Source organism: Hetaerina americana, unplaced genomic scaffold (assembly GCF_022747635.1).
Source record: "Hetaerina americana unplaced genomic scaffold, ioHetAmer1.1.p SCAF_12, whole genome shotgun sequence".
In the NCBI taxonomy this organism is placed as follows: Eukaryota; Metazoa; Arthropoda; class Insecta; order Odonata; family Calopterygidae; genus Hetaerina; species Hetaerina americana.
The window spans coordinates 13996-80724 of record NW_027286292.1 but is presented as its reverse complement, the minus strand read 5'-3'; the positions used below and the strand labels follow the sequence as shown (position 1 = coordinate 80724).

General features: G+C 38.5%; 1 protein-coding gene and 2 long non-coding RNA genes across 3 annotated transcripts; all 3 read right to left on the bottom strand.

Moving 5' to 3' along the window:
• Window positions 1–13422: 13422 nt before the first annotated feature.
• On the bottom strand, window positions 13423–16431 carry LOC139685839 (uncharacterized). Its single transcript, XR_011700231.1, has 3 exons — window positions 16372–16431; window positions 13963–14023; window positions 13423–13450 (listed from the first exon to the last, which is right to left on the bottom strand). It is a non-coding gene; the product is annotated as an uncharacterized lncRNA (long non-coding RNA).
• Window positions 16432–26007: 9576 nt separating this feature from the next.
• LOC139685783 (uncharacterized) lies at window positions 26008–42793 on the bottom strand. The gene is made up of 4 exons (XM_071582900.1): window positions 42705–42793; window positions 38479–38539; window positions 34631–34713; window positions 26008–26187 (listed from the first exon to the last, which is right to left on the bottom strand). Exons 1-4 carry the CDS (start codon window positions 42738–42740, stop codon window positions 26008–26010), a joined length of 360 nt encoding a protein of 119 aa, XP_071439001.1. The 5' UTR covers window positions 42741–42793.
• Window positions 42794–48473: 5680 nt separating this feature from the next.
• On the bottom strand, window positions 48474–49757 carry LOC139685624 (uncharacterized). The gene is made up of 3 exons (XR_011700201.1): window positions 49696–49757; window positions 48879–49076; window positions 48474–48545 (listed from the first exon to the last, which is right to left on the bottom strand). It is a non-coding gene; the product is annotated as an uncharacterized lncRNA (long non-coding RNA).
• Window positions 49758–66729: the final 16972 nt, after the last annotated feature.

The following is a 66729-nucleotide window of genomic DNA, read 5'->3' as shown; positions in this document are numbered from 1 at the left end:
GAATACCTAGGCATATCTAACAAGTCTCATGAATACACCCGCAATTGAGAGGCTAAGAACTTTCCCGTGAAGTGAAGTGTGCCCTTCATTCTTTATAGACCAGAATATCCACCAAATTCCCAGTTTTCCAGAAGAGGGTGATTCCCAAGTTTTACATGCTGGTGGAAATAACACCAATTGGACCTTTGCTTTACCTCATTTACATGCGAGTATGACTCGTGAAATATTTTAACGCCTTCAAATACAAAACCCTCTCTAACATTGGCTCTCAGCAACTCGGGAGATATTATTCCCATCAACGCCACATGGACAGTCCCACAGTTTTCTCATTCACTTCTAATGGCAGCAACCAAGGACGACTGTGAACATTTTTCTGACATTCAGACTACAAAAACTAATTTTTTTAAGGTAATCTACCGGTTAAGGTAGGTTTTTCGATGGACACAACTACCAAACAAATATTTTGTGACTACTAACAAAACACAACCCTAAATTCTACTCTACACCAGGTCCCTCTTCATCTCTGAGTACTTTCTTCCGCCCTTCATCCCATCCAACATCCCTATCCTGTTCCTTCCCTTTCCTCTTTTGCCCAACATTCTACCCTCTATCACAGTCTTCAACATCCCACTGCCGGTCAACACCCCCTTCATCCACTTTTCCTGCCTCCATAGGATTGCTCCCAACAAACCCCTCTCTTCGCCCACCATACCAAGTACTTCCTCATTTGTTTTCTTCTCTGTCCATTTCACCTTCTCCATTCTTCTCCACACCCACATTTCAAAAGCCTCCAGTCTACGTCTATCCTCCTGCTTCAATGACCACGTTTCCGCGCCGTACATAGCTACGCTCCATATCAAAGTTTTTACGAGTCTTTTCTTAACATCCTTACTCAAAGTCCCCGTCATCAACTCCCTCCTCCTCGTGAAAGCCTCTTTGCCTAGCGCAATTCTTCTCCTGACGTCCCTACTACTTTGACCGTGTTGGTCCAAAACACTACCGAGATACGTAAACTGTTCTACCTGCTCTATTTTTTGCCCTCCTATTTTAATGTTAAGCTTGCCCTTTTTCTTTCTAGAAAATCGCATAACCTTTGTTTTATTAATGTTGATTCTCATCCCATACCTGTCGCACTGAATTTCCAATTCACTCAGCAATGCTTGCAGCCCCTTGGCTGACTGACAAACTAAAGCTTGGTCATCAGCAAACCTAACTGATTTTACGAATTCCCCGCCCACTTTCATTCCTACCTCTAGTTCTTCCCATGCCTCTTTGATCATTTCCTCTGCATACAGGTTGAACAGCAACGGTGATAATGGGCAACCCTGCCTTACACCCCTTCCTAACACTGCCCATCCTGACTCCCCGTTTCCCACCCGCACCTGAGCAGTCTGAGACATGTACAGGTTGCGGATTTGCCTCCTTTCCCTCCAATCTATTCCTATTTTCTGCAATATACTCATTAGTTTTTCCCAATTCACTCTATCAAACGCTTTTTCGAAATCTACGAAACAGGCAAATACCTCCTGGTTGTGTTCTATATTCCTCTCGATTAATAATCTCATTACTGCAATGGCATCACGCGTACCTCTCCCCTTCCTAAACCCAAACTGATCATCCCCTAAGTAATCATTTGCCCTACTCTCTATCCTTTTGTTTATGATCCTGAGAACAACTTTAGCTGCGTGGGATATCAAACTAATTGTCCTATAGTCCTCACATGACGTGGCCTTTACCTTTTTCGGAATCGGAACTAAAACTGCTCTCACAAAGTCTTCCGGCCAGATTCCCTCCTCATAAATGCTACGGATCAGCCCATATAGCCTCTTCCTCCCACATTTCCCTAAGCATTTTAAAAGTTCCACGGGAATGTTATCTACCCCCACGGCCTTATTTAGTTTCATCTCCCTTAATGCCCTTTCTATCTCATTGTCTAGTATGCCTGGACCTAAGCTGTCTTCCTCTACGTCATTTTCTTTTTCAATGTTTAACTGTGTTGGTCTGAGTTCTTTACTATACAGTTCTTCTATATACTCCTTCCATCTCTCTTGGATCTTTCCTGCGTCAACTATTACCTTACCCGCCTTATCTCTAACTATTAGCATAGCTCTTCCTTTCTTACTTCCCGATAACGATTTAACTTTGCTGTACAGCGCACCGATTTCACCCTTCCTCTGAAGACTTTCCATATCCTCGCACTGCGTCTTCCACCATGCGTCTTTTGCCTTATTTGTTGCCCGCCTCAATTTATTGTTCAATTCTTTGTACTTCATTTTGCCTAATTCTGTATTTATATTCTTCCATTTTCGCCGCTCATCCATCTTTGTAATCATCTCATCCGTGATCCATGGTTTCCTAGTCCTTTTAGCGTTCACGGTTCCAATAGTGTCTTTTGCGGCTTTAGACAACCCTTTTTTGATCATTTCCCATTTTTCTTCGATAGTAATAAGCCCTTTACCATCCTCCATGATATTCTCTACCGCCTGTTTGTATTCCTTCCTTTTCAACCCATTTAATGCTTCTACATTCCATTTTCTAACTCGCCGCCCCTGCCTTATCTTTTTGAAACGTACGCTACATTTCATAACAACTAAATTGTGGCCTGAGTCCGCATCCGCTCCCGGAAAGCTGTGGGAATTTATCACACTATTCCTAAACCTGTGTCTAACCAGGATATAATCTAGCTGATATCTTCCTGAGTCACCTGGCATTTTCCATGTATACCTGCGTCTTTTGTGGTGTCTAAACCAAGTGTTGGTGATGACTAACCCCTGTCTCCTGCAGAACTCAACTGCTTTCTCCCCGCGGTCATTCCTCGTGCCCAAACCGTAGTTGCCCACCTCATCACCATCTCTTCCTTCGCCTACCGTCGCATTCCAATCCCCCATCACTGTCAAATGTTTCCCTGCAGGAACACACGCGATCATGTCCTCTAACTGATCGTATATCTTATCGACCTCTTCTTCCTTATGGTTGCTCGGTGGCATGTATACCTGAATAATAACTAAGTTCGTCGGTTCTGCTTTTATCTCCACTAGTAGTATTCTATCCGTTACCTGCTCTATGTTGACTACGCTTCTTCCTACCTCTTCATTTAATACTATGGCAACCCCTCGTTGGCTCTCGTCCCCACCGCTGTATATTATTCTATACTTATCACTCCAGTAATCCCCGCTATCTTTCCATCTCACCTCGCATAGACCTAAAATATCTATATTTCCCCTTTCCATCTCTCGCTTAACATTCTCCAATTTCCCTGTCCTCATCATTGTCCTAACATTCCACGTTCCTATTCTAACTAATTTTGTGTTCTTCTCCTGCGTCTTCTGTCCTGCTGCGGCTGGTTTTCCCTTGCAAGGGTTTCGTGGGATGACGACCGCGGAAGCCTTGCCTCCCCCGCTGCCGGGCACGACACACGGCCGATTGGGCCGAGCCCCGTGGTTGCCAGGACTCAAAATATCTCTATTGTCCATCATATTTTTCTAGGGAATGATAATTGAGGTGGTTTCCCGTTGCCTTCCTCAATAGTGTTTTTAACGTGACACCATCACTTACTGGCCGCCCCACTGGGGTCAGACGCCATTGCAGCCGCCTCACTGAGGAACAGACGCTGCGTGGACTACCTTTCGTCTGGCTCGTAACCTTCGACCTATCTGGCATGGGTGACCCTACCAGGAGCAATAATTATTACTCCCGCCAGCACAGCTCTAGGACAAAAACTAATATTAACCTGTTATTATTATCAATAACTTCAAGACTTCTAATGATGGAAAATTTATCCCCTATATCTGGACAGAGGAACAAAGACATCCCCGCAACCACAATGGCACTTTAAATAACAATGATTTTCTATAAAATTGCTTAGAGGTGACTAAAGGTGGGTTTATGCCTGTGACCCTGATATCATACACCGACTATTACCAGAGAAAAAATGCATTATTTTGTTGTGCTTTTTTTTGGTCCCACCACAGCTGGGACTGAAAAAAAGCAAAAAAAAGGCCTATTTGAGAAGCACACCCATTGACGCTTTTGACAGACATGCTGCCTCGCAATAACATCCACAACACTGAACACCACACCAATTTGACTGCATATTTCAATGACCTGACACATTCTCAGTGACATGTCCGCAGTAAGACACCATGCAGAATCACAAAGAACTAGCAACTGATTAACAAGACTTACTAATAATTTTAATTAATCACATAATGAGATTGATTTGAAATGTGGACTTACATCTGCCAATGGTAGACTGATCAATCCTTCACCCTTATCTTGCTCAAGAACTTCAGTGATAAAACCCTTGAAAGGCTCTGAAACTGGTAAGGCACAAAGAGACAAGAATATCACTCTCGGATAAAAACAATCATATTTAAAAATTTGAGCCTTAGGATGAAACTAAAAAAAGTCTCCAAACAGGAGAAAAGACATTTTTTCAAAAAATATAGTTTGTAATCCAAAGATTTTGCGGGTACTTAATACCAAAGGAAAAAAAATTATTTCAAGGATATGAGGTCTGTTCAAAAATTTCCCTAACTTTAGTTATCACAAAAAACGTACTACACTGACAAATTATTGGTCAGGGTCCCCTTCCAAGTAATCTCCTTCGCAACACATACACTTACCCCCAAGGTGTTTCAACTGGTTGAAACAGTCCCGGAATGCTCATAGTAAGGTCCTGCATCGAATTTTTCTCTGGAATTGCGGCAAATGTTTTTTCTTTGAGCAGCCTTTTTAGTTTGGGGAAGAGAATTAAGTCACATGGGGCCAGGACTGGCAAGTAAGGTGGGAAGGATAGCACAGCAGCTTGCTGGCATGGCAGAAAAACCACTTGCCACTCCTCCTATGTACGCACCACTTTTGCCCATTTCTCTTCCTTAGGCGTTTCATAACCCCCAGGTATACACCTGTGCTGTCTGGCCTTTAGGCAGGGATTCGTGATGCAATACCCCCTTTGCATATAAAAACAGTCTACATCACCCTGACATTTGAGCAAACTTGTCAAGCTTTTCTGGAGTGAAGGGATGGTTCACCAATCCATTGTGAAGATTGCACTTCTGTTTTTTTGTCATACAAAAAAAACCCATTATTCCTGAAATGATTCCGGAGAAGAAGAATTCATCCTCTTCAGCTCGATCAAATTGTTCCTGACAGACTTGAAATGGATGTTATTTCTGGTGTGCTGGCATCAGACGAGGCACAAAGTTGAAGGTGACTCCACAGCATGAATAAATCCAACATCTTAATCTTAAGTAAGTTCCCTGACAATCAAATATGCATTTGCATGAACGAGAGGGTTCACTCTCTCATCAGCAAACGTTGATGGTCTTCCTGAATGCTAGTCATCTTCCACAGATTGCCGCCCCTTTCTGAACCACTCATCCTATGTTCCATAGCATCCTCGCCTTGATAATCAACTCTTAACATCCAAAATTTCCATGATGGAATTGGACAATTTTACACTGAATTTCACAGAACACAAAGCTGCTCCATTAAAGACCTCTACTTCATGGGTCCGACTTCTTGCCATGTTCCACAGACACCCCTTTCAAGCAATGTTCATTAACTATAGTCACATTGATGACTGTAACTAATCAACTAAGTGCTTGACGGTAGGAGTGCGGGAAGTTTCTATGGACACAACACCACCAATTGGATTAAAAAATATCCCCCTGGAGGCATGCTGTAAAATAGTTTCGGGAAAAGTTTGAACAGACCTCATAACCACTGTTTCAATTTAAACATTTAAAGTAAAATGAACATACATTTCTTTAAAATTTGTTCCATTTGAAACTGCAAGTTTTTTCATGATCCAACAGGACTAAAAACTTGAAAACTATCCAGATCACTGTCCTCGTTGTTTATTGCAATGTTAGACACTGGCTGCCTGGCTGTGAATCAAATCAATATGTGGAAGGCTGCTTTCCTTTAGGCACAATTATTTTTACATCTGAATCAAACGGGTAATTTTGCAGCAGAAAACAACTGCCCCCAAGGGAACTGCTTCTGATAACATACTTTTGAGGCACTTCATCGCCAAAATATCCAGTCTTTGTAATAGGCTGGTGAAATTCAATGAAAAAACACAAGGTAGGTATGCAAATTACAGGGTTTCATATTTATATTTCTGGAGGTTTATTTTGATACGATTGCATACTACCTTGATCAAAAAGTTCCCGGAATAACCACTGTGTGGCGCTCCCATCGTTCCGATTTGAGTTCTGTTTTTTTTGTTAAATTGGTACATCTGTTGTTGATATTCCCTTTAAATCTTAGTGTCATGACTTGACATTTGCAAAAGTTACGTAGCCAAGAGTACATCTATCTCTGTGTGTGTTGGCGATTTTTTACAATTGCAGAAATGGATTTAAATTTGCAACAACGAACTCTAATTAAATTTTGCGTAAAAAACGGATTTAGTGGCGCACGGACGTTGGAAATGTTGGAAAAGTGTTTCGGCAACGATTCTCTAAAAAAAACCGTCGTTTACCAGTGGCACGAGCGGTTCAGAAGTGGTCGTGAGTCAATCGAAGATGATGAACGCAGTGGCAGACCATCGACATCGAAAGTCGGTGAAAAAATTGATAAAGTAAAAGAAATGTTGGTCAATAACCGCAAATTAACCATCAGAGAAATAGCGGAGGACTTGAACATTGCCTATGGATCCGCCCAAGACATTGTGGTTAATGATTTGGGTTTCCGTCGTGTAGCAGCAAAAGACCTCAATTTCATGCAAAAAAGACACCGTGTTGACGTCGCAAAAGACATGATTTGCGAGGCTGAATCCGATCCCACATTCATCAAAAGGATCATTACTGGAGACGAGACGTGGGTTTATGAGTACGACACGCAATCCAGACATCAGGCAAGTGAATGGCGTTCACCAAATGAGCCGAGACCAAAAAAACCACGTCGTTTTCAGTCAAAAAAGAAGGCAATGCTGACGGTTTTCATGGATTACAACGGTGTAGTGCATCATGAATTTTTGCCAGACAGTAAACAAAGAGTATTATTTGGGCGTTATGAGACGTTTGCGTGAAGCAATTCGCCAAAAGAGACCAGAAATGTGGGCAGAAAACTCGTGGATTTTGCACCATGATAACGCACCGTCGCACAGTGCTATCATTATTCGTAATTTTTTGACGAAAAATGCAACAAATACCATCCAACAGCCACCGAATTCACCTGATTTGGCTCCCTGTGACTTCTTTCTGTTCAATCGAGTTAAAAAACCATTACGGGGAACGCGTTTTAGCAGCCGAGAGGAAGTAATGGAAAAATCGCAGGAAGCACTGATGGACATACCGAAAACCGAATATAAAAAATGTTTCGAGGATTGGATCAAGCGCTGGCATAAGTGTGTTGCAGTCGATGGGGATTACTTTGAAGGGGACAATATAGATTTAGATGAATAAACTTGTATTTTTAATTTTCTGAATAAATTCCGGGAACTTTTTGATCAAGGTAGTAATATCAAATTTTAATGCTTCACCTATCATTTTTATTCATGCAAGACTTGAACCATCTTGTGGCCCTTCTCCTTAGAAGCCTCATTAATGGCATTTACATTCATTAAATGAGTCATGTCTCAAGAATAAACATTATACTGACATTATCTTGGAAATTTACGGATACCAGCAGGATTCTCTCGACTACATTTGCCCCCATTGCCCACTTCCCTACAAGTATACTAATATGAGGTACATACAAAGTATAAATACGCAATATATCCTTGAGGGATATTGCAAGTTCTCTCAAGGACATACTGCTCTTCAACTACCTAAAACCTAGTTTTGTCAACTTGGCATTAACTGTGGCAGCCAACTGTTGCACATATTAAGCAATAATTTGACACACATATTTGACACAACCTACAACACTGATAGCGTTATTCTTTTGGAAATGAACTATGAAATGACATCAGTGATCAATGAAAGGCCAACATTTTGATCAAGAGCGGTTAAAAAATAAAATGTCTCCTAATTTGTCAAACACCCCTCTTCAAATGGGCACACCATACATTTCACACATCAGTGCATTAGGAATAATCATAAATAATCCATCAATGATGCATAAATACTCACTAAAATCTCCACTCCCTCGATCATCAAATTTCCGCTTCTTCTCCTCCATCAGGAAATCCTCCTGAAAAGAATGATATCAAATTGATGCATTCTCTTCATTTTAATACGCTGGTGTCAAGAACTTGTAAATATTGATGCGAGAATTGCAAATAACGGTCTCTGACTGGTAATACCCAAGTTTACAATAATACATGTCAAGTCCAACCTACTCATCCCATGATATCAAAATTCTATCAGTCAGATACATATTTTATTTCTAGAGTAGTAGTAGTTTTGAGGGGAGGCGACCGACAGCTAAGGTCATTTGCGCCATAGGGGAAGGACAGGAAAGGATGAAGGGTGGAGAGAAACCCGGCGTCGGCATTAGCCTACTCTTTACGAAAGGCGCCAAGGGGTCCGCGGCTTAACGTCCCATCCGACGGACGGCGTACTCACTCAAAGTGCCCTCCACAAAGCACCGCTAGTAGGGATCGAGATACCTCTGAAAAATATTCAACACCGCCGGGATTTGAACCCGCGCCCTCAGGGTGGGAAGCCAGTACGTTAGCCCCCGCACCATCTCGATCCCCTTATTTCCAGATGAAGTGGAAACCCTCATTAAAGGGATATGGACTAAAATCTTCACAGAGGTAAAGAATGGATAGATTATAGAAAAGAGAGGACCTGTCAATAATAATATGTGCATTAAAAAGCACATGTATCTCCATACTATGGACCTAGAATATAATCAATGGGAAAATTTCTGTAAACCTTCCCACTAGATGCATTTATTACATGACCATGGCAGAACCCAAACTGAAACGGTAAAGATATATATGGTATAGAAAAAAAGTATTGAGAATAATTTTTTTCTGACGTGAACGCATGTGGCAGCAAGCTTTCAACACGCAGGCTCGGTGCTTGAGGGTATAATCTTCAACAAGTTCCAAGCACCTATCACCTACCAGTGTTCCTTTATGCTAGATTGCGTTTTTAGTGGACCTCTTTCGAGTGACTCGGTGCCAGTGCAAAACACAGGGATCGATTGAACAGCGGTACGCTCTCAAATGTTTTGTTGGACTGGAGAATTTGGGTAGGGAGACGTTGAGCATGATTTGCTAAGTGTTCAAAGATGAAAACATGACACAAACTGATATTTTTTAAGTGGCACAAGCTCCTTAAAGATGGCTATGAGGGTGTAGAGGACGAGTCCTGCTCTGGATCTACACCAAGATCCAATGACCTCAACATGAGCTTAAAAGGATGAATTCACACCATTGCTTAAATGTGCACATGATCTAGGATTGTGTTAGCATTGGTAAGATTACAGTGCACAGCATTATCTCTGAAAATGTGGTGAAGTGAATGATCTGTGTTAAACTTGTCCTGAAGGTCTAGCCAGATGACCAAGAGCTGAGTCGAGTGTCTGCTTGCGAAGCCCTTCTGCAATGGCATCTCGACAATTCCCCAACCCACTCAAAAGTCCCGACTTGGAACCAACAGACAATTTCCAATTCCCAAAAGTGAACTTGTCCCTCAAAGGACACCACCATAGGACCGAGTGCCATCAAAGAAGCTTGCACGCATACCCTCAAGGACATTCCAGGCACCACCTACCAGGGAACCTTTGAGTCACGGAAAAGCCCACAGCATAAGTGTGTCGACGCTCAAGGAAAGTACACGGGAGGAATTTTTAGGCATTACAACATCACCTGAAATAATTACTTTTCAGAAGCTCTCCCAGATACTTCTTATACTAACTTTGTACTTTGGACCTGGTCACAGAGAAGAACAAAAAATACATCCTAATGACCATGTGGGAGTTTATGAAGTAAGTTGCTAGCTTGGTGATTGGAGTCAGGAAATAAATGTTAACTTAATGTGATGGTTACCACAGGGTGGATTTTGCAAAAGAAATCAAACTGATCAAATGCAATTAAATTTAAACAAAGCAAAGTATATCTAAACATAACAATTCTCATGCTTCTATGATGTCAAAACAAAGATGCAATGAAAAATACAACGAGTCGCCGAGATACAGTTGAACCATGCCCAATGATCACATGGAATTGCAAATAATTCACAAAATCAGTAAGAATATTTTTTTAACATAACTCACTTCACAACTTTTTGCATAAGGCATGATGAGGAGGGATTTCCTGGAATATTTGCATGCTTGCTGATTCAGAGGACTCATTTGTGTAATATCTCAGTATTGCTTGTTGTCACACATTTTTCCCAGCTAGAGTTCAGTCATATTATTTCTGATTTCTTTGCTCAGACTTTCAAAAATGTCCCAGAGGAAAAAGCGATAGGAGTCACCATGATATTATTAACCCTCTTAGTGCCGCGTTCAGCCAGCAGTACAAGCAAAATATGTGGAGGGTATATTAATCAAATGTATCATCTGAGGGAAAAAAATATCTTGAAGCCATTTTCAAAGATATCCACATGCAGTTGTTTCGATTGAAGAGTAACTGAATTAGGTAACATTAAGGCATGAATTTTACATTGTCTGACAAAAGAATTGGAATTGTAACCGTCTACTAAACAGGAACAATTTTTTAGCAATAAAATTTGATTTAGGGAAACAATAGTAATACATTATATGTAACATTTTCTAATGAAAACACTTTTTACTAAACAAAATTAACCAAAAAGACATGCAAAAACATTACAAAAAATAAAGAATTACTTTTGAGGAGCATAACTTTCCGTCTGCCACTGTAAAGACACATTTTGCACAATAGTTTGTTCTAAAAGGTGTTGTTCAATCATTCATCTAGCATCTCCACACCTTTTTTTATAATTTATGCATACTGTTTGCGACCTCTCTCTCTCCTGGATGTAAACAGGGTGCGTTCTGAAAGTAATGCAATCAAATTTCCCTTGCCGCTCCTGCTCCTATTGGTTGGAGTGGGATCGAACCCCTTGGAGCAGGTAGTAGAGGGGGGAACTCTAATCATTGCTTCAAAACCATTCTCAGGGCTCTCCAAGCTGTGGAAGTGGCAGGGCGTAGGTTAATGCTAACTTCTACACACTGACCGTGCCAAGAAAAAAATTAAATTGACGATCAAGCAACATCATGCGATTAAGTTTTGTGCTCTGCTGAAAAAATCTCTCGAGGACACAAAGAAAATGATTCCCCGAGGCTTACCGGGACTCTGCTCTGACCAACTCACAAGTTTCAAGGTGGTTAAAGGCCTTTAAGGAGGGCCGGGAAGAGGTCCACGATGAACAAAACTCTGGGCGGCCATCGACCAGGAAAAACGACGCCAATGTGGCTCGTGTTTGATAATTGTTGGACTCTGGCCATTGATTGAGTATCAAGATGGTGACCATTAAACCAATGAACTGAACTTACTACTGTGTAAGTCTGCTGTTGTGTTTCGCATTGCTACTGAAGATTTAGCGATGATGAAAGTGTGCGCCAAGCTTGTGCACATGGTGTTGTCAGACAACCAAAAGACCACCTGAGTGGAAATTTCAAGTGAGCTCTCGCAAAGTATTGAAAATGAACCTGATTATTTGGACCGCGTCATCACTGGCAATAAAACCTGGATTTTTCAATAAGACCCAGAAACAAAACCCCAAAGCTCTTGAGTGGCACACCGAACAGTCCCCCAAGCCAAAAAAGGCAAGAATGAGCAATCAAAAGAGAAAACAACGATCATTTTCTTGTTCGACAGCACAGGAGTTTGTTCCTCCAGGACATACAGTTCCCGCTGCCTACTACGTGGATGTGCTGGACAGACTCGGAAAAAGGGTCATCAGGACGAGAAAAGACATCTCTGCTACCTGGCAACTCCATGACAACGCACCTTGCCACAATGCTCTACAAGAGCACGAGTTCCTGGCCAAACATCATGTGCTAATGCTACCCTACCCCTCTTATAGCCCTGACTTTGCCCCAGCAGGATTCTTTTTCTTCCCTCGTATTAAGGCAGCCCTGAAAGGAACCCATTTTTCATCCATAGAAGAGATCCAATCAGCTGCCACGAAGACCTTGCAAGAGGTCCCCGAAGATGCCTTTCAGGGCACATACCGGTCATGGCAGTTGCCGGAAAAAAATGTGGCGAGGCGCCAAAGACAGTCATTTGAAGAAAATTTCGTGTTCATTCAAATCTGTTCATAAATTAAAAAAATTGCATTACTTTTGGAACGCACCCTGTATTCCACCACAAATTGCACAATTCTTTTTTTACCTTGAATAGACACTCCAGTCTAGTGTTTGATCTACTTACACGAGGAGATATGCAACACTCCAACCCCTGAGGCATTCCATCTCAACAGACTCAATGATTCTTGCAGTGTATTTGTGCTTAGTCATCATTGTTGTTGGGCTGTTTTCTTCATAGGAAAAATAAAAATGTAAATATTTTTTCAAAACCCCGTATGATTTCACCACTACCTTGTATGAGAAAAACAGCACCACAACTCAATGCCAAAAGAGAATTGTGTTCATCACATGCTATCCACAATGTACACTCCATTTCAAGGCAGTAAAAGAAAAAGGCTGATTTAGAAAGAGAAATGCTTACAATACCATCACATTACAAACAGCCTAAATGATTACCTAGGACGGAAGAAAAGGAAAAGCAATATATTTGCATAGCAATGCTTTCACTAAGATCGCATCACCTAAGTCTTAGCAGTTGGTATCAGAGCAGATTCATCATTAAGCATTCAAAAGTGTGCAGAATTAAAAATATTTAATACAGAAGAGACCACTTAGCGAAAGAAACAAGCAAACCATTAGAATGCACTTCCCCACACGTAAACAGTTCAATGTAAAAATTAGTGTAAGATTTATACTTACAAGAGATAGAAAAACCATAAACAGAGTAATTAACCCAAAGGTATACAAAAGAGAGAAAAAACAATTATACAAAGCAGAGGCTTTATATTTATGATACAAGAAACAATACACAAGTGGCAATAAAAATTCAATAAACTAGAGCGATTTAAACGATAGCTTACATTTGGGCCAATATATCAGCCATCCGCACTTTTTACTCGAGATGCAAAAGCCAATAAATTGGTCCGCTACATCAAAAGGGTTTAAATATAGCCAATTGATTGAAAAGTAAATTCTTAGAAAAGCAAGAACTAGGTGTGACCATGGCTGATCTAGCATGCACACAGAATCGGCCAACAACAGCCGCCATCAATCTCCTGAGGAATTTTCAGGATAATGCCAGCAGAAAAAGATCATGCAGATGATAAAGAACTAGCTACTGATTACTAAGACAAACCAATTATTAAAACTAATTAATCACATTAGGACACAGTATTGTGACAAAAACTTACAATTGCTAAAGGTGGCCTGTATAAGTCAATTCCTTCTTCATCTGCCACTACTGTTGCATTATCATCCTCAATACGTCCTGCAATTGATAATGCAGAAATATATACATATAGAACATCATACTCAGATAAACATAAACAAAATTAAAAATGCAAAATCGTTACGGATGAAACTAATAAAGCCTTGAACCAGAATATTAGACATGATGCCCAATTTCCCAAAAACTTATGGTTCGTAATCCAAAGAGTTTCAAGTACCTTACTGCTCTTCAACTACTCTAAAACCAAGTTTTGTTATCTTAGTGTTAACTGTGGCAGCATACTGTTGCACATATTAAGCATTAATTTGATACACATATTTGACACAATGTACTACATTGATAGCATTATTCTTTTGGACATGAACTATTCAATGCCAACAGTGATCAAAGAAAGGCTAACATTTTGATCAAGAGCAGTTAAAAAATAAGGTTCTTGGAATTCGTCAACCACCTCTCTTCGAATGGGCACAGCATACATTTCACAATTCAGTGCATTAGGAATAATCAAGATTAAATCATTAATAATTTATCAATGACACATAATTACTCACTAAGGTCGCCACCCATTGGATCATCACATTTCCGCTTCTTCTCCTCCATCAGAATATCCCCCTGAAAAGATTATATCAAACTGATGCATTCTCTTCATTTTAAAAGGTTAATTTGGAGAATTTGTAAATATAGAGGCAAGAATTGCAAAGAATGGTCTCTGACTGGTTACACCCAAGTTCAAAATGATACATGGCAAGTCCAGCCTACATATCCCATCAAATACATACAATCGGGCAGACACAGCAAGTTATCAACATACACGATTCCTTGTGCATTCCAAAAATCAGAGGCCATCACCTTGTTCGTCCATTTCAGCCCTCTCATACTTTGGAGTCAGATTGCCTTTACAAACACATTGTTTCCACTATCCTTTTTCTCTTAACTGCAGTAGTTAATCCATGTTTAGACCACAGCTATCAACACAGAAAATGGTTAGCTAACATATCCTGCTGAAATTTTTTTCACACAAAATTTTCGTGTAAAATAGAAAGCGCTGTAACTTATGATATGCCTCCAATTTTGATTTGTCAATCATTTAAAAACATTATCGTAGATTTTGTCGATTATTTCAGAGGAAGTCTATTCCACTGGACAAACCCGATGTGATCATTATTTGTGGATGTATAGCCACATTTTAAGCCATTTCAATAATTGGAAGCATTTGCTAACACTGGAGCAGATGTGCCATGAGCTTCGCCCAAATCTGCTTTCATCTCTTTTGGCATTATGCCTGTCAATTAAAAGTGTTCTATCACTGCTACGTAAACAAAAATTTGTTCCTTCTATTGACTAAATAAAGAGAAACCAAATGTAGCAGAAATTTTGAAAGCAATTTAACAAGAAATGAGTATTAACAATGCCATTTCTCTTTTTCTAAAGAATTACTGAAACACTGCGCTGTTAATTTTGGCTCGAATAACATACTATATGTTGCAGATATGGACACCCTCTCTGATCTTGACTGATTTTAGTTTAATTAAAAGATATTATGGATAGGTATTCAATCCATTCCTAAACTCATACACAAAAAAAACATTTGTAATCTGAAATCAGCACGGCTGGAAGATTGGTTGATCAAAATAACCATCACGTGAGTGTTCCAGATTCAATCCTGCCCTCCACTGATAAACATTCCAAAAATGTTTAAGACAATTTTGAGAACTACTTTCTATTTAAACACTTAGATAGCATAATGGGTTAGCTTCATGAATTTTACAATTCAAATGATAGCTAGGGCGGCATAAACAATCGCGCACTACTTCCATCACTGCTTACTACTATTAATTAGTACTCCCACCCCAACAGATATGCCAAAAGAGTGTTGCTACATCCTCATCTTCTCACCTATTTCTTATTCACCAACTTACTCACTCCAGAACCAATGGCTTCACAAATACAATATTTAATATCCAACTGGAAGAAATTTATGAGATAAAAAAACAAGCAACTCACCATAAGAATTTACCTATTCCTACAACTTGTAGGGCTTGAATGAGAAATAACTAGTAGTAGAATTTTTCGTGAGAAGTGACCGACAACCGAAGTCATTTGTGCCATCAGGGAAGGGCAAGAAAGGAAGAAGGGCGGAGAGAAACACGGCATCGGCATCAACCCACTCTTAAAGACGAGGGGTCTTCAGCTTAATGTGCATATCAACGGATGGCATACTCACTGAGAGAACTCCACAAAGTACCTCAAGCAGACCCCAGGATACCAATGAATATATCAGCCGCCTCTAATATTTGAACCTGAAACCTTTAGGATGCCAGTACGATAGCCACAGGATCATCACATTCCCCGAAATATATCTACCTCATCATAATATCATGCAGACAAAACAATCAAGTACGAGCTAAAAATAACTTAAAAAGAAAATCTTGTGCACATATTAATGTAAAAAAATGTGCAATGTGTGCGGGATAAGAGAGATGAAAAGTCCGTGGAATATCATAATATGAACAGGGCCATTACTAACCCTGTGTCAATTAACTACTTACAACAATAAAATATTTACATCGCATCGCATACATTTATAATATCATGTAGACTAAAGAATCAGGTACAAGCTGAAAATAACTTAAAAAGAAAATCTCGTGCACATATTAATGTAAAAAAATATGAAATGTTTGCGGGATAAGAGAGATGAAAAGTCCGTGGAATATCATAATATGAACAGGGCCATTACTAACCCTGTGTCATTTAACTACTTACAACAATAAAATATTTACATCGCTAGAAATCTTTGCACACAAGGGAATATATATACGGTATTTTTATAATTTGCTTGCCCACTCAACATTTTATACATGCTAGGCATTTTTCTCAGTCGTTATTTTTCTACCAAGATAACTAACAATTTGAAAATTTATTCAACATACTTCCTTTTTTATGTGCACAGCACCACCTACTTTTTCCCCAATATCCAGCTTCCTATCAGCAACATGGTCAGTAGACGGGCCTGCGCTTCCTCTTTCAACAAAGAGCGATTGTTTCCCTGCCGTGTTCTTAGTTCTGGTTACAGTACTAGCCACTGTGACACCTGCTGCAGGTGCTTTTGGCTGAGTAGCTTTTTCACCCTACAATTTTATATTAAATTAATAATCTTACAGCAATATTAATGCATTGGCACAAATCCACATGATACATTACAAATTCAGGAAAAAATTTTAAGGATGTGGCATCTCCATTTCTGAAGGAAACCACATAGTTACATTTCACTCAAGTTTTCTCAAGAAATGACCACACACAGTAAATACAAACAAAAAATGTGTACAACTGAACTTATGCAACTTGTGCCCTTTTGAAAGTGAGTTCCCCAGGTCACTGAAATGAGCAGAGGATTGTTTTTTGTACGGAGATGCTTTGCTTGAACTGCCTTCCTTTCTAGCAACTTCAAAACCTCATCTAGCTTCATATGAGTTACTACAATTGACTGTTGGAAGAACATGGCAGTGGACATAACAAAGCATCCTAATATCATGTGGAAAAAAATCAAGTACGAGGGATGACCAGAAAGTAACGAATGTTTCGGCCTAATGTGACTGGGAGTACGGCTGGATCCACCATCTTGGCGACCAATGGTCCCTACACTCAGTGCTCATCCCGCTGTTGTAGGGGGCAGACTGTATGGTTCTCCTCTGTCCACAGAACACTTAATGTAATGCACTGCAATTGAAAATTCCACAAGTCGTGGGGTGTCTTCAGCAGTAAGGCTTTAACAAGCAAAAAACCACCAGGCAATTGAAATTCATAGGCCATTCGGTGAAATGCAGAGAGAAACACTTATGAGTGAAGGCCGAGTGAAGCAGTGTTTGCTCTTATCTTGTGACCCATGGTCTGACGGTGAAAATCAAGAAAATATTCTCGAAAATAACCCATTTAAGATTCCATATCTCTTGCTAGACGTGGCTAGCAAGACAGTACTCTCACAGTGATGCAGAAAATGAAGCTGGTGTAAACAGGTGGTTGAAATATGAGGCCGTAGATTTCTTCAGAAATGGAATTGCAAAGCACGCGTGTGGTTATGATAAACGCCTCAATTTCAATGGGGACTATATAGGAACGGACAAGTAGACTGTGCCTTTAACATTTACATATTTAAACATTGCCTTGTCCATAGCTTCCTATTTTATTTCAATACATGCTATTTTGAGGACCCCATGCTGACAACTTGTGCAATTCTCCATTGAAGCCCATATTTATAACTGTTCATAGTGGGTAAAGTAAAAAATAACTCAGTCAGCCACCTACCACAGCAGAATGCGTACTTGGAATATGGTCACTTCCAAACCAAGATAGTGGCCTTAGCAATACCCACCACCACGCTATGCCGAATCCTAATTTACATTCTCCACACCTTGCATTGTTACCTACCCTGCAGTTCACAGAGACATCATCCAAGCAAAATTCAAAATTTACCCTTTTTGGGCACCCTCATTAATTCCAGTGTTGAAGCAAAAAAATACTTCCATCAGTCTACTGTGATATTTCATACTCAACACTTATCCATGAAGGCTAGATTTCAATACCTTAAATTCCTTCTATACACAACCAATGAAATTTTTAAGGGTCCATATTACTAACCAGTAAAGCAATGCGAAAAGCAAAATTACCTGCTCTCCAGCTGGTACGCCTGTTGAAGATCTCCCTAGCGGATCAGGTATGCACTTCAGGTGCACTGGTTTTACTTGGGGTGTTTTGTGTGGCCCTGATGGCTCTTCCTCATTTGCCTTAGATCCAACAGGGCCAAGGCCAGTCATGGGCCGTCCTCCCTCTTCGACTGAGAGTCTGATTTTCTTCAAAATTTGTCCACTCCGGCTTATTTCATTACGTTTCTTCAAAGCTGAGGCTTTCGATATTCCGCTTATAGGATTTTTACCAGCACTTTTCACTTCCCCAATCAGCTTCTGTATAAAGAACAGAATCTCCTCGCAATAACTTAAAAAGAAAATCTCGTGCACATATTAATGTAAAAAAATATGCAATGTTTGCGGGATAAGAGAGATGAGAAGTCCATGGAATATCATAATAGGAACAGGGCCATTAATATCCCTGTGTTATTTAACTACTTACAACAACAAAAGATTTACATCGCATCGCATACATTTATAATATCATGTAGACTAAAGAATCAGGTACAAGCTGAAAATAACTTAAAAAGAAAATCTCGTGCACATATTAATGTAAAAAAATATGCAATGTTTGCGGGATAAGAGAGATGAAAAGTCTGTGGAATATCATAATATGAAAAGGGCCATTACTAACCCTGTGTCATTTAACTACTTACAACAATAAAATATTTACATTGCTAGAAATCTTTGCACACAAGGGAATATATATACGGTATTTTTATAATTTGCTTGCCCACTCAACATTTTATACATGCTAGGCATTTTTCTCAGTCGTTATTTTTCTACCAAGATAACTAACAATTTGAAAATTTATTCAACATACTTCCTTTTTTATGTGCACAGCACCACCTACTTTTTCCCCACTAAACAGCTTCCTTTCAGCATCATGGTCAGTAGACGGGCCTGCGCTTCCTCTTTCAACAAAGAGAGATTGTTTCCCTGCCGTGTTCTTAGTTCCGGTTACAGTACTAGCCACTGTGACACCTGCTGCAGGTGCTTTTGGCTGAGTAGCTTTTTCACCCTACAATTGTATATTAAATTAATAATCTTACAGCAATATTAATGCATTGGCACAAATCCACATGATACATTACAAATTCAGGGTAAAATTTAAAGGATGTTGCATCTCCATTTCCTAAGGAAACCACATAGTTACATTTCACTCAAGTTTTCTCAAGAAATGACCACACACAGTAAATACAAACAAAAAATGTGTACAACTGAACTTATGCAACTTGTGCCATTTTGAAAGTGAGTTCCCCAGGTCAGTGAAATGAGCATAAGATTGGTTTTTGTATGCAGATGCCTTGCTTGAACTGGCTTCTTTCTGGCAACTTCAAAACCTCACCTAGCTTCATATGAGTTACAACAATATACTGTTAGAAGAACATGGAAGATGGGAGGGTTCTAACCATGTTCATTGTAAGTGAAATTGGCCAAAATAATTCACTAGTGGGAGTCTCTTTCCCAGCCTTAATTTTTCTACTCCTTCCATGCCCTCTTTCTGTAATCCCTTTTGCAAGTCAGTCTCATGAACTTTGGATGTTTTGTTTTGGTTGCGAGATATCCATACTTTTCTTATATCACAAGTCATTATTCAAATTATAAATACTTGGTAATGGCATATATAAACTTTTACTTACCTGTGTTTTTGTGGAAATAATGGCATTACATGCCTCTATTTCCGTCAGGGCCTTGTTAAAACCTCTGATCCCATCTCTCTTTTTTCCATACCTCTCCTTATTCTCAACATAAGGAAACAAGTCTACGGAGGAGCAAAGTCCACTACAATGGAAAGATATATGCATTAAACTCTTGTACACTATGAAATGTTGGATTGATGATTGACTACCATAAAGCACATCATGCACAAGATAACACCAATTGACTCCCAAATTCAGTTTTTCAACCTCATATCACATAATTTAATATCAACTTATACCAGTTATGGCGGAAGGACTGATATAATCTGATCACTTGAATATGCTACAGGGCCTATTAAAGAAATTACCCAATAGAATTTCAGCTCCATGTTATAATCATCATTGCTATAAATCGTTCTGTTATATCTGTTTAAACATACAGATATTGAGATTAAGCATAAAATATTTGATTGTTTGCTGTTATTACAAGCTCTTGGTTGAGTTCCTCACACTTTCACATTTGAGGGTTACCTACTTAGGATGATTGCATGCATCCTTTTCAGACCTTGTGTTTTTGTTTTGAAAAAAGATAATTTTTTCACACGAATGTCATTAATATGACAAAGTGGCCCTCTCATAACCACATAAAAATACCATATGCCTACACCAAGGTCAACGTGATTTTGGTTTAATACAATAGTAACAGGCGATATACAATTAATTATGTGTGCCTTGCCCAATCTGGGAGTTAATTGGCCAAAGGCATGGCACAACTCATTGCGGCTCCCCTACAGCGTAATTATGAAATACACCTTTGTGGACCCTACAGGTTATCAGCCAATGACAAAGAAGAGGGAGAGCATTGGCAAAGAAGAAAGAAGAGGCCATTGAAGTGTAATTGATACAGGGTGGAAGGTGTACTTATAAAATACACTTCAGATGTAAAAGTCAGGAAGTCTTCATTTTTCCTCTATTCTCAGCATCTACCATAATTCTCCTACTTGATCGCCTATTTTGAAATTGTTACCCGATTTTAATTTGTCCCTAATTCGAATTTATCACCTATATTGTATAAGTCACCCATCTTGTGCATGTCAACCATTTTGACCAACATTGCATCCCCTTCTTTAACACTAGCTTTCCCTGGTAAAAGTGAATGGTACCCTACTACTAGTTTAAAGGTGATTGCAGTTTTCAAAAACAAGAAGCTTTCTACATTTCTGAGACATTTACTTTTGACGTACACTTAATACAATTAATGTTCACATACCTCATTCTTAAAATGACTATCTTAAAGGAATTTTTTCAAAAATACAATTTACATATATAATAAAAATAGACCAGGGCATTTATTTCTCCTTAATACTTAACTGAATTACTAACAAATCCATTGATTACATAAATTTAAATGATTATCAGCATCCTTAGCATTGCCATTTTTCATTACGTGTATTTCTAATATGCCCATTATTTAAATCTCGAAAGTATATCTGATCCTATTTCATGCCAATTGTAACGCAGTATCTTCAGATTAAACTGCTGAATATGGGTATTTAAGCCAAGAATGAGCTATGAATAATGCACTTTCAATGGTATAGTAAATTGTGGTCAAACAAATGCATAATTAACAGCTAGTTCACGCTACATAGTTACCGGTCATTCGTCCCAAAAAAAATTACTGTGTACTTCTTCGTGTTTTTCTTGTTGGAGTTCTCGGGCTCCGGGACGACTTCAACCTTATCAAGATTAAACATTAATAATAAAAATTCAAATTGAGGGGTTACAAGTCATTGTAATTAGACATTTACCATGGCTGGCCAAGCGGGATAACCCCGTATTTTGGCGAAAACCAGTTCGCCACGATGAATTGGTTTAACCATAACCAACGAGTTAGAACAAATTCCAGAAGTCCACAATTCCAAGTTTTTCACTGTGACTACTCCAAAACGAATCCTCACAATGGCACAATGTATCAGATTTTCAAACGACTTAGTGGCTCCACCTGTTCACGTGGTACTTTCGATTCATATAAGGTTATTAACTTTCATTTCTCGGTAGGTGTAATAATATCAATTGTCACATTATTTTTTCCCTGGAAAATAATGAATAGTTGTAACATGTATACTTATTTTTAAATACATTTTCAGGAAACATAAAACTTACTATATTGCGCATGATTCATTTTAAAATTTTGAAATGTCCGGTACCTCAATCATGTAATTGGTGAATATACGGCCGAAATAGTTTTCCTATCTCGCCGGAGTGTGCAGAGTATTTTTACTAATTTGCCATTACCCACAATTCTTGTCCCGAGAAGGGGTGTCATTCCGGAAATTGAAGGTTTTTTGTAGGTTTCCCCGAGCAGCTTCCAGGTCGATGCGAGGCTTTTTCCTCAATTCTGTAAAAGTGTATATTTCGACGGTTTTCGCTATTTACGTAACTATTTTCACGTTCGTCGTTTTTAAGTGGTTCAATACGACAACTGCTTTTCGGGTGAGGGATAATTTCATAAAGGGACCGAGACGACTTGATATTAGGTTTAAGTGAGATTTTACCACGTTGTACTTTTCTCTTTCTCCGTGTGGGTTAACTTATTTCAATGTGGTTTTATTAAATAAACCAGTGCACAATGCATTACATATTTTCATTTTTTTTATTTTCCCGCTGGGAACTATTTTTAACAAATAAATGACACTATGAAATTACTTGTAATTAGAAATATTTCTGGTGAAAAAATAAAAATGGCCAAAAGAAATTCATTTTTCTAATGATCTTGAATATTCCTATGGAAAATCAGCGCAGTCGCATAGAACATGACCACTGTGTAGGTGGTCAGGAAGGAAGTTAATTTGAACCAGGCCCACAGGAAGGCTAGGAAGTTTTTCACCACCGATCCCTGAAATAGATAAGGCAAGGGATTATCAATAAAATCTGTATTAGAAATCACTGGACTCTATGCCCACTAAAATCAAAAATAATTTCTGGAATACTAGGGACTTATTACGGTACGTTACGGTATCCAAACTACCAATTTATAACCACCACACCGCGCCACAGCTGGAGGCAGCAGAAACGGACGAAAGACGGCCTGCCGCCTTTACATCGCGCCCAGTTACGCTGCCTGCACCGCCAGACCCTCAGCCCCCAGGTGCTGCACCGCGCACACAGCGCGGCGAACGGACAACCCGATCTGAGAGACGCCTTCGCTTTCCGTCCCATCTTGTAGAATTTCAACTATAATTTTCCCTTTATCTTTCGTTGTCTTGACTTCATTACCTAACCTGTCATGCTTCCACCACCTCTCCAACCTCATTCCTTGCCCGCGTCCCCTTTATCACCTCCCGTTTCCACCATTTTTCCAACGTCTTTTCTATACTATTCATAAGGAACTATAAAACAACCAAGGGGGTAATGTGGCGGCTCGACCCTTGAATCACCATTGAGCGCAATTACGAACGCGCCTTCGCCGGCAAGTGTTTTGGGTTCCGGCGTTCGCCACCAGGGCGTACCCACGCCGCCGGAGCCACTCTCGGACACACTCTCTCTGACTGGCTCTGGACAGTCACGCGCGCCGCCATCGTGGTCAACCAAAGGACGCTGCTTTCTTTTCTGGCTTCGCCACCGCACGGCCGAATATTTACTGAAAAATTACTGTTCGATCGCCTCATCAAGGCTGTAATTTGCTTAACACAATAAACATTGTTAATTGTTAGGAGGTGTCATCATTTCCACCGCGATACCTCATTCAACATTTATATAAATATATTCTACCAGAAGTTTTGTTTGTTAAGGTCCATAGATACATTGCTCGATTTACACAATCATTTCCTCCAGTTCACTCAATCCCTCACCATTAGAGAATGATATTTGATGCAACAAAACAAATGAATTTTTGTTCAATTAGTGCATTTTGCTTGTGATGGAAAAATACCTTCTCCATATCCCCAAAAATCAACAGGATGAAATAAAATACAATTTGGAAGTATCAAAATAAAAATTTGCATAACAGGCTCCAAAACATCACTACACTCAAGTGCCCATGGGCAACTATGTATAGGTGCATCAAATATTTGTCTTTCAAAAGTAAAAAAATATTGTCAAAAAATGAAAAGTTATGTGAAGGTGAAGACATACACGAATAATTTTAGAAAGCCAAATCACAATGGATAAATTTTCTCAAATGACAATCCTTTCAGACTAGCATAATTTCAGAAGCATCACTGACACAGCTGAAACTATAAGCCGCACTTTAAACAGAATTAATTCTATTTGTGGGCACTTTCTACACCCAACCTCAAAATGATATCAAGTGAACACTTTTCCCAACACCCAGTGGGGAACATGCATTTTTGGTTCCTGCCACACCGCTGAAGTTCAGGGGTATTTCAAAGGGTCAAGAAGGGGGATTTCTTACCTACATTTCCAACACAGCTAGAGTTGTAGTCACTGTATTGGAGTTTTTAGTCTCAGCTGTGTTTGATGCCAACTTTGGCTTTTGCCCTACCAGAGTAGATGCTCATGGCATTGTATCTTTCAGCAATGGTTTTGCTGCTCTGATAGAATTTCTTCCAAGCTACAGAAATGTGCACCATTCTCCATTATCATCTTCTACTGTTTGGTTGTGCATCAGAGGTTCATGGCAATTTGGCTTAGTTTCACGTGGTGCAATTTCATGATATAGATCCCGTGTACCCTTAGCCTGACGTGACATATTTGGCTAAGCTCAACTCTTTCATCCTGTTATGATTACCGTAATGATCATATATAGCCTGGATAGCATTCAATGGATTATGAATAGTTTGTGAGGAATAAGGGGCGGCGAATTGCAGTGTATTATTCGGCAGTTGTAAAAATAAGATGCCTCAAAATTGAATTGGATATTTTATATTGCGAATGGCTTAATATAAATAATATTTACTTCACACTTCACATGACATTGGTTTCAATATTTATACAATATAGCAATAGTACAAAGTGATCAAGCGGTTCTAGCAAGCCTGTCCTGGCACAGAAACTATTCTCTCTGCATTGACAGCACCCAGGGGCAATTTTCACTGAGGGACTCATGAAAGTAATAATGTATTTGCCAAACCTATTCCAGTCTCTATCAGCAAAAAAGGCTGACAGCATGGGTCTTATTTCGAGGCTTTCAGATTGTGAATATTACACACCATTGCAGTAGATTAAGTTTTGTTTAGCACACACTTTTAATAAATGGCACAATCATTTGGAGGAGGTGCAAAGATCTCAGTAGACCACACAGCCGCTCTTTCGACGGAGGCTTGACCCCAAAAATATTTTAATAACCTTTTCTAGTTATTGCATTTACGGGCATTCACAAAACAAAGGCCCTACTTGCAGTCAAAATCACCCTTTAGAAAACCCATAAGCTCCTCCCCCTTTATTTTACCCTTCATGGAAGATCAACATACATTATTTCCTACTGATCACTTCTCTTAGCCCAAAAAGACTTGTACCATGACGACTCACATCCCAATTCCCCACAATACGTTTCATCCAACCCAGCTGTCACTGGTCCCTGAAAGATGGCTCCAATATTTTTACCCCTTCCTCTCCAACTCAACATGCAGCAATCAAAAAACAATTGTTTAAGCATCAGAATTTTGTTGAAAGTTTCTTTTTTCAATGTCAGTGAACATTTTCTTCCTTTTGCTCCCTAATATGCCCACACCAACATTGACTTTACCATCAGGTTGTTTTGGAATTGGTCAGCGGACAATTTAACAACAAGTCTAGGCTTACACAAGTTCGTTTTGGTAAGTCCTCCAGTTTCACTGCAAAACATTTTTATTTCATTTCCGAAAAATTAAAATGGCCAGAATGCTAAGTAAAAATTCCCAGGTCCATGTCACAACTCCTGAGTTTTTCATTAACTTTGCAAATGTTTAGACACCTTGAAATAAGGGTGGTAAACAGGTATGACAATAACTCATGCTCAAATAAGACAAAATGCAGTTTTAATAACAACCTTATCTCAATACAGATTCAAATATTCCACAAATACTAAAGATATAACAATTCTTATGTTCACTTTACTTAAAAAAAAGGCTTTAGAGTCCAAATGTTTCACTGGAGTAACTTTTCCAGTGCTTTTGGACCTGAATAAAAACGTCTTCAAAATCTCCTCCTTTACCTACATTTTAAAAAATATGTACTCTTGTGAAATTTAAAAGTATAAATTTAAAAAATAGTTTTGTGAATGTTGACCGCATTGTAATCTACCCGTAAACTTCACTGGGAATGTTTTCATTTAAACTCTTTTCTTGTCATCTTCTTCTTTAACATCCACTTCCTCTTTCACTCGGGCCACCTCTTTTCCAGCTTCTTCAACCTCAGCTATTTTGCATGTGTCTTCCACTGCTTCATGCAGATCAACCTCTTCATCCACCATTAGATTTTCTAAATTAGGTGCGTTGATCTTTTGGTTGATCTGATAAGGTAATATGAGAAATTAATATGCAGATAATGTTATATGCCAAAATGTCAATCATCAACAGAAATTGAGGGATCTAATTACTGTTTTTAGTATATCAAGTATTCACACTAGAGGTAAAAAGTAATCATAAAATAAAAAAGTAAATCATAAAATCTGAATCTCAGGATATAAATAGTTTTGAACAATGTTTGTTATTATCCATTTTGAAGCATATCAATTAAAATTCTGGCAATTCAACTCACAATGAAATTATTACACTAAACATTGAATGCAATTTCTGGTTTATGAGAAAAAATGCACAATTTTACAAGGATTTGCATATGAAGCATGGAGAAATGCATGATCACAAGCTTCTAAGATTCTCATTAGCCTACTAGATACCCAAAAGAAAATGTTCAAAAGATCATGAATTAACTTGGCCTGTGACTGATGGCATACATTCATTCCATAGGAAATTAAAAAAAATAATCATTAAAACATTAGTTTATAAAACAATAACTATTTTATGTTTTGTAGGTGAAATCATTTACTAGAAGATCTCAATAATTATAAAATTGGAAGCAAGATGAGATAACTCAGCGTCACTCTGAGTATTCGAATAGATGGTACACAACCGCACCACATTCTTTGCTGGAAGCAAACACTGTTTCAAGACACTTTTAGCATAGTTCAAAATATTTCCCACCCATTTTCTATGGACTGTTACCCATATTTGTCCAGTAATGCCATAAAAACCAGAGTACAGGAAATTGCACATTTATGAATAAATTAAAAAAGAGCAGGTTTTTTCATGCAGATATTGAATTATCTATTGATTAAAAGATACAAATAATTAAATTCATTCTTTGCGTAACACACTAGGTAAGTGTGTCAGAGAAATTTATTTGGCTCAGGTAAGTTGCTGCTATGGTAACAATAACTGATCTGACAGCATAAAAAAACAATAAATATTTCTGTAAAAGGTCTACGAGAAACATATAACGAAAAGGAATGAGCGAAAGTTCGGATAAAACTCATTAATTTAATTGGCATTATGAGCAAATAATTTTGAGAACAATGGCTCAGCAAAAGGGACCAATCATTTGTGTAATCAGTGGGTTGGCTCTCCCTGTAGGCTAACCTAGAGTAACCGGACAGGCAATTTATACCAGCACTTGAAGCTGTATCTTCCAAGACCTTGGTACCCAATATTTTTATGATCTTACAGTAATGCAATCATAAACTGTAAGATCTCATCTATGTTCTATGGGACCTTAGTCAAATATAAATTAAACAGCCAATAAATTTTAATGGCCATTATTACTAGGATTTTTATTATTTATTAAAATATTTAACTGTGCATCAATTACTTCTGAAAGGGGAATACAATTATGATCTTACTTTGGCACCGCTTCCAAATAAGAAATACGGTGCATATGTAGACATTTTTATACATAATATGCATACAACTACGGATACAGATTCACCTTGTACATCACATTGCTAAGTGTAGATGCCAAGTGAAATGGCACACCATTCCATTCAGCAGTTTGCTGTAGGCAGTCCAATGAATCAGTTTTGGTGTGTGTGCATTGATATAAATGAAAAAAATCTAAGCATCGGGCAAAGACAAAATTCTTTGTACAAGGTTAAATGCCAACCGAAATCATCCAAGGATTGTAAATGTGTATTGCTACTCTTCTCCTTCAATTTCCACGGTGAAAACGTGCACAACTGAGTTTGAACGTGTCCCCGAGAGTCTCGGAGATGATCCAATGAAGGACATCTGATAAGTGCAACCACACGAGAAATCTTTGGAAAAAATGCATGATATGACATTATAAGACAAACACAGGAAGGTACTTGAAATTGCAAATACTGTATGACTCTCAAAAGAATGTGTCGGTCACATTTTGCATGAGGAATTACACATGACACTTTTCAAACAGTGCTTTATGTACTTAACAAAAAACCAGAGTAATATTAAGCATTGATATATGACAATGGATGTAAAATGGATTCGCCGTTAGACACCAGACATTTTTTGGGATGCAAAGAAAATTCTGCTGATTGTCTTGAAAAGGTTAAAAAAATAACTGGGGAGTACTGTTCGTAACTTCTAAAGGACCTGGTCAAAAAAATTGGTGAAAGCAGACCCGGCTTGCAGAGGAGAAAACCATTTCCCTTCATAGCAATGAACGTTACCACTAAAGTGAATGGAAATTGAGGGATTTTTACTTTCCGTACGAGATGACTGTGCAGCAATAGAGATTTTAGAGGCCTCAAAAACCAAAGGTAAGCCAATTTAAGGAGCGATTGGTAGTACACCTCACTAACTGCTTAAGTGCTCATAAGAAGTCAATGTCATCGAACAAAGGTGGTAGAGGCCATTTTATCTGCATCTTCGCTATACCCTACAAGGCATGTGGTGGGGGATGTCAGGTTACAAGCCATACATACAAAATCACAATCATTACTCATCTACACAAATATCAGTTTGGGAATAAGCTTAAACTAAGTTAATCACACAAAAAGGGGTTATTATATGGAACAATATTCAATAACAAGATATGTACAAGGTCCGTCTCAAAAGAAGTATGACTTATTTTTTCCTGGGTAAACGGAAGGATGGGCGGCGGTTTCTCTGGCTAGGTTCAAGGGAGGGGAGTCTCCGGAAAGGCAGGAGGCCTGTGGCAGTTGGCCTATCTGGAGTGTGGATTGCTGGTTTTCGAAACCCTCACAATGTAACCTCATTACTGTAGGAAGTGGTTCTTTCGGGTTTTCTTCCGCGTGTATCCATTTTTCGGACGATATTTCGCCAACGTTCCAGTTGGCTTCCTCAGGTCCACTGAAGTGCCGATGCAGGTTTTGGTCCAATTTATATACCCTCCGTTTACCATTACCATTGCTTTGTCAGGAAATAGACTCAGTTTACTTGAAACTTGATAACTGATGTATTTATTGTATAAATGGAACAATAGTGGACACTTCCTTGTGGGCCACCCGATGAGCTGCTCACTTGGTCAGATGATCCATTACGAACCTTTGTTCATGGCCTGTTGAAATTATAATTACGTGCCCTACAATTTTGTATGAGATAGATGGGAGGGAGACGGGATGGTAATTTCTCACATCTTCTGTTGTGCCTTATTCATACATGGGCATGCATTGGCTACTTTCCAGTTCTTGGGTGCTAGGTGATCATTTAAGGATGTATTAAATATTATAAATACAAAACCAATTCGGATACCATCATTATTTACACACAAGCAGGGATTTGATGAGGGAGCAGGGATTTTACCGAATTTGTTTGGACTTGTATCTGTAAGATGCCATTTAACTCCAAGAGAAGACATCACAATTTCAGAGACAGGCTCATGGAAGTGATCAGGTAGCAACTCAAAATTTTTCCGGCGGGGGATTAAAAAGTGCAATGAAAACAATGGTTTAGTGTACTAACTTTTTCTCTACTGGCACTGTTTTTCCCCATTTCTATTTTAAATTGGTACTGTCGACTTATTTCCCTCAACCTCCCATGAATAGGATTCAAGTGCTTATGAGTAATTGTCCAGATATTTACTTAATTATTTTTGAATTCTTTTACGCCTGGTGACATGCTTTCCTAGCTAATGCTTTACCTGTTTTATATTTTTAAATTTCATTTATAGCTACACTTGTCCTTGTATGCTCTCCTTATTTTCAAATACCATGCCATTTTGCTTTCGAGTACTTGTAGCATCTAGGTTCCACCCTCTTGACTTTTTAACTTCCTAGGTATGTATTTTTCTAACGCAGACTGCATAACACAAGCAAGGTACCACACATGTTCACTCACGTTCTCCGCAGCTACTACACTCTTAAAATAATCCTTGAAGACTGCTACGACCCTCGCCTTAATACATCATAATCAACCCGGTCGAACAAGTAAATCTTTCTTTTGAGTATCTAACTTTTCCCAATTATCACATTGACTTTCAATTACACTACACAGTGGTCACTATAACCATTGCAATATTTAGGACACCTACCAACAACTTTTTAGCTAATAGATCAAGTACATTATTTCCTCTTATAGGTGTTAGTACCAACTGCTTGAGTTCCATGTAAAAGAGACTTTAGTCCTACATGACTCCTCGTCCTTACCTCCTGCTGCAAAACAATTGTTTCCATTACAATGTCTCTTAATTAAGGGTCAAACATGACAGTATTTGTGAAGAACAAAGAATACCTAGGCATATCTAACAAGTCTCATGAATACACCCGCAATTGAGAGGCTAAGAACTTTCCCGTGAAGTGAAGTGTGCCCTTCATTCTTTATAGACCAGAATATCCACCAAATTCCCAGTTTTCCAGAAGAGGGTGATTCCCAAGTTTTACATGCTGGTGGAAATAACACCAATTGGACCTTTGCTTTACCTCATTTACATGCGAGTATGACTCGTGAAATATTTTAACGCCTTCAAATACAAAACCCTCTCTAACATTGGCTCTCAGCAACTCGGGAGATATTATTCCCATCAACGCCACATGGACAGTCCCACAGTTTTCTCATTCACTTCTAATGGCAGCAACCAAGGACGACTGTGAACATTTTTCTGACATTCAGACTACAAAAACTAATTTTTTTAAGGTAATCTACCGGTTAAGGTAGGTTTTTCGATGGACACAACTACCAAACAAATATTTTGTGACTACTAACAAAACACAACCCTAAATTCTACTCTACACCAGGTCCCTCTTCATCTCTGAGTACTTTCTTCCGCCCTTCATCCCATCCAACATCCCTATCCTGTTCCTTCCCTTTCCTCTTTTGCCCAACATTCTACCCTCTATCACAGTCTTCAACATCCCACTGCCGGTCAACACCCCCTTCATCCACTTTTCCTGCCTCCATAGGATTGCTCCCAACAAACCCCTCTCTTCGCCCACCATACCAAGTACTTCCTCATTTGTTTTCTTCTCTGTCCATTTCACCTTCTCCATTCTTCTCCACACCCACATTTCAAAAGCCTCCAGTCTACGTCTATCCTCCTGCTTCAATGACCACGTTTCCGCGCCGTACATAGCTACGCTCCATATCAAAGTTTTTACGAGTCTTTTCTTAACATCCTTACTCAAAGTCCCCGTCATCAACTCCCTCCTCCTCGTGAAAGCCTCTTTGCCTAGCGCAATTCTTCTCCTGACGTCCCTACTACTTTGACCGTGTTGGTCCAAAACACTACCGAGATACGTAAACTGTTCTACCTGCTCTATTTTTTGCCCTCCTATTTTAATGTTAAGCTTGCCCTTTTTCTTTCTAGAAAATCGCATAACCTTTGTTTTATTAATGTTGATTCTCATCCCATACCTGTCGCACTGAATTTCCAATTCACTCAGCAATGCTTGCAGCCCCTTGGCTGACTGACAAACTAAAGCTTGGTCATCAGCAAACCTAACTGATTTTACGAATTCCCCGCCCACTTTCATTCCTACCTCTAGTTCTTCCCATGCCTCTTTGATCATTTCCTCTGCATACAGGTTGAACAGCAACGGTGATAATGGGCAACCCTGCCTTACACCCCTTCCTAACACTGCCCATCCTGACTCCCCGTTTCCCACCCGCACCTGAGCAGTCTGAGACATGTACAGGTTGCGGATTTGCCTCCTTTCCCTCCAATCTATTCCTATTTTCTGCAATATACTCATTAGTTTTTCCCAATTCACTCTATCAAACGCTTTTTCGAAATCTACGAAACAGGCAAATACCTCCTGGTTGTGTTCTATATTCCTCTCGATTAATAATCTCATTACTGCAATGGCATCACGCGTACCTCTCCCCTTCCTAAACCCAAACTGATCATCCCCTAAGTAATCATTTGCCCTACTCTCTATCCTTTTGTTTATGATCCTGAGAACAACTTTAGCTGCGTGGGATATCAAACTAATTGTCCTATAGTCCTCACATGACGTGGCCTTTACCTTTTTCGGAATCGGAACTAAAACTGCTCTCACAAAGTCTTCCGGCCAGATTCCCTCCTCATAAATGCTACGGATCAGCCCATATAGCCTCTTCCTCCCACATTTCCCTAAGCATTTTAAAAGTTCCACGGGAATGTTATCTACCCCCACGGCCTTATTTAGTTTCATCTCCCTTAATGCCCTTTCTATCTCATTGTCTAGTATGCCTGGACCTAAGCTGTCTTCCTCTACGTCATTTTCTTTTTCAATGTTTAACTGTGTTGGTCTGAGTTCTTTACTATACAGTTCTTCTATATACTCCTTCCATCTCTCTTGGATCTTTCCTGCGTCAACTATTACCTTACCCGCCTTATCTCTAACTATTAGCATAGCTCTTCCTTTCTTACTTCCCGATAACGATTTAACTTTGCTGTACAGCGCACCGATTTCACCCTTCCTCTGAAGACTTTCCATATCCTCGCACTGCGTCTTCCACCATGCGTCTTTTGCCTTATTTGTTGCCCGCCTCAATTTATTGTTCAATTCTTTGTACTTCATTTTGCCTAATTCTGTATTTATATTCTTCCATTTTCGCCGCTCATCCATCTTTGTAATCATCTCATCCGTGATCCATGGTTTCCTAGTCCTTTTAGCGTTCACGGTTCCAATAGTGTCTTTTGCGGCTTTAGACAACCCTTTTTTGATCATTTCCCATTTTTCTTCGATAGTAATAAGCCCTTTACCATCCTCCATGATATTCTCTACCGCCTGTTTGTATTCCTTCCTTTTCAACCCATTTAATGCTTCTACATTCCATTTTCTAACTCGCCGCCCCTGCCTTATCTTTTTGAAACGTACGCTACATTTCATAACAACTAAATTGTGGCCTGAGTCCGCATCCGCTCCCGGAAAGCTGTGGGAATTTATCACACTATTCCTAAACCTGTGTCTAACCAGGATATAATCTAGCTGATATCTTCCTGAGTCACCTGGCATTTTCCATGTATACCTGCGTCTTTTGTGGTGTCTAAACCAAGTGTTGGTGATGACTAACCCCTGTCTCCTGCAGAACTCAACTGCTTTCTCCCCGCGGTCATTCCTCGTGCCCAAACCGTAGTTGCCCACCTCATCACCATCTCTTCCTTCGCCTACCGTCGCATTCCAATCCCCCATCACTGTCAAATGTTTCCCTGCAGGAACACACGCGATCATGTCCTCTAACTGATCGTATATCTTATCGACCTCTTCTTCCTTATGGTTGCTCGGTGGCATGTATACCTGAATAATAACTAAGTTCGTCGGTTCTGCTTTTATCTCCACTAGTAGTATTCTATCCGTTACCTGCTCTATGTTGACTACGCTTCTTCCTACCTCTTCATTTAATACTATGGCAACCCCTCGTTGGCTCTCGTCCCCACCGCTGTATATTATTCTATACTTATCACTCCAGTAATCCCCGCTATCTTTCCATCTCACCTCGCATAGACCTAAAATATCTATATTTCCCCTTTCCATCTCTCGCTTAACATTCTCCAATTTCCCTGTCCTCATCATTGTCCTAACATTCCACGTTCCTATTCTAACTAATTTTGTGTTCTTCTCCTGCGTCTTCTGTCCTGCTGCGGCTGGTTTTCCCTTGCAAGGGTTTCGTGGGATGACGACCGCGGAAGCCTTGCCTCCCCCGCTGCCGGGCACGACACACGGCCGATTGGGCCGAGCCCCGTGGTTGCCAGGACTCAAAATATCTCTATTGTCCATCATATTTTTCTAGGGAATGATAATTGAGGTGGTTTCCCGTTGCCTTCCTCAATAGTGTTTTTAACGTGACACCATCACTTACTGGCCGCCCCACTGGGGTCAGACGCCATTGCAGCCGCCTCACTGAGGAACAGACGCTGCGTGGACTACCTTTCGTCTGGCTCGTAACCTTCGACCTATCTGGCATGGGTGACCCTACCAGGAGCAATAATTATTACTCCCGCCAGCACAGCTCTAGGACAAAAACTAATATTAACCTGTTATTATTATCAATAACTTCAAGACTTCTAATGATGGAAAATTTATCCCCTATATCTGGACAGAGGAACAAAGACATCCCCGCAACCACAATGGCACTTTAAATAACAATGATTTTCTATAAAATTGCTTAGAGGTGACTAAAGGTGGGTTTATGCCTGTGACCCTGATATCATACACCGACTATTACCAGAGAAAAAATGCATTATTTTGTTGTGCTTTTTTTTGGTCCCACCACAGCTGGGACTGAAAAAAAGCAAAAAAAAGGCCTATTTGAGAAGCACACCCATTGACGCTTTTGACAGACATGCTGCCTCGCAATAACATCCACAACACTGAACACCACACCAATTTGACTGCATATTTCAATGACCTGACACATTCTCAGTGACATGTCCGCAGTAAGACACCATGCAGAATCACAAAGAACTAGCAACTGATTAACAAGACTTACTAATAATTTTAATTAATCACATAATGAGATTGATTTGAAATGTGGACTTACATCTGCCAATGGTAGACTGATCAATCCTTCACCCTTATCTTGCTCAAGAACTTCAGTGATAAAACCCTTGAAAGGCTCTGAAACTGGTAAGGCACAAAGAGACAAGAATATCACTCTCGGATAAAAACAATCATATTTAAAAATTTGAGCCTTAGGATGAAACTAAAAAAAGTCTCCAAACAGGAGAAAAGACATTTTTTCAAAAAATATAGTTTGTAATCCAAAGATTTTGCGGGTACTTAATACCAAAGGAAAAAAAATTATTTCAAGGATATGAGGTCTGTTCAAAAATTTCCCTAACTTTAGTTATCACAAAAAACGTACTACACTGACAAATTATTGGTCAGGGTCCCCTTCCAAGTAATCTCCTTCGCAACACATACACTTACCCCCAAGGTGTTTCAACTGGTTGAAACAGTCCCGGAATGCTCATAGTAAGGTCCTGCATCGAATTTTTCTCTGGAATTGCGGCAAATGTTTTTTCTTTGAGCAGCCTTTTTAGTTTGGGGAAGAGAATTAAGTCACATGGGGCCAGGACTGGCAAGTAAGGTGGGAAGGATAGCACAGCAGCTTGCTGGCATGGCAGAAAAACCACTTGCCACTCCTCCTATGTACGCACCACTTTTGCCCATTTCTCTTCCTTAGGCGTTTCATAACCCCCAGGTATACACCTGTGCTGTCTGGCCTTTAGGCAGGGATTCGTGATGCAATACCCCCTTTGCATATAAAAACAGTCTACATCACCCTGACATTTGAGCAAACTTGTCAAGCTTTTCTGGAGTGAAGGGATGGTTCACCAATCCATTGTGAAGATTGCACTTCTGTTTTTTTGTCATACAAAAAAAACCCATTATTCCTGAAATGATTCCGGAGAAGAAGAATTCATCCTCTTCAGCTCGATCAAATTGTTCCTGACAGACTTGAAATGGATGTTATTTCTGGTGTGCTGGCATCAGACGAGGCACAAAGTTGAAGGTGACTCCACAGCATGAATAAATCCAACATCTTAATCTTAAGTAAGTTCCCTGACAATCAAATATGCATTTGCATGAACGAGAGGGTTCACTCTCTCATCAGCAAACGTTGATGGTCTTCCTGAATGCTAGTCATCTTCCACAGATTGCCGCCCCTTTCTGAACCACTCATCCTATGTTCCATAGCATCCTCGCCTTGATAATCAACTCTTAACATCCAAAATTTCCATGATGGAATTGGACAATTTTACACTGAATTTCACAGAACACAAAGCTGCTCCATTAAAGACCTCTACTTCATGGGTCCGACTTCTTGCCATGTTCCACAGACACCCCTTTCAAGCAATGTTCATTAACTATAGTCACATTGATGACTGTAACTAATCAACTAAGTGCTTGACGGTAGGAGTGCGGGAAGTTTCTATGGACACAACACCACCAATTGGATTAAAAAATATCCCCCTGGAGGCATGCTGTAAAATAGTTTCGGGAAAAGTTTGAACAGACCTCATAACCACTGTTTCAATTTAAACATTTAAAGTAAAATGAACATACATTTCTTTAAAATTTGTTCCATTTGAAACTGCAAGTTTTTTCATGATCCAACAGGACTAAAAACTTGAAAACTATCCAGATCACTGTCCTCGTTGTTTATTGCAATGTTAGACACTGGCTGCCTGGCTGTGAATCAAATCAATATGTGGAAGGCTGCTTTCCTTTAGGCACAATTATTTTTACATCTGAATCAAACGGGTAATTTTGCAGCAGAAAACAACTGCCCCCAAGGGAACTGCTTCTGATAACATACTTTTGAGGCACTTCATCGCCAAAATATCCAGTCTTTGTAATAGGCTGGTGAAATTCAATGAAAAAACACAAGGTAGGTATGCAAATTACAGGGTTTCATATTTATATTTCTGGAGGTTTATTTTGATACGATTGCATACTACCTTGATCAAAAAGTTCCCGGAATAACCACTGTGTGGCGCTCCCATCGTTCCGATTTGAGTTCTGTTTTTTTTGTTAAATTGGTACATCTGTTGTTGATATTCCCTTTAAATCTTAGTGTCATGACTTGACATTTGCAAAAGTTACGTAGCCAAGAGTACATCTATCTCTGTGTGTGTTGGCGATTTTTTACAATTGCAGAAATGGATTTAAATTTGCAACAACGAACTCTAATTAAATTTTGCGTAAAAAACGGATTTAGTGGCGCACGGACGTTGGAAATGTTGGAAAAGTGTTTCGGCAACGATTCTCTAAAAAAAACCGTCGTTTACCAGTGGCACGAGCGGTTCAGAAGTGGTCGTGAGTCAATCGAAGATGATGAACGCAGTGGCAGACCATCGACATCGAAAGTCGGTGAAAAAATTGATAAAGTAAAAGAAATGTTGGTCAATAACCGCAAATTAACCATCAGAGAAATAGCGGAGGACTTGAACATTGCCTATGGATCCGCCCAAGACATTGTGGTTAATGATTTGGGTTTCCGTCGTGTAGCAGCAAAAGACCTCAATTTCATGCAAAAAAGACACCGTGTTGACGTCGCAAAAGACATGATTTGCGAGGCTGAATCCGATCCCACATTCATCAAAAGGATCATTACTGGAGACGAGACGTGGGTTTATGAGTACGACACGCAATCCAGACATCAGGCAAGTGAATGGCGTTCACCAAATGAGCCGAGACCAAAAAAACCACGTCGTTTTCAGTCAAAAAAGAAGGCAATGCTGACGGTTTTCATGGATTACAACGGTGTAGTGCATCATGAATTTTTGCCAGACAGTAAACAAAGAGTATTATTTGGGCGTTATGAGACGTTTGCGTGAAGCAATTCGCCAAAAGAGACCAGAAATGTGGGCAGAAAACTCGTGGATTTTGCACCATGATAACGCACCGTCGCACAGTGCTATCATTATTCGTAATTTTTTGACGAAAAATGCAACAAATACCATCCAACAGCCACCGAATTCACCTGATTTGGCTCCCTGTGACTTCTTTCTGTTCAATCGAGTTAAAAAACCATTACGGGGAACGCGTTTTAGCAGCCGAGAGGAAGTAATGGAAAAATCGCAGGAAGCACTGATGGACATACCGAAAACCGAATATAAAAAATGTTTCGAGGATTGGATCAAGCGCTGGCATAAGTGTGTTGCAGTCGATGGGGATTACTTTGAAGGGGACAATATAGATTTAGATGAATAAACTTGTATTTTTAATTTTCTGAATAAATTCCGGGAACTTTTTGATCAAGGTAGTAATATCAAATTTTAATGCTTCACCTATCATTTTTATTCATGCAAGACTTGAACCATCTTGTGGCCCTTCTCCTTAGAAGCCTCATTAATGGCATTTACATTCATTAAATGAGTCATGTCTCAAGAATAAACATTATACTGACATTATCTTGGAAATTTACGGATACCAGCAGGATTCTCTCGACTACATTTGCCCCCATTGCCCACTTCCCTACAAGTATACTAATATGAGGTACATACAAAGTATAAATACGCAATATATCCTTGAGGGATATTGCAAGTTCTCTCAAGGACATACTGCTCTTCAACTACCTAAAACCTAGTTTTGTCAACTTGGCATTAACTGTGGCAGCCAACTGTTGCACATATTAAGCAATAATTTGACACACATATTTGACACAACCTACAACACTGATAGCGTTATTCTTTTGGAAATGAACTATGAAATGACATCAGTGATCAATGAAAGGCCAACATTTTGATCAAGAGCGGTTAAAAAATAAAATGTCTCCTAATTTGTCAAACACCCCTCTTCAAATGGGCACACCATACATTTCACACATCAGTGCATTAGGAATAATCATAAATAATCCATCAATGATGCATAAATACTCACTAAAATCTCCACTCCCTCGATCATCAAATTTCCGCTTCTTCTCCTCCATCAGGAAATCCTCCTGAAAAGAATGATATCAAATTGATGCATTCTCTTCATTTTAATACGCTGGTGTCAAGAACTTGTAAATATTGATGCGAGAATTGCAAATAACGGTCTCTGACTGGTAATACCCAAGTTTACAATAATACATGTCAAGTCCAACCTACTCATCCCATGATATCAAAATTCTATCAGTCAGATACATATTTTATTTCTAGAGTAGTAGTAGTTTTAAGGGGAGGCGACCGACAGCTAAGGTCATTTGCGCCATAGGGGAAGGACAGGAAAGGATGAAGGGTGGAGAGAAACCCGGCGTCGGCATTAGCCTACTCTTTACGAAAGGCGCCAAGGGGTCCGCGGCTTAACGTCCCATCCGACGGACGGCGTACTCACTCAAAGTGCCCTCCACAAAGCACCGCTAGTAGGGATCGAGATACCTCTGAAAAATATTCAACACCGCCGGGATTTGAACCCGCGCCCTCAGGGTGGGAAGCCAGTACGTTAGCCCCCGCACCATCTCGATCCCCTTATTTCCAGATGAAGTGGAAACCCTCATTAAAGGGATATGGACTAAAATCTTCACAGAGGTAAAGAATGGATAGATTATAGAAAAGAGAGGACCTGTCAATAATAATATGTGCATTAAAAAGCACATGTATCTCCATACTATGGACCTAGAATATAATCAATGGGAAAATTTCTATAAACCTTCCCACTAGATGCATTTATTACATGACCATGGCAGAACCCAAATTGAAACGGTAAAGATATATATGGTATAGAAAAAAAGTATTGAGAATAATTTTTTTCTGACGTGAACGCATGTGGCAGCAAGCTTTCAACACGCAGGCTCGGTGCTTGAGGGTATAATCTTCAACAAGTTCCAAGCACCTATCACCTGCCAGTGTTCCTTTATGCTAGATTGCGTTTTTAGCGGACCTCTTTCGAGTGACTCGGTGCCAGTGCAAAACACAGGGATCGATTGAACAGCAGTACGCTCTCAAATGTTTTGTTGGACTGGAGAATTTGGGTAAGGAGACGTTGAGCATGATTTGCTAAGTGTTTAAAGATGAAAACATGACACAAACTGATATTTTTTAAGTGGCACAAGCTCCTTAAAGATGGCTATGAGGGTGTAGAGGACGAGTCCTGCTCTGGATCTACACCAAGATCCAATGACCTCAACATGAGCTTAAAAGGATGAATTCACACCATTGCTTAAATGTGCACATGATCTGGGATTGTGTTAGCATTGGTAAGATTACAGTGCACAGCATTATCTCTGAAAATTTGGTGAAGTGAATGATCTGTGTTAAACTTGTCCTGAAGGTCTAGCCAGATGACCAAGAGCTGAGTCGAGTGTCTGCTTGCGAAGCCCTTCTGCAATGGCATCTCGACAATTCCCCAACCCACTCAAAAGTCCCGACTTGGAACCAACAGACAATTTCCAATTCCCAAAAGTGAACTCGTCCCTCAAAGGACACCACCATAGGACCGAGTGCCATCAAAGAAGCTTGCACGCATACCCTCAAGGACCTTCCAGGCACCACCTACCAGGGAACCTTTGAGTCACGGAAAAGCCCACAGCATAAGTGTGTCGACGCTCAAGGAAAGTACACGGGAGGAATTTTTAGGCATTACAACATCACCTGAAATAATTACTTTTCAGAAGCTCTCCCAGATACTTCTTATACTAACTTTGTACTTTGGACCTGGTCACAGAGAAGAACAAAAAATACATCCTAATGACCATGTGGGAGTTTATGAAGTAAGTTGCTAGCTTGGTGATTGGAGTCAGGAAATAAATGTTAACTTAACGTGATGGTTACCACAGGGTGGATTTTGCAAAAGAAATCAAACTGATCAAATGCAATTAAATTTAAACAAAGCAAAGTATATCTAAACATAACAATTCTCATGCTTCTATGATGTCAAAACAAAGATGCAATGAAAAATACAACGAGTCGCCGAGATACAGTTGAACCATGCCCAATGAGCACATGGAATTGCAAATAATTCACAAAATCAGTAAGAATATTTTTTTAACATAACTCACTTCACAACTTTTTGCATAAGGCATGATGAGGAGGGATTTCCTGGAATATTTGCATGCTTGCTGATTCAGAGGACTCATTTGTGTAATATCTCAGTATTGCTTGTTGTCACACATTTTTCCCAGCTAGAGTTCAGTCATATTATTTCTGATTTCTTTGCTCAGACTTTCAAAAATGTCCCAGAGGAAAAAGCGATAGGAGTCACCATGATATTATTAACCCTCTTAGTGCCGCGTTCAGCCAGCAGTACAAGCAAAATATGTGGAGGGTATATTAATCAAATGTATCATCTGGGGGAAAAAAATATCTTGAAGCCATTTTCAAAGATATCCACATGCAGTTGTTTTGATTGAAGAGTAACTGAATTAGGTAACATTAAGGCATGAAATTTACATTGTCTGACAAAAGAATTGGAATTGTAACCGTCTACTAAACAGGAACAATTTTTTAGCAATAAAATTTGATTTAGGGAAACAATAGTAATACATTATATGTAACATTTTCTAATGAAAACACTTTTTACTAAACAAAATTAACCAAAAAGACATGCAAAAACATTACAAAAAATAAAGAATTACTTTTGAGGAGCATAACTTTCCGTCTGCCACTGTAAAGTCACATTTTGCACAATAGTTTGTTCTAAAAGGTGTTGTTCAATCATTCATCTAGCATCTCCACACCTTTTTTTATAATTTATGCATACTGTTTGCGACCTCTCTCTCTCCTGGATGTAAACAGGGTGCGTTCTGAAAGTAATGCAATCAAATTTCCCTTGCCGCTCCTGCTCCTATTGGTTGGAGTGGGATCGAACCCCTTGGAGCAGGTAGTAGAGGGGGGAACTCTAATCATTGCTTCAAAACCATTCTCAGGGCTCTCCAAGCTGTGGAAGTGGCAGGGCGTAGGTTAATGCTAACTTCTACACACTGACCGTGCCAAGAAAAAAATTAAATTGACGATCAAGCAACATCATGCGATTAAGTTTTGTGCTCTGCTGAAAAAATCTCTCGAGGACACAAAGAAAATGATTCCCCGAGGCTTACCGGGACTCTGCTCTGACCAACTCACAAGTTTCAAGGTGGTTAAAGGCCTTTAAGGAGGGCCGGGAAGAGGTCCACGATGAACAAAACTCTGGGCGGCCATCGACCAGGAAAAACGACGCCAATGTGGCTCGTGTTTGATAATTGTTGGACTCTGGCCATTGATTGAGTATCAAGATGGTGACCATTAAACCAATGAACTGAACTTACTACTGTGTAAGTCTGCTGTTGTGCTTTGCATTGCTACTGAAGATTTAGCGATGATGAAAGTGTGCGCCAAGCTCGTGCACATGGTGTTGTCAGACAACCAAAAGACCACCTGAGTGGAAATTTCAAGTGAGCTCTCGCAAAGTATTGAAAATGAACCTGATTATTTGGACCGCGTCATCACTGGCAATAAAACCTGGATTTTTCAATAAGACCCAGAAACAAAAAACCCCAAAGCTCTTGAGTGGCACACCGAACAGTCCCCCAAGCCCAAAAAGGCAAGAATGAGCAATCAAAAGAGAAAACAACGATCATTTTCTTGTTCGACAGCACAGGAGTTTGTTCCCCCAGGACATACAGTTCCCGCTGCCTACTACGTGGATGTGCTGGACAGACTCGGAAAAAGGGTCATCAGGACGAGAAAAGACATCTCCGCTACCTGGCAACTCCATGACAACGCACCTTGCCACAATGCTCTACAAGAGCACGAGTTCCTGGCCAAACATCATGTGCTAATGCTACCCTACCCCTCTTATAGCCCTGACTTTGCCCCAGCAGGATTCTTTTTCTTCCCTCGTATTAAGGCAGCCCTGAAAGGAACCCATTTTTCATCCATAGAAGAGATCCAATCAGCTGCCACGAAGACCTTGCAAGAGGTCCCCGAAGATGCCTTTCAGGGCACATACCGGTCATGGCAGTTGCCGGAAAAAAATGTGGCGAGGCGCCAAAGACAGTCATTTGAAGAAAATTTCGTGTTCATTCAAATCTGTTCATAAATTAAAAAAATTGCATTACTTTTGGAACGCACCCTGTATTCCACCACAAATTGCACAATTCTTTTTTTTACCTTGAATAGACACTCCAGTCTAGTGTTTGATCTACTTACACGAGGAGATATGCAACACTCCAACCCCTGAGGCATTCCATCTCAACAGACTCAATGATTCTTGCAGTGTATTTGTGCTTAGTCATCATTGTTGTTGGGCTGTTTTCTTCATAGGAAAAATAAAAATGTAAATATTTTTTCAAAACCCCGTATGATTTCACCACTACCTTGTATGAGAAAAACAGCACCACAACTCAATGCCAAAAGAGAATTGTGTTCATCACATGCTATCCACAATGTACACTCCATTTCAAGGCAGTAAAAGAAAAAGGCTGATTTAGAAAGAGAAATGCTTACAATACCATCACATTACAAACAGCCTAAATGATTACCTAGGACGGAAGAAAAGGAAAAGCAATATATTTGCATAGCAATGCTTTCACTAAGATCGCATCACCTAAGTCTTAGCAGTTGGTATCAGAGCAGATTCATCATTAAGCATTCAAAAGTGTGCAGAATTAAAAATATTTAATACAGAAGAGACCACTTAGCAAAAGAAACAAGCAAACCATTACAATGCACTTCCCCACACGTAAACAGTTCAATGTAAAAATTAGTGTAAGATTTATACTTACAAGAGATAGAAAAACCATAAACAGAGTAATTAACCCAAAGGTATACAAAAGAGAGAAAAAACAATTATACAAAGCAGAGGCTTTATATTTATGATACAAGAAACAATACACAAGTGGCAATAAAAATTCAATAAACTAGAGCGATTTAAACGATAGCTTACATTTGGGCCAATATATCAGCCATCCGCACTTTTTACTCGAGATGCAAAAGCCTATAAATTGGTCCGCTACATCAAAAGGGTTTAAATATAGCCAATTGATTGAAAAGTAAATTCTTAGAAAAGCAAGAACTAGGTGTGACCATGGCTGATCTAGCATGCACACACAATCGGCCAACAACAGCCGCCATCAATCTCCTGAGGAATTTTCAGGATAATGCCAGCAGAAAAAGATCATGCAGATGATAAAGAACTAGCTACTGATTACTAAGACAAACCAATTATTAAAACTAATTAATCACTTTAGGACACAGTATTGTGACAAAAACTTACAATTGCTAAAGGTGGCCTGTATAAGTCAATTCCTTCTTCATCTGCCACCACTGTTGCATTATCATCCTCAATACGTCCTGCAATTGATAATGCAGAAATATATACATATAGAACATCATACTCAGATAAACATAAACAAAATAAAAATGCAAAATCGTTACGGATGAAACTAATAAAGCCTTGAACCAGAATATTAGACATGATGCCCAATTTCCCAAAAACTTATGGTTCGTAATCCAAAGAGTTTCAAGTACCTTACTGCTCTTCAACTACCCTAAAACCAAGTTTTGTTATCTTAGTGTTAACTGTGGCAGCATACTGTTGCACATATTAAGCATTAATTTGATACACATATTTGACACAATGTACTACATTGATAGCATTATTCTTTTGGACATGAACTATTCAATGCCAACAGTGATCAAAGAAAGGCTAACATTTTGATCAAGAGCAGTTAAAAAATAAGGTTCTTGGAATTCGTCAACCACCTCTCTTCGAATGGGCACAGCATACATTTCACAATTCAGTGCATTAGGAATAATCAAGATTAAATCATTAATAATTTATCAATGACACATAATTACTCACTAAGGTCGCCACCCATTGGATCATCACATTTCCGCTTCTTCTCCTCCATCAGAATATCCCCCTGAAAAGATTATATCAAACTGATGCATTCTCTTCATTTTAAAAGGTTAATTTGGAGAATTTGTAAATATAGAGGCAAGAATTGCAAAGAATGGTCTCTGACTGGTTACACCCAAGTTCAAAATGATACATGGCAAGTCCAGCCTACATATCCCATCAAATACATACAATCGGGCAGACACAGCAAGTTATCAACATACACGATTCCTTGTGCATTCCAAAAATCAGAGGCCATCACCTTGTTCGTCCATTTCAGCCCTCTCACACTTTGGAGTCAGATTGCCTTTACAAACACATTGTTTCCACTATCCTTTTTCTCTTAACTGCAGTAGTTAATCCATGTTTAGACCACAGCTATCAACACAGAAAATGGTTAGCTAACATATCCTGCTGAAATTTTTTTCACACAAAATTTTCGTGTAAAATAGAAAGCGCTGTAACTTATGATATGCCTCCAATTTTGATTTGTCAATCATTCAAAACATTATCGTAGATTTTGTCGATTATTTCAGAGGAAGTCTATTCCACTGGACAAACCGGATGTGATCATTATTTGTGGATGTATAGCCACATTTTAAGCCATTTCAATAATTGGAAGCATTTGCTAACACTGGAGCAGATGTGCCATGAGCTTCGCCCAAATCTGCTTTCATCTCTTTTGGCATTACGCCTGTCAATTAAAAGTGTTCTATCACTGCTATGTAAACAAAAATTTGTTCCTTCTATTGACTAAATAAAGAGAAACCAAATGTAGCAGAAATTTTGAAAGCAATTTAACAAGAAATGAGTATTAACAATGCCATTTCTCTTTTTCTAAAGAATTACTGAAACACTGCGCTGTTAATTTTGGCTCGAATAACATATGTTGCAGATATGGACACCCTCTCTGATCTTGACTGATTTTAGTTTAATTAAAAGATATTATGGATCGGTATTCAATCCATTCCTAAACTCATACACAAAAAAAACATTTGTAATCTGAAATCAGCACGGCTGGAAGATTGGTTGATCAAAATAACCATCACGTGAGTGTTCCAGATTCAATCCTGCCCTCCACTGATAAACATTCCAAAAATGTTTAAGACAATTTTGAGAACTACTTTCTATTTAAACACTTAGATAGCATAATGGGTTAGCTTCATGAATTTTACAATTCAAATGATAGCTAGGGCGGCATAAACAATCGCGCACTACTTCCATCACTGCTTACTACTATTAATTAGTACTCCCACCCCAACAGATATGCCAAACGAGTGTTGCTACATCCTCATCTTCTCACCTATTTCTTATTCACCAACTTACTCACTCCAGAACCAATGGCTTCACAAATACAATATTTAATATCCAACTGGAAGAAATTTATGAGATAAGAAAACAAGCAACTCACCATAAGAATTTACCTATTCCTACAACTTGTAGGGCTTGAATGAGAAATAACTAGTAGCAGAATTTTTCGTGAGAAGTGACCGACAACCGAAGTCATTTGTGCCATCAGGGAAGGGCAAGAAAGGAAGAAGGGCGGAGAGAAACACGGCATCGGCATCAACCCACTCTTAAAGACGAGGGGTCTTCAGCTTAATGTGCATATCAACGGATGGCATACTCACTGCAAGTACTCCACAAAGTACCTCAAGCAGACCCCAGGATACCAATGAAAATATCACACGCCTCTAATATTTGAACCTGAAACCTTTAGGATGCCAGTACGATAGCCACAGGATCATCACATTCCCCGAAATATATCTACCTCATCATAATATCATGCAGACAAAACAATCAAGTACGAGCTAAAAATAACTTAAAAAGAAAATCTTGTGCACATATTAATGTAAAAAAATGTGCAATGTGTGCGGGATAAGAGAGATGAAAAGTCCGTGGAATATCATAATATGAAAAGGGCCATTACTAACCCTGTGTCATTTAACTACTTACAACAATAAAATATTTACATCGCTAGAAATCTTCGCACACAAGGGAATATATATACGGTATTTTTATAATTTGCTTGCCCACTCAACATTTTATATATGCTAGGCATTTTTCTCAGTCTTTATTTTTCTACCAATATAACTAACAATTTGAAAATTTATTCAACATACTTCCTTTTTTATGTGCACAGCACCACCTACTTTTGCCCCACTATCCAGCTTCCTTTCAGCATCGTGGTCAGTATACGGGCCTGCGCTTCCTCTTTCAACAAAGAGAGATTGTTTCCCTGCCGTGTTCTTAGTTCTGGTTACAGTACTAGCCACTGTGACACCTGCTGCAGGTGCTTTTGGCTGAGTAGCTTTTTCACCCTACAATTTTATATTAAATTAATAATCTTACAGCAATATTAATGCATTGGCACAAATCCACATGATACATTACAAATTCAGGGTAAAATTTAAAGGATGTTGCATCTCCATTTCTGAAGGAAACCACATAGTTACATTTCACTCAAGTTTTCTCAAGAAATGACCACACACAGTAAATACAAACAAAAAACGTGTACAACTGAACTTATGCAACTTGTGCCATTTTGAAAGTGAGTTCCCCAGGTCACTGAAATGAGCAGAAGATTGTTTTTTGTATGGAGATGCCTTGCTTGAACTGCCTTCCTTTCTGGCAACTTCAAAATCTTATATAGGTTCAATGAGTTACAACAATATACTGTTTGAAAAACATGGCAGTGGACATAACAAAGCATCCTAATATCATGTGGAAAAAAAATCAAGTACGAGGGATGACCAGAAAGTAACGAATGTTTCGGCCTAATGTGACTGTGAGTACGGCTGGATCCACCATCTTGGCGACCAATCGTCCCTACACTCAGTGCTCATCCCGCTGTTGTATGGGGCAGACTGTAGTGGTTCTCCTCTGTCCACAGAACACTTGATGTAATGCACTGCAATTGAAAATTCCACAAGTTGTGGGGTGTCTTCAGCAGTAAGGTTCTAACAAGCAAAAAACCACCAGGCAATTGAAATTCATAGGCTATTCGGTGAAATGCACAGAGAAACACTTATGAGTAAGGCCGAGTGAAGCAGTGTTTGCTCTCATCTTGTGACCCATGGTCTGACGGTGAAAATCAAGAAAATATTCTCGAAAATAACCCATTAAGGATTCCATATCTCTTGCTAGACGTGGCTAGCAAGACAGTACTCTCACAGTGATGCAGAAAATGAAGCTGGTGTAAACAAGTGGTTGAAATATGAGGCCGTAGATTTCTTCAGAAATGGAATTGCAAAGCACGCGTGTGGTTATGATAAACGCCTCAATTTCAATGGGGACTATATAGGAACAGACAATTAGACTGTGCCTTTCACATTTAAATATTTAAACATTGCCTTGTCCATAGCTTCTTATTTTATTTCAATACATGCTATTTTGAGGACCCCATGATGACAACTTGTGCAGTTCTCCATTGAAGCCCATATTTATAGCTGTTCACAGTGGGTAAAGTAAAAATTAACTCAATCAGCCACCTACCACAGCAAAATGCGTACTTGGAATGTGGACACTTCCACACCAAGATAGTGGCCTTAGCAATACCCACCACCACGCTATGCCGAATGCTAATTTACATTCTCCACACCTTGCATTGTTACCTACCCTGCTGCAGACAGAGACATCATCCAAGAAAAATTCAAAATTTACACATTTTGGGCACCCTCATAAATTCCAGTGATGAAGCAACAAAATACTTCCATCAGTCTACTGTGATATTTCATAATGAACACTTATCCATGAAGGCTAGATTTCAATACCTTAAATTCCTTCTATACACAACCAATGAAATTTTTAAGGGTCCATATTACTAACCAGTAAAGCAATGCGAAAAGCAAAATTACCTGCTCTCCAGATGGTACGCCTGTTGAAGATCTCCCTAGCGGATCAGGTATGCACTTCAGGTGCACTGGTTTTACTTGGGGTGTTTTGTGTGGCCCTGATGGCTCTTCCTCATTTTCCTTAGATCCAACAGGGCCAAGGCCAGTCATGGGCCCTCCTAACTCTTTGACTGAGGGTCTGATTTTCTTCAAAATTCGTCCACTCCGGCTTAAGTCATTACGTTTCTTCAAAGCTGAGGCTTTCGATATTCCGCTTATAGGATTTTTACCAGCACTTTTCACTTCCCCAATCAGCTTCTGTATAAAGAACAGAATCTCCTCGCAATAACTTAAAAAGAAAATCTCGTGCACATATTAATGTAAAAAAATATTCAATGTTTGCGGGATAAGAGAGATGAAAAGTCCGTGGAATATCATAATATGAACAGGGCCATTACTAACCCTGTGTCATTTAACTACTTACAACAATAAAATATTTACATCGCTAGTAATCTTTGCACACAAGGGAATATACATACGGCATTTTTATAATTTGCTTGCCCACTCAACATTTTATATATGCTAGGCATTTTTCTCAGTCGTTATTTTTCTACCAAGATAACTAACAATTTGAAAATTTATTCAACATACTTCCTTTTTTATGTGCACAGCACCACCTACTTTTTCCCCACTAAACAGCTTCCTTTCAGCATCATGGTCAGTAGACGGGCCTGCGCTTCCTCTTTCAACAAAGAGAGATTGTTTCCCTGCCGTGTTCTTAGTTCCGGTTACAGTACTAGCCACTGTGACACCTGCTGCAGGTGCTTTTGGCTGAGGAGCTTTTTCACCCTACAATTGTATATTAAATTAATAATCTTACAGCAATATTAATGCATTGGCACAAATCCACATGATACATTACAAATTCAGGGTAAAATTTAAAGGATGTTGCATCTCCATTTCTGAAGGAAACCACATAGTTACATTTCACTCAAGTTTTCTCAAGAAATGACCACACACAGTAAATACAAACAAAAAATGTGTACAACTGAACTTATGCAACTTGTGCCATTTTGAAAGTGAGTTCCCCAGGTCAGTGAAATGAGCATAAGATTGGTTTTTGTATGCAGATGCCTTGCTTGAACTGGCTTCTTTCTGGCAACTTCAAAACCTCACCTAGCTTCATATGAGTTACAACAATATACTGTTAGAAGAACATGGAAGATGGAAGGGTTCTAACCATGTTCATTGTAAGTGAAATTGGCCAAAATTCACTAGTGGGAGTCTCTTTCCCAGCCTTAATTTTTCTACTCCTTCCATGCCCTCTTTCTGTAATCCCTTTTGCAAGTCAGTCTCATGAACTTTGGATGTTTTGTTTTGGTTGCGAGATATCCATACTTTTCTTATATCACAAGTCATTATTCAAATTATAAATACTTGGTAATGGCATATATAAACTTTTACTTACCTGTGTTTTTGTGGAAATAATGGCATTACATGCCTCTATTTCCGTCAGGGCCTTGTTAAAACCTCTGATCCCATCTCTCTTTTTTCCATACCTCTCCTTATTCTCAACATAAGGAAACAAGTCTACGGAGGAGCAAAGTCCACTACAATGGAAAGATATATGCATTAAACTCTTGTACACTATGAAATGTTGGATTGATGATTGACTACCATAAAGCACATCATGCACAAGATAACACCAATTGACTCCCAAATTCAGTTTTTCGACCTCATATCACATAATTTAATATCAACTTATACCAGTTATGGCGGAAGGACTGATATAATCTGATCACTTGAATATGCTACAGGGCATATTAAAGAAATTACCCAATAGAATTTCAGCTCCATGTTATAATCATCATTGCTATAAATCGTTCTGTTATATCTGTTTAAACATACAGATATTGAGATTAAGCATAAAATATTTGATTGTTTGCTGTTATTACAAGCTCTTGGTTGAGTTCCTCACACTTTCACATTTGAGGGTTACCTACTTAGGATGATTGCATGCATCCTTTTCAGACCTTGTGTTTTTGTTTTGAAAAAAGATAATTTTTTCACACGAATGTCATTAATATGACAAAGTGGCCCTCTCATAACCACATAAAAATACCATATGCCTACACCAAGGTCAACGTGATTTTGGTTTAATACAATAGTAACAGGCGATATACAATTAATTATGTGTGCCTTGCCCAATCTGGGAGTTAATTGGCCAAAGGCATGGCACAACTCATTGCGGCTCCCCTACAGCGTAATTATGAAATACACCTTTGTGGACCCTACAGGTTATCAGCCAATGACAAAGAAGAGGGAGAGCATTGGCAAAGAAGAAAGAAGAGGCCATTGAAGTGTAATTGATACAGGGTGGAAGGTGTACTTATAAAATACACTTCAGATGTAAAAATCAGGAAGTCTTCATTTTTCCTCTATTCTCAGCATCTACCATAATTCTCCTACTTGATCGCCTATTTTGAAATTGTTACCCGATTTTAATTTGTCCCTAATTCGAATTTATCACCTATATTGTATAAGTCACCCATCTTGTGCATGTCACCCATTTTGACCAACATTGCATCCCCATCTTTAACACTAGCTTTCCCTGGTAAAAGTGAATGGTACCCTACTACTAGTTTAAAGGTGATTGCAGTTTTCAAAAACAAGAAGCTTTCTACATTTCTGAGACATTTACTTTTGACGTACACTTAATACAATTAATGTTCACATACCTCATTGTTAAAATGACTATCTTAAAGGAATTTTGTCAAAAATACAATTTACATGTATAATAAAAATAGACCAGGGCATTTATTTCTCCTTAATACTAAACTGAATTACTAACAAATCCATTGATTACATAAATTTAAATGATTATCAGCATCCTTAGCATTGCCATTTTTCATTACGTGTATTTCTAATATGCCCATTATTTAAATCTCGAAAGTATATCTGATCCTATTTCATGCCAATTGTAACGCAGTATCTTCAGATTTAACTGCTGAATATGGGTATTTAAGCCAAGAATGACCTATGAATAATGCACTTTCAATGGTATATTAAATTGTGGTCAACCAAATGCATAATTAACTGCTAGTTCACGCTACATAGTTACCGGTCATTCGTCCCAAAAAAAATTACTGTGTACTTCTTCGTGTTTTTCTTGTTGGAGTTCTCGGGCTCCGGGACGACTTCAACCTTATCAAGATTAAACATTAATAATAAAAATTCAAATTGAGGGGTTACAAGTCATTGTAATTAGACATTTACCATGGCTGGCCAAGCGGGATAACCCCGTATTTTGGCGAAAACCAGTTCGCCACGATGAATTGGTTTAACCATAACCAACGAGTTAGAACAAATTCCAGAAGTCGACAATTCCAAGTTTTTCACCGTGACTACTCCAAAACGAATCCTCACAATGGCACAATGTATCAAATTTTCAAACGACTTGGTGGCTCCACCTGTTCACGTGGTACTTTCAATTCATATAAGTTTATTAACTTTCATTTCTCGGTAGGTCTAATAATATCAATTGTCACATTATTTTTCCCCTAGAAAATAATGAATAGTTGTAACATGTATACTTATTTTTAAATACATTTTCAGGAAACATAAACCTTACTATATTGCGCATGATTCATTTTAAAATTTTGAAATGTCCGGTACCTCAATCATGTAATTGGTGAATATACGGCCGAAATAGTTTTCCTATCTCGCCGGAGTGTGTAGAGTATTTTTACTAATTTGCCATTATCCACAGTTCTCTTCCCGAGAAAGGGTGTCATTCCGGAAATTGAAGGTTTTTTGTAGGTTTCCCCGAGCAGCTTCCAGGGCGATGCGAGGTTTTTCCTCAATTCTGTAAAAGTGTATATTTCGACGGTTTTCGCTATTTACGTAACTATTTTCACGTTCGTCGTTTTTAAGTGGTTCAATACGACAACTGCTTTTCGGATGAGGGATACTTTCCTAAAGAGACCGAGACGACTTGATATTAGGTTTAATTGAGATTTTACCACATCGTACTTTTCTCTTTCTCCGTGTGGGTTAAATTATTTCAATGTGGTTTTAATAAACGACATTATGTGGTTTCATTGCATGGGTGCGTTAATTTTAGAGGTGTACCCAATGAGACGTATTGACTTAATGATACGGTAAAATATTTTACATTTTTATTTAATTTTTATAAAGATTAAAGAAGGTGGAATAAATAAGAACAAATGGAGCAGTTCACATGTTTGGGCAGCATATTTGAGGAAAGTGAGAATAGGAGGTAGGACAATTAGTGAAGAAATCCATTCGGGAAAGAGTATTTACAAGAAAAAGAAAATTTATAACTGGAACAGTTAAAGGTCATATCAGAAAAAATACTTTTCTTAAGTTTAGTTACCCCTGAGAAACACCTTAAGATGGACCACAAGTTTTGGAATTATATATCTTATCCTTGAAAAAATTGTATTAAAAGAAGATGAAATCAATTAAGGCAGTGGGGGTAGAAAACTTTCTGATGGGACTACTAAAAGGTTTAAGAAAATGTGGGAGGAAGAGTCTATATGGATTGATTCGTAGCATTTATGAGAAAAGAATTTGTGGGGATGGCTTTGTGGCAGATCAGTGTTAGTTCTTGTTCTGAAAAAAGGAAAGGTTACACCAGGAGGTAAAATTACTTTATGGATTTAAAAAATATTTTGAAGCGCATTAATATACACGTCTATTTAATAAACCAGTGCACAATGCATTATATATTTTCATTTTTTTTATTTTCCCGCTGGGAACTATTTTTAACAAATAAATGACAGTATGAAAGTTCTTGTAATTAGAAATATTTCTGGTGAAAAAATAAAAATGGCCAAAATAAATTCATTTTCTAATGATCTTCAATATTCCTATGGAAAATCAGCGCAATCGTATAGAACATGACCATTGTGTAGGTGGTCAGGAAGGAAGTTAATTTGAACCAGGCCCACAGGAAGGCTAGGAAGTTTTTCACCACCGATCCCTGAAATAGATAAGGCAAGAGAATATCAATAAAATCTGTATTAGAAATCACTAGACTCTATGCCCACTAAAACTAAAAATAATTTCTGGAATACTAGGGAGTTATTAGCTCTTATAAATGATTTACTTAGTTACTACTATTCTTACAAAACCAGTGGAAGCCTGCATGACAAAGAAGCTCACTTGAAATACAGGGGTCTCTTGAGACTCTCTGGGATAAGCAATGAAAGTTTCAAAGGGCATAATTACCAAGCAAAACAGGAGAGTTCCCATTACAAAAGAGTTACAAGAAAGAGAAATAGTGTAATGCAGATGTAGGCAAATGAGAGAGGATATATCAGGATGACCATCACAGAAAAGAGCAGAAACTCTGCAGTGAATGAGACACAAAAAAGAGTCACTGCACATAGCCCTGCGGGGAGGGTCAGCCAGATCAAAAGCCACAGTGTATCACAAAATGAAAATCGGTGGGTACAACAGGACAACACCATTAAAATAATAAATACTCTAAATGTTTCAGACAACCTAGGGGAAAATAAATCATTATCACATTAATTGTACCCAGATTAAAATTCAAGAAGATGTATGCATTAGATAGGAATTATTAATACATTTAAATTGGATGATCACCAATAAAATATATACATAAGTATGTGTTTAATGAATGCGGACAAAGATCGGGCTACTCATGGTGTGAATAGCAGTAAAAGATGAGGATGCATGCATAAATCAAATTAATGGTGACATAAACTGCCAATAAACTGATTTTTATGGTAAATTTAAATTCAGATTAAAATCTTTTTCGATCAAGGTTTTTCTCTTATGACCTGAATGGGTATTTTGCATCAGGACATGTCACCCTGTGACTTCTTTCTTTTCTTCTTTATTATAGCCATGTATGTATTCATTTCCTGTATTTTATAAGACAAATCTATATTTTACCATTGTAAAATAACAAGATGGAATAATAACCAGGAACCAGTTATATAATTAACATTGAATAGATGTGTCTGTTGATGATATTAGACTTCTGATGCATAAATAGTTTACATCATGATTCTATCTTATATGAGAAATACAAATCCTTTTATTTTTGTAGATATTTACGCTCTGCAATTAATGTCCTGAAATTGAGGGCCAGCCAGATAAGGGGAAGATGATGTTGTACTTAGTATTGGACCATTTTTTATTGCTAGAACAGGTAACCTAGGTTGCATCACTGAATTAAAGTCTTCTCATGGCATGTCCTATTGGAATTTACATGCAATTTGGTGTGGCGTATAAGCATGTGTACACAATTCGGAAATATTTGTTGCTGCCACACTGATTTAAAGACTGATAAATATCTATCTAGCCCATACCTTCCTCACCATTTTGAAATCTAGTAGTCCCATAATTTTTTATTCTAATGCTAACTAAGTGGTAGAAGATGTAGCATAAGTGATTATGTTGGAAATTGAACACCCCAGGAAGAATGTATGTTATACTGAAGAATTTTGTTGGTTCCTAATGCATTGCCACGAGCCTGCAACGATTTCATTCATCTTCCATGCTCATAAGACAAAATGGAAGATTAAGCTTCCCCTCAGCCCTTACCCTTCAGCTGAACCCTTGGGAACCAGTGCCCAATGCCATGATAGAATGTTAGCTTCAGTCCTTGAACACCATGTGGAGGTGCAAACAAGTGAAAATATAAATTATTGCATTGAATGTTACACTTTTATGAGACTTTTGATGCACAGAAGGGACGAAAAATTCGTAAACATTTAAAATGTTGCGTGATTCCCATAGTCATATTTATTAAAAAGCCTAATTATGCGTCAAGTATTAGAATAAAAAAATTGCGATACCGGATTTTACAAAGGTAATGCTTAAAATATGCAAAATATTTGCACGGGAAATTTTGCCGAGAGACAACACGGTCAAAGGCCATAATAAATTTGTAACATAAGTGTATTGAACCCCTCCTGATTTCATAGAATTAACGCTTCCCTTAAAAACCTACCTCAGGAAATGGATAAGACCAATTATTTCTAGGAGTCCTGATCACTACGTCGTTAAATATAAAATACAGAAAATAAGGAAAGACGTATCAAAAGTCCTAAGGCACTATATTATGGGAGCTAAATAATGGGAACAGAAAAAAATGAACTTTTGGTAATCATCACATCGTTAGCATCTACTTACGTGCTCCTCGAAATGAGGCATGAATGTTTCCGGTGGGGGTGCTTTTCGGATCTTGTCAGCATCTTCGGCCAACACATCGGGAGGGCTGAGGATCATTAGCTCTAATATCATTTCATCAACCCCCTCCTCGAGATAATCTTCATAATTGGCAAATCTAACGTCCATGTTTTCTTCCTGGTTTAAAATGTCTGGTGTCTCGATGTTCGTAGATTCTCTGACGTCGTTGCCATGAAGGCCGACGAAGAGGTTCAAAGTTAGAAGGATGGAGAGAGCTAAAATAGTCATGCTGAGGATATGTATCAATATCTGTGAATAAAATGAAGAATAATACAAAACCCGTTAAATCAGAAAATTTTAAGAGGTTTATGGAAGCCTCTCACACTCCCTTGAGTTCTACTTAACAACCACTCCACCTCGACCGAACGCAAGGATTAACAAGCTCATACATGTACACTATAGATGAAATGCTCACACAAAGCTTCTGTGCCTCCCTTACTACAGAGAATTACTTGGCGCCGACGATAAAACTGGTCTCAAATGATTTTCACCCGTTTTAGTTGCGCGGTGTCTGCGAGACTCTGCGATGATGTGTTACATTGTCGTTGCTGCACACCAACCACGACGAGAGTGGAGTGGAGGGGGGCAGGCTTCTACAATGGCATACTTTCGAAGCTTCAGTTGAGCTAATCCCCAGCAAAAATAGGAATTACGCTCACCCTTGGTTGTATTGATAAACAGTTCATTGGTAATTTATATAATTTCCCCTACTCATGACGAGGTGTAGAGAAACAAATGGCAAGAACCGTTTGTGAATAATCATACTTAAATTTTAATATGTTTTGATCACCTGATGATGCGTTCTATATTGAAACTATTTATTTGGAAAAACTCTGGTTAAAGTCAGCGTTTCTATTAATTTTCAATGACGCATTGACCAAAGTTGGTTCAACTATAGTAATTCTACCAATGATGAGTTCCATTATCAATACATAAATTATTAAATCTTTAAGAAATACGCATTTAAGTTTGACGAACGCATTTACCACCTGTATAATTTCGTGAACACGTCAGTTACATGTCTGTACTGAAAAGAGTATTTAACCATCAAATTTAAAATCATGCCACAAAAGCCAAAGAAAATAATGAAATAGGAGATAAACTATATAATTTTTGCGTGCCTACACATGTTAGCTCATACCAATAATACTCAACTGAAGACAGTAAAAGCAGTCTTTTTCAAACAAATTACTCCCTCGATGATGCAAGCCTAATAAATCCTCCGGGCCTGATCAAACACCTGCTCGTATATTCGATGATCTAGCAATGGGAATTGCACTATTTCTGGAAATCGAGCATTAGAATTTGCCAGAAGATCGCAGTATTCTTTGAGATTGGAAAACGGCTACCGTAACACCAAAATTTAAAAGCGAGCCCAGGAGGAACCAATCAATTACACACCTGTTTCCCCTACATCCATTTTGTGCAAGATTATGGAACATGTAGTTACTAGTTCAATTGTGAGAACCACGAAAGTCAGGAGTTATTGTTAAAAAATCGGCACCGTTTCCGAAAGGATATATCCTTCAAGACATAACTCCGCTTTTTGTTCATGATGTTCCTACTTCGGGAGAGAGCAATATTCCAGTCGATGCCGTTTTTCTAGATTTTAAGAAAGGCATCGACAAAGTGTCTCAAGGATAACTATTCACAAATACATGATAATGGCATAAATAAATAAATTCTAGGCTGGATTATTTAGGACTGGGTTGGACTTTTTCAATGGTGGTGTATAAAGAGTAGTCATGGATGGAGATAGCTCAAATGCAGCAGAAGTTACTTTAGGTGTTTCCCAGGGAAGTGTCGCCAGACCTTTTGTAGTCCTACTTTACTTTAACATTGACTTTGTAGTCACTAGTAGGATGTGCTTATTTGCCAACCATGCAGTGGGTTACTGTGGTATCCGTTATCCATATGTGGACGGGCTAATAAAAAATCAGGATTTATTAGAAGAGTACTGGGTAAATGTGATGATAAGTTCCAAGAGAAATGTTATCTTTCATTGGTTAGGCTACATTTAGCATATGTTAATAGTATATGGGATGCTCACAAAGTTGGATTTTGATTGCCATATTAGATCGTTCGCAGAATTGAGTAGCTAAATTTGCAAAACGTTGTTATGATTAACTTAGTAGCATATCCAAAGGTTTAGAATAGCTAGGCTGGGTATCACTCATGGAGCGAGGTTAAATTTCAGATTATATCTCTTGCATAAATTAGAAGGCTGTCTCTTTAACAGTTATGCTGAAAATGTTTATTAGCCCTATTGCACAATAGTAGGAGAGATCATGGCAATGAAATTAGATAGTTTAATAGTAGAAGAGATTTTGGATATCATTTTTTCCACAAACAATAAGGGATCAGAATTATATTGCCCGACTGCTGTAAGGTCAAAATTAGTCTGCTGTAATTTTACTGCCTGCTCTCCACACCCTGGCCATGGCTTGCAGGGCACTAAAATATCTAAATATGTAACAGCTGAAGATTGCCCACACTCCGTATTTCCAAGCCATTCTGACTAAAGAGTCTGTGATATTAGATGTCAATTGAAGCCTTGTAATCAATTATAAGGGATTATTCTCTTTATATATGATGAATTTATCGAGTATTGTGTGAGCAACTATCAGAAACACAGCCTTCTCCCAAGATTTGATACTATGCCCCGCATTCAATATGAATAAATATCCTGTCACTAATGATAATCTCATCTATGTGCTGGTTTTAAGAATCTATCATGTATATGTATATATATATATATATATATATATATATATATATATATATATATATATATATAGTATTAATATATATATATATATAGTATTAATATATATATATATATATATATATATATATATATATATATATATATATATATATATATATATATATATATATATATATATATTAATACTATATATATATACACACGAGGGCGGTTCAATAAGTACCCGTGTTAGAAATGAAGAAACCATTTATTCAAAAACATTTTTTTTATTTCCAACATGGTCCCCTTTCAAAAAGATTCACTTCTCCCAACGTTCCGGCCATTTTTTTAACCCCTCCAAAAATGGGATTTGTCGAACCCTCCAAAATACGCCTCTGTCACGGCGATAACTTTCTCGTTTGAGCTATTTTTTTTCCGCCAGCCATTTCTTCATGTTAGAGAATAAGAAAAAGTCACAGGGAGCCAGATCGGGTGAATACGGGGGGTGCGGCAGCAATTCATAACGTAGTTCATGCAGTTTGGTGGCGACAACTCTGGATGAATGTGTTGGTGCGTTATGGTGGTGAAACATCACCTTCTTTTTCGCCAAATGTGGCCGTGTCTCCTTCAACTTTTGTCAAAGCGGTCCATAACTCATTGTAGTATTTCCCATTGATCGCTCTTCTAATACTCTTCGAATGCTCTTCTCTTCCTTTTTCTAATAAATTCATGAGGATGACGCCATATTCATCCCAAAAAACCGTCCCCATGACCTTTCCGTCCGATCGGACCATCTTTGCCTTCTTTGGAGCAGATTCACTGGGAGATATCCATTGTTTTGATTGTTGCTAAGTTTCTGGTGTGTAATGATGAATCCAGGTTTCATCAACATCCACCGTGAGCAATCGTGGCACCCATCGGGCCGACAATTTTTTCATCGCCAACTCATCATGTAAAATATTAATTGCCGTTCTGGTCGACACACCCACGGCCTCTGCCACTACTTCTAAGTCCAATGGCCTGAGCAATAATAAATGTTCTGACAAATTGGTTAGGGAGGCCATTTCAGGTCCTTGGATAGTGACTGTTTTAATAACAGTCGGTTAAAATGCAGTCAAATATGAGGGATATAGAGCAGCAAGTTTGATTTTGCACAAAGCTTAAGTGGTTCTAAGGATCATCAATAAAATACAGGAAGCAGGGAAAATCATAAATAATGGGATGATCAGTTTCGGCTCAGCAAGGGGAGAGGCATGTGTGATACAATAGCAGTCGTGAGGTTACTTGTAGAGAGGAACAAGGAAAAAAGACAGAGTGTATTTTTCTGTTAAGAATATTCACAGAAAGCATATGATACATTGAATTGAGTATAATTGACTAGAGTAGGTAGATAGGTAGAGTAGACTGGAGGGATAGGAGATTTATCTGCAACCTGTACATGTCTCAAACTTCTTCAGCATGAGTGGTGGATGGAGATGTGGGATTGGCAATGTTACGTAGAGGGGCACGATATGCTACCAGTGTCACTAGTGCTTTTCAACACATTCTGGGAGGAAATGGTTGGTGAGGAATGGAAAGAGCTGGAGATGGATATCAAAGTCGCAAAGGTTTGGGAATCATTGAGCCTTATTTTTCCAGTCAGTGAAGGGGTTGCTAGCACTGTTGAGTCCATTGACAAGTCAGTACAATAGGCATAGGGTGATAAAATATGTAAGCAAAACAAAGGTTATGCAGTTTTCAAGAAAGAGGAAAACTAAGTGGAATATTAAAATAGGTGTTTATGAACTAGACCAGGTGTAGTATTTGACCTATCTCAGAATTATTTTGGACCAAAATGGTCAAAGTGGTAGGGACATAAAAAGAAATCTGTAATGAAAAGCACCTTTTACAGGTAGGGGAGAGTTGATGGCAGTGTTTTTGAGTAAGGATATTAAGAAAATTTGTTTCTTCTGTTTGTCTGAACAGCTGTTTTCCCTATAATGCAATATGTCACAACTGTAACAAATGCATTACAATTGCAGTGAGCAAATCTCCATTTCTTACTAGCACCAATGGACCCTCTAGCCTTTTCTCAAATATCTTCTCCATTATATGTACCATAAAATAATTGCTGAAATTACTGTTTCAAAAACTCTCAAAAATAAGCAATATACTGGAATTGATAATATCTCAGTCATGGTTATTAAAAAAGTAAATGTGCAATTTGCAAACTCGTTGTTCATATAATGAATGAGTCTTTCACAAGGAGAGAGTTCCTAGAGCCTCTTAAGATACCTAAAATTAAGGCACAGTTTGAAATAGGAAGCAGGGAACGTGCTGGAAATTATTGGCCAATATTGCTGCAGTCTGATTTTAAAAAAAATATTGAATAAACTGCGGTCAAATAATATTACTGATTTAACAACCAATGTATATAGCAATGAAATAATTCTGTACACAGATGATGCAAATTTAATACTGAGGAACAAGAACTACTCGTTGCTGGAGTATAATGCTAATAATTCAATATCACTCTTAGGAGATTGATTCACAAAAAATGAGCTTAAAATTAATTTTGAAAAAAACCAACTATTTACAATTAAACTAAAAAAAAACCTGAAATGGATCTTTGCATCAAAGATAATCTTCTGAAGAAAGCTATTGGTACCAACTTTTTAGTTTTAATAATTGATGAAAGCTTAAACTGGAATGGATATGTTAAGCATTTATGAAATAAATCTTCCAGAATTTCCTATGCCCTAAGAAACTCAGCAAATGCTGTAGATCAAGCAGTTTTGAAAATAGCCTACTCTGGTGATTTCCAATCTCAAGTGTGCTATGAAATTATTTTTTTAGGGCTCTGCTACTGGCGTTGACAAAGAGCAAAAAAGAGTAATATGGCCAAGATTCCCAAAAGAGAATTATGTATACCTCATTTTATGAATCTTGAAATCTGAACCATGTTTGTACATTCATCATGTCTGTGTGACTATGTCCAAGAATACATATATCTATTTTTAAAAAAATGAGAGCATCCATAATCATATCAAAAGACTAAGAAAGGAGGCTCATGTGATAGTATTATACTTCTTAATTTCAAAAGGGACCCCTTTAGGTTGGCATTAACATTTATAATCATTTAACAGCCACCATAAAAGATTCCAACTCATATCAGGTATGTAAACCTATTTTAATCAAGAATTATATTTATGAACAAAATGAATATTTTTTATCAAAGTATGACTATCGATAATTTTATCATAACTATTTCTCAAATATAATCATGTTTATATGTTTTGTTTGTTGTGGCACATCCTATATTTTACCATTGAAAAATAACAAGATGGAATAATTATGAATGCACCTAACTTCAATTTATTTTCCCTAACCGGGCTTACCCTTCCTTTTCGATGCAGTAATTTCAAAAGTGAGCAGATTATCACAATACAACTTAGGTCCATTTTTAAACTACCAATTTCCAACTTAGCCAGCCACTACAATAACCACCTTGCCCAAGCCCTGTCTTCGGAAGTCAAGAATTTGAGCCTCTATAGGGTTCTACATGAGATCAAGAAAACATTATATTCAACAAAGAAGCTCGGCTTAAAACCAAAAAAATAGAATTAATCCCTACAAATAGTTTCGATTCATATTTACTGTTAAATGGAGTAATGGCTTTTTTGCTCAACAGGTCTCCAGGAGGCAAGAGTATAAATTTCCTGTTATGAACCCTCAAATGTAGGATGTATTCTGTACAGCCTAATTGAAACATCTATATCATCTTTATTTCACCTGAATAAAGACATTTATCTATCTATCTATCTTTGAACCATCCATCATAAGCAAGCATCAGAGAATGTCATTGTACCAATGACGGCAGTGACATTTAGCCACCATTAATATATTCCAGTAGTTGTTTTCTAGGTAAAAATGGATAGGAGAAAGAAGAGATATATGACCAGGAGCACATACAACTCCTTAGAAACTACAATGAGTTTTTAGTTTCCCATTAAAATTTGTTTTATCTACCACCTGAGCAACAATCCCATATTAATAACAAGAGAAAAAGATTCAGAAGGAATCAAGAATTGACTGAATAATTGAGAGCCTCTTTGAAGCAATGAAGGAGAAAGCTCAGGCATTCTAAAATTTAAGAGAAATCATGTGATAACATTCTTTTGTCATCAATGAATTAGGGTTTTCTGGTTGATTACTTAATATATCTTTGGGATTGGGTTTGTACTTTGGCAGTGGCTTACATAAACCCTTGAATAGTAAACTCATTCAGCATCCGAAATATATCCAGGGAGATGACTTGGATTCCCAATAACCTATGCAACAGAATGTTCATCAGGATCCTCTTCTGTGGCATTTATCACAAAGGTACAAGGTGGTAGCTCATCATCTCTTTCCTCTGGCAGATTTACTATGTAGATGATCCCCAACCCCCCAATGTGTGTGTGTGTACTCAGTTACTGAGTACACACACACATATAGGGGGGTCAGGGGTCGAGTAAATACTCAGTTAGCCGTTTGGCAGGATTTCGTGTTTGACTGTGCATTAGGCCAATGTGGCTTGTCTCTTCTTCTGGCTATGCGTGCCATGAAACGCACTGTTCTTATCCTTTATAAGGTGTTATGATGGCTATACTACTATCCTTTCCTCTTGTGTGTGTCTTGTCTATTTCTCCTTTGGTGGGTGAAACAGCTCCCTTACACCATCTCTTGGCCGCAGAATCGGGGCACTTGGTTGCATAAAGCATCGCAGATCTCAGAGTAAATTTAGTTTCCTGGATAGCTGAAGTGGTTAAGAGCCTCCGCCCGGCAAGTGTAAAGATCCAGAGTTCAAATCCCAGTCTAGGAAATATTTTTTCTGCCTGATTCCGCCTTCCCCACTTCCCCTATGTTTGTCCTTTATGTGTGTTCCTATCCCTTTTCCTTATACCTGTTTCTGTATAAATGAGTAATGTAAATGTATATCTATATATATATATATATATATATATATATATATATATATATATATATATATATATATGTATATGGATCACAGATGAGATGATTACAAAGATGGATGAGCGGCGAAAATGGAAGAATCTAAATACAGAATTAGGCAAAATGAAGTACAAAGAATTGAACAATAAATTGAGGCGGGTAACAAATAAAGCAAAAGAAGCATGGTGGAAGACGCCGTGTGAGGATATGGAAAGTCTGCAGAGGAAAGGTGAAATCGGTGACCTGTACAGGAAAGTTAAATCTTTATTGGGAAGTAAGAAAGGGAGATCTATGCTAACAGTTAGAGATAAGGCGGGTAAGGTAATAGTTGACGCAGCAAAGATCCAAGAGAGATGGAAGGAGTATATAGAAGAACTGTATAGTAAAGAACTTTGACCAACAAAGTTAGACATTGAAAAGGAACATGACGTAGAGGAAGACAGCTTAGGTCCAGGCATACTAGACAATGAGATAGAAAGGGCATTAAGGGAGATGAAACTAAATAAGGCTGTGGGGGTGGATAACATTCCCATGGAATTATTGAAATGTTTAGGAAAATGTGGGATGAAGAGGCTATATGGGCATATTCGTAGTATTTATGAGGAAGGTAACTGGCCAGAAGACTTTGTGAGATCAATTTTAGTTCCGATTCCGAAAAAGGTAAAGGCTACATCTTGTGAGGACTACAGGACGATAAGTTTGATATCCCACGCAGCTTAAGTTGTTTTCAGGATCATAAACAAAAGGATAGAGAGTAGGGCAAATGAGAGTAGGGGATGATCAGTTTGGGTTTAGGAAGGGGAGAGGTACGCGTGATGCCATTGCAGTAATGAGATTATTAATCGAGAGGAATATAGAACACAACCAGGAGGTATTTGCCTGTTTCGTAGATTTCGAAAAAGCTTTTGATAGAGTGAATTGGGAAAAACTAATGAGTATATTGCAGAAAATAGAAATAGATTGGAGGGAAAGGAGGCTAATCTGCAACCTGTACATGTCTCAGACTGCTCAGGTGCGGGTGGGAAATGGGGAGTCCAGTTGGGCAGTGTTAGGAAGGGGTGTAAGGCAGGGTTGCCCATTATCACCGTTGCTGTTCAACCTGTATGCAGAGGAAATGATCAAAGAGGCATGGGAAGAACTGGAGGTAGGAATGAAAGTGGGCGGGGAATTCGTAAAATCAGTTAGGTTTGCTGATGACCAAGCTTTAGTTTGTCAGTCAGCCAAGGGGTTGCAAGCATTGCTGAGTGAATTGGAAATTCAGTGTGACTGGTATGGGATGAGAATCAATATTAATAAAACAAAGGTTATGCGATTTTCTAGAAAGAAAAAGGCTAAGCTTAACATTAAAGTAGGAGGGCAAAAACTAAAGCAGGTGGAACAGTTTACGTATCTCAGTAGTATTTTGGACCAACACGGTCAAAGTAGTAGGGACGTAAGGAGAAGAATTGCACTAGGCAAAGAAGCTTTCACAAGGAGGAGGGAGTTGATGACAGGGACATTGGGGAAGGACGTTAACAAAAGACTCGTAAAAACTTTGATATGGAGCGTAGCTATGTACGGCGTGGAAACGTGGTCATTGAAACAGGAGGATAGACGTAGACTGGAGGCTTTTGAAATGTGGGTGTGGAGAAGAATGGAGAAGGTGACATGGACAGAGAAGAAAACAAACGAGGAGGTACTTGGTATGGTGGGCGAAGAGAAGCGTTTGTTGGGAGAAATCCTATGGAGGCAGGAAAAGTGGATGAAGGGGGTGTTGACCGGCAGTGGGATGTTGAAGACTGTAATAGAGGGGAGAATGTGGGCAAAAGACGAAAGGGAAGGAACAGGATAGGGATGTTGGATGGGATGAAGGGAGGAAGAAAGTACTGAGAGATGAAGAGGGGCCTGATATAGAGTAGGATGATGGATATTATGTTTTGTTAGGAGTAATAAAATGTTTGTTTGGTAGTTGTGTCAATCCAAAAACCTACCTTAACCGGTAGAATACCTTAAAAAAATATATATATCTATATATACATATATATATATATTGGTAGAGAAAGTCCAGAGGTATGGTCTTGACTACTGACTCAAGGACCTGAGGTCAGTTCCAGGGTCTCTCTGAGCACCCTCAGGTCAACCCAAGCTGTGTGATTTTTTGGGTAACAGATTTTCCCAGTAAGCCATTGCCAGTAGAGGGAAAGGATCTGGCCCATTATTCAGATGTGTAAATTTCACAAGTGGTCAGGCATAGTACTTGATGAACTCTACCATCCCCTATTAAAAAACCTTTGTGTTGATTAGTGTGTATTTGGTAATAATAATAATATTTATTGGTTCCAGGACTTCACTAAGTAAAATATAGGATAAGTCGGGGAACAAACCATCAGCTCTTTCAGGGATCCAAAGACTTGACAAAATTTTCCATGCTACATTAGCATTTATCTATCAGAAAATGCTTCTTATATTTCTTCAATGTACCGCTAGAGGGAGCAGATTTTCTGCCTGGTGGCAGATAGTTGAAAATTTTGATGGCCTTAAGAAAGGAACTCTTACTATAAATAGTAAAAGAGTGGCTGAACAAATGTACATCACTACTCCATCAAGTATTATGCCCATGCACTTAATCATTAGGGATTGTAGTTTCATGTAATTCTTAACATTCTTTCATAAGTAATAATATACAGACAAGGTAAAATTAGAATTATCAATTCTTTAAAATGAGGTTTGCAAGTTGGTCATGGAGGTATTTTAGCTATACGTTATACCCAATACATCTTTTTTGCATTATAGAAACCCTAAGGAAGCCAGTTGATGCTCCCCAAAAAATAATTCCATCGGTCATATGTGACTGAAAGTTGCCATAATAAACCATTTTCAGTATATTTAAATTTAAATGGTTGCAATATTTCATAAAATAAATCCACTTTTGGCCAAAGTGGAACATAGAATCTTGGAATGGATCCCCTAGTATAAGTACTCTTCAATAGACAAACCTAAAACCTTGGTGTTGCGTACCCTTTATATGGGTTTGACTTCTAAGCAGAGGTCTGAGGCACTTCCCTTTTTTAAAACTAAATATAATTTGTTTTCAGCATATTAACAGATAGTTTGTTAACATGAAACCATTTTTCCAAGAGCAATAATGAGCTATCAAATTTAGCTTGGAAGAAGTTAGGGTCCTTGTGGCTCATTGCCAGAGTTTTATTATCTGCATACAGAACTATGTTGTTATTCTCAATATACATAGGCAAATCATTGATATCTTGTAGAAATAATGAAGACCCAAGAATGCTACCTTGTGTAACCCCAATACTTATTGTTTCAATGGGTGACAAGTGATTTATCATGATGTTGTTGACCTCATTGCCAGAAAACTTCAATATCCTGTCCTTAAAATATGATTGAAGCCATTTACGGGAAATTCCCCTTAACAATAACTTTCACATTTACTTAGAAGAATTTCATGGTCCACATTATGAAATGCACGTGAAAGATCATTGAATACATCAACTGAGAATTCCTTTGAGTTCCAAGAAATAATTTTCTTTTTTAAAAACTTGCAAGAGCATCATTGGTACCTTTTCCCTCTTG

What these genes read in the sequence shown, in the direction of transcription:
- LOC139685783 (XM_071582900.1), bottom strand. Translation starts at nt 42,740, where the DNA reads ATGCCTCAGGGGTTGGAGTGTTGCATATCTCCTCGT. An exon ending in TCGAGGGAGTGGAGATTTTA is followed by an intron (nt 34,714 to 38,478) that starts GTGAGTATTTAT and finishes GTGCCTTACCAG; the next exon opens with TTTCAGAGCCTTTCAAGGGT. An exon ending in TCAGTCTACCATTGGCAGAT is followed by an intron (nt 26,188 to 34,630) that starts GTAAGTCCACAT and finishes TTACCTTATCAG; the next exon opens with ATCAACCAAAAGATCAACGC.